Raw genomic sequence first — 61,937 nt, 5'->3', positions numbered from 1 at the left:
ATATCTAGAATGATACTTAAATTATAGAGGAGGTCTACGGAATTTGTACTAAAGATATCCTTTAACATTAATTTTGTAACTCTTTAATTTATTTTATTTTTTTAAATCTGATTAGAACAGAAATGATGCCAGATATAATGACAATTGATTCACTGAGCTATATTTTATCCACACATTTTTTTTATGTTGTATTGCGAGGGACCACATTCTAAATTTTAAAAGGCAGCTATATATTTTCATGTAGCCTATAAACATCATAAATATTTGAAAATATTTAGTTTCTATTGTTACGTTATTACTTTTTTCTACTTAGCCTACTATAGTACTGTACTGTTAGATGTATTGTTTACTTATTTATTTATTTACTTACTTATTTATTTATCTATTATTATTGTTATTAGTTTGAATTTTTTCTCTAAATTTTTACACTCCCTTGCGCCACCTGAAAATCCCTGTTGTGTAGCATAAAAAATCTAGCACTTATCTTGTAGCACCACAAGATGGCATCTGAGCATGAATTTTTATTCTACCAGTGTTAATGGAAAAAAAGTTACTTTTCTATAACACTCCTTTTACTCACCCTTTTAAAAATATCATTAAATGCTGAACGATTTCATATTCCTACATCTTTTTAAATTATGCATAGACGTTTTATGGAAAATGTGACAAAACTAATCACATATTCCCAATCCCAAGCACATGCAGCAGTCAAAACCAGGGGGGGAATCATCACTGACGTCAGCCAGCAGTGTGGAATTATGCGCTCCCCTTGTTTATGATCTCCTGATGACTGCTGCATAGCACAGGTCGTGTTGTAAGTGGATACATGGAGTCTCGAGGGGAATTAAGCAGGTGTGCTGCTCGCCACCCCTCATCATTGTCTCCTCAGGAGGCTGTTCCTGCAAAGCACGTCTGCCTGGGGAATGGCATTTGTGGCAAACTAAGCCTCAGAAACAAACCATTAATGAAATGATTGCCCCTCAGTCAGGAAATGTGAGACTCCCAAATGAGCAGCACGCTGGGCCACCGGTAGTGGACGGGAAGCAGTCCTTGACACTGATTAAACGGTATCGTAAAAGTAAATGAATGAACAGATCCGCTAATAACTACACTGGCAGATATGCATGATGCCAGACGTCTTATCTTGTTAAGTGTGTTGTGTTTGCTTTCTCTGTTTGGTCCCGAGGTTTAATTCTTTCTAGCAACATTTAGATTTAAAGAGTGAAGGATGAAAGGGATACTTAACCCAAAAATTAAAATTGTGTCATTACTTATTCACCCTCATGTTGTTCCAAACCTGTTTGAGTTTCTTTCTTCTGTTGAACACAAAAGAAGATATTTTGAAGAATGTTGGCAACCAGACAATTGACGGCACCCATTGACTTAGTAGGAAAAAAAGACTATGGAAGTCAATGGGTGCCGTCAACTGTCTGGTTACCAACATTCTTTAAAATATCTTTTGTGTTCAACAGGAGAAAGAAATGAGTAAATGATGACAAATATTTGGGTGAAGTATCCCTTTAAGCATTTTCATGTACACTCTTAAAAATAAAGGGTCTTTATTGGCATCAATAGATCATGAAGAACCTTTAACATCCATGGAATCTTTCCATTGTACAAAAAGGTTTTATACAGTGGAAAAAAAGGTTCTTCAGAGTATTAAAAAAAGGGTTCTTTTACTCTGGGAAAACTTAAAATGGTTCTTCTATTGCATCATGCACAAACCTCCCTTTGGAACCTATTTTTAAGAGTGCATAGCGACCACATCACACTAGAACCATTAATATATCAACATTAGTTATATCAACAATGCATTTTTCTAGAAAAATAATAATAATTTAAATCTTAATGCTTTTATATCATATTTCCAAGTTGTTCACCGGGGTAATGCACTCTAGTAATCTGTGTGCTTTGGCACCGTTTATTCAGGATAGAAACGGATTAGGACTGCATGGTGTGGGGTTTGGTTCAGTAGAATTGTATTGTGAGCGACGGGGAGGGGGTGGGATGGAGCAATTATACTCACTACTGGCATATGGCCTCTGTTGCCATGGCACAGTTCACTATTGTCCCCCTGGTCTCCAGCAACTCGAGTTAAAACATTTGCTAAAGCTTTGCTAACATTGCAAAGCTTTACGACTTAAATTGATGAATTAAAGAGAGTGAGTCGAATTTGCCTCCATAGGTAAAAATAGGCACTACTTATGTGATTGCAAAAGAAAGGATAACTGTACAAAATGACATAACATGTATTACTACACTATTTGGCCCACACAATCACCATGAGGATGAATTTCAGTTGGTAAACGTAAGTTTATGCTTATTCACATTAATAGTTTTATTGAAACTTGAACAAGCCTTAGTTCATGATGATGACTTTGAAGTGCGTTTCCATGCAAATTGTACCTCAGCACACAACGTGATACTTAGAGACTGCTATTGACTAGTGTTGTCATGCAATTACCTGGTAATGCCTGACAGCACTCTTATTGTTTAAACTTACAAGGTTCTCTGGTAAGCCTCTGTCTTAAAGGGTTAGTTCACAAAAAAAAAAAAAATTATGCCATAATTTACTCAACCTCAAGCCATCCTAGGTGTATATGACTTTCTTCTTCCAGCCAAACACAATCGCATTTATATTTAAAAATATCCTGGTTCTTCCCAGCTTTGTAATGGGAGTGAATGGTACCATTTTTTCAAGCCCAAAAAAAGCGCATCCATCCATTATAAAAGTGATCCATACTGCTCCAGGGAGTTAATAAAGGCCTTCTGAAGTGAAGCGATGCTTTTTCGTAATAAAAAAAAAAATCTATTATTTATAACTTTAATAACTGGCTTCCGTAACAGCTTTAGTAATTGTATTAGCTTTAGTAACAGCTGTACGCAAGTCTAGTCAGTGTAGAGTGACCTCTGATCTGACGTATGGCGTATCCTCAAACACGGCGAGTCTAAAAAGTCTAAAACGAGAATTTATAAAGAGAAATGTCGGAGGAGTTTGAGTTTATTGCCCAGCCCTATTTGTTTGAACCGCGAGAGGTGTATATTCTTACCTAAGCTTAAACTACGCCTACATCATATGCCGGAACTTTCTCGTTAAAGTGCGGACAGACGTTACCGGAAGCTAGTTGATTACAGTTTAAAAAGTTATAATTATGGATATTTTTCTTACAGAAACGCTTTGCTTTGCTTCAGAAGGCCTTTATTAACCCACTGGAGCCGTATAAATTACTTTGATGGATGGATACACTTTTTTGGCCTTCAAAATTTTTTTACCATTCACTCCCATTATAAAGCTTGGAAGAGCAAGGGTATTTTTTTTAAAATATAACTCTGTTTGCCTGAAAGAAGAAAGTCATATACACCTAGGATGGCTTGAGGGTTAGTAAATTGTTATTTTTGGGTGAACTAACCCTTTAAGCAAACAAAACCTAAAGGCAAAACTGTAAAAAAGAAGCAAGTTTATTTGTATATCACATACATTCGCTATTTATAGGTACTATAACATATAGCCTAAATATGACATTTAGTTTACTGGATTATATACCTTTGATTAGCAGGTTTCTATACCCTGCTGGGCCTAAGATGGGTTTTAGCTGGTCTCAGTGTGGTTTTTTAGGCACCCTTTAGTCGGTTGGTCTTGGTGATCAGCTAACCAGCTGAACACTAGCTGGATCAGGCTATGAAAGCAACTTAGGTTGGTTTAAGATATGTTTATTAGCAGGGTCCTTTAAATTTAAAAAAAAAAAGTAGAAGAAGAAAAAAAACGTTTACTCATGGGTTTTATTATTGAGAGAAGTTAACAGTGGCTCACTGCTCACGAAGAACTGGATGACTCATACAGAGAAAAGGTAATCACTGGCAATGATGTAGACCGGCTGCAGGGCAAACCCCGTTGTAGTGGAATACCCTTGTTGAGGTCCGTACAGTCACTGAGCGAGTGCATAAATGATTCTTGAAAGCATCGCCAATGAAATTCGCCGTCTCAATAGCGCTGCACGATTTAGTCCAATGAGATGCGGCCTTACATGAACTGCTGCACGCCTATTGGCTCATTAAGACGAGGACGTTTTGCGAACGCTTTCTGTACAACCCCATCTCTTTCGCAGGTGGTGCATGTTCGGAAACAGCTTGCAATGTTCAGGACGAACTGAGACTGTCGTATGTTATCCTTGTAATTTATTTCCCGTTTTACGTTTTCTTTTTGACACTGACCGAACAGCATGTGCCAACACACGCATGGCGTGGTCGCGGGGCGTGTTTTTATTCCACCCAGGCCACTTTTTTCTGGTTGATATACAGTGCTGCATTGAGTGTGTGTTGAATTACGGGTGCTATCTGTGTGTCTGCACAGAGGAAAAAGACAGAGCGAGAATAAATGTTCATGCACCGCAAAGCTTGAATGAAATCCGTCGTTAAACGGATACAACTTCACGTACATTTATTTATATATATTCGCAGGATCTCTCTGTTTTCTACAAGCATCGGGGTTTGAAGTGGTCATGCCTTTTGTTTTAATTTGGGAGACGAGACTGCGGAGCCATTTGCACGATGATGATGATTCACGACTGGACGGAGTTTAAAAAATGAGGAAGCATTTTTTTCTAAAGATACTAAAAAGATAGAGGAGAGGCCTCGTCGTTCCGCAGGCCGTGATCTGTGCATGGGAAAAGGGAGAAGAAAGGAAGAAAAACGAGCCTGATGAATAAAAATCGAGTGAAATGGAGCACGAGACACGCGCGTGGGGAAATATGGACCATATCAATAACGACGGCGGTGTGCGCGAGAACCAGATAGATCCGAACAAAATGAAGCACTTCGCCTCTTGAGCATTTAAACTGATATTTTTTTTATTTGCAATTTAAAGGAGAGGGGATTCCCGTGCTTTTTGAGAGTTCCAAACAGCACTCAAGTTCCATGCAAGTTCTCCCCTCCGCCTTCTTTTGATTTCTTTGATTATTTTACTACTTCTTTCAGCGGGTTTGAATTATTTTTGATCCGGATCCATAGCGTTGATATTATTCAATGGAATTATGTTATCAGTTACCGGTTTTGCCTCTAGACAGGCCGGTTCCCAAACATGTTCTCAGCCGGAGGGGAGCCATTAGTTTCAGCTCCAGTTCCTCTTTATTTGGAGCCCCCGACCCGAGGCAGCTGTCACAGGTAAATAACAAAACATTTGGGCTGTGTGTCAAAACCTAGAGAGCTGTCTACCTAGAGAATCAGACGCGTGTTCCGAACGTTCGTTCGAATCATTTTGGAGCATCCAAAATATTCGCATGTTCGGAACGTTCAAATGATGCTCAGATTCTTCCTGTGTAGTAGGAATTGATCAATTAACGTTCCGAATTCGATTCGTTAACGATTCAACTAACGATTCTTTTAGTGTTTTTGAAGAAGAAAGAAATATTTTGTGTTCATGAAGTGTAATTCATGCTGCTTTTACTGCTTTGTCATCAAATGACTCTTTAATGATTGGTAATACGTTTCGTTCATACAATATTGTCAATATCTTTGGCTACTCGTTGTCATATATCAACTTGTCAGTAACAGTCTCTGATGCCTTAAGTACAACAGATTTTGTTTTTTCGAGTCGGACATAGCGAAATCTTAATAATTCAGCCACGGCTCCGACTGATTCTTAAGTACTTTGATTCTGAAAAGGAACCGGATCATAAGAGTCATTCTTTGGGGAATTGGACATCGTTTCACGATGCAGATTTAGGAAACGCAGATTATTTTAGCAAAGTGTAATTTGTGCACATTCGTGGACCATTAACGCAATCGAACTTCATTAAAAAATATCCAATGTATTTTTAGTAAAGCAACTGATTCTCGGCGCTCAACCCTATGTAGGCAGCTCACAAGGTTTTGAGACGAGGCCCAATATCTATTTCCATGCTTAATTATTCTTGTACTTGTTCAGGGTCTTGATTTATTTACTCAGATTCTCAGAAGTTCCCAAGTGTCAGGGCTTGACAAGAGAGCGTTATTTTCCCTAATTGTCTGTTGTCGCTGTCATACTGCGGTGTTGGCAACACAAAATATGTTTTGTTGTCCCTTTGGGCCACATGCTGACAGTCTTTTCAGGCTGAAAGTGTGTCACTCTCCCCCTCACACACACACACACACACACACACACACAATGTTTGAATTTGTTGGGGATTCTCTTGGACAGCCCTCTTGCAACTTGTTACTCAGTGTCCATTGGGGAAATTGTAGGTGTTTCTCTGCTTTTAACCCTGTAAAGCCTGATGTATTAAATAATAGTAACAAAAATTGGAACAGTTTATTAAACCTATAGACAAAATAATAATAAAAAAGACCTAAAATACATAATACAAAATTAATAAATAAGAATAACGTTTTCTATGATTTGTATCATATTTGATACATCAGGCCTGTATGACCCAGTATGATATAGTGAGAATAGGGATCTCACTCCAGGAGAAAAAAAATAAGTTAGAGTGATGCAATCTGGTGCAGATGTTATGTATATGGCTAAAAATATGAAATTCTGATGCAATGATGATTGAGCGATGCAAATAAACAATCCTCAAATGCCGGCTGTATCATATTTGACATACATTTTAACATGATTTGAGAAAAAAAGAGAGAAAGAAACCTTGCTTCAGTCGAGTAAATGTTCATCTTAAAGCATGACTAACAACTTAAAGTTATTCAAAACCATCAAAGATTTCTGAAAGGTTTATGAACTATCAATCAGAGGGCAGAAGGCATAGATGATGTGCAACAGGTTTTTTCAGCAGTTTTAATCAAGTTGATAAATAATGCATGTATCGAAATGATACAGTAGAGGCTTTATAGGGTTATGTAGCATTGCATCTTTCAACCATGTTAAAACGGGCATAATAACGTATTTCTTGCTTTTTAAAAATTGGTATTATGTGATGAAACTGTGAAAACAGTTGCTTGCAGATTGAGTAATACAATGCTATCATGTTTTAGATATCAAATATAAAGGCAGTGCGTGTATAAGCGACGCTTTTAAGATGGACTGTAATCTTTAGTGGCCTGTACTTAATCTTTAATATGAGATAATGCATATCTCCAGGTCAAAGGATTGTTACTCACTGTACTTGATACATTTACTAGTCTTGCAGCAAGCTCACACAGTGGGAGATAACATGCTTCGCTAGTGAAAGAAGCCCTGCAGGGCTTCGAGGCCTAGAATTTAAGATGTAGTCAGTCAATAATAAGGGTCATGTCACCAAGCGACCGCTTGTATTGAGAGTTAGATTAGATAACCCTTCTGTCCAGTGTATTGCCCCAACTGCCCCTGGTTGTCTGATGCTATCAGCATCTCTAAAGTCAAACATATGCAAATGTATTTGGCTTCTGCTTTTCTAGTCAAACTAGCGACTGCTGAATGTTTAGGATTATTACAAACAACAGTGTCCACATTATGTCATAGATTTTCTATCATAACAGGTGTTTTGCCAGCAGAAAAATGGTTTCCCTTGGTTTTTAATACAATTTCCAGGTCCATTGGGAGTTTGACCCAGAATGCATTGAGACCTATTTGCCTCTCTTAATGGCATTGCTTTGGCAAGCTTTGTGCAAAAAGCATTTGTCTCTTATCCCTGTCTGTTAGGCTGCATGCATGAAAGCCCAGCAGCTACAACCGCCTTCTCTAAAAACACAATGCCTGACTAAGTGCCTCCCAGAGAGCTTGCTCTGAAACCCAGCAAAGCTCTGCCTGGATTTTCGCTGGAATTTCATCCGTGGGTGGAATGTGGGATAGACCCGGAGCGGCTGTTGGCCCTCAGTCTTGACAAGTCCAGGCCTTTGTGCTCCCTCCGTATGGAAGGGACGCGTATTCTGAACGTCTGTAGTTAGGAATAAGCTGGTAACATTCGCCAGCCTGTTCTTTGCCCAGCTTTCAGTGCAGCGGCTTAGAGCAATATTTTCATGAAAAGATGAGATCAGCTACGTGTAGCACAGCTTTCCACCAAGTTAGTCACCATTTCTGGTCCTGTTATATGTATTTTCATTTTAAATCATTCTAGACCCTGTGAAATTGCTTGACAAGCTCCGTTTTCTTTCTTGAGTTGATGTAGGCTTTAGTAATATGATGTTACATTCAAGAAACCATGCTATTTGCCATTACTTGTTGGCCATTATAGGGCATTTGATTGCTATACGATTCTTCATAATTTTTTCTACAGTATACATTTGATGCAAATAATAATAGTTAGGAATGGAAATATTTATTATTTATTATTATTATTATTATTATTATTATTATTATTATTAGTAGTAGTAGTAGTAGTTTAATATTGTTAAAAATCAATTAATAATAACAGTAGAAATATTAAGTATTAATATTATCAATATTAATATAAATAATCATCGTAAGGGACATATTTGTATGCACATTTACTTTTTTTACTTTTTTAATGCAAATAACTACAGGAAACAATAATTAGAAACTGAAATAATAATAATAAAATAATAATATTTATTAATAGTTTACATTTTATGCAGTTAAAATCATAATATAATAATTATTATTGAAATCAATTTTAATATAGTAAATTACATTGTGTAACATTTTAAAATATTTTTAATGTGATATTATTATATTATTGTACTTTCATTTAATGCAAACAAATACAATAGTAATAATTAGAAAAAAGAAAACATTATTATTATTATTATTATTATTATTATTATTATTATTTTACTATTATTATTATTATTATTACTACTACTACTACTACTACCACTACTAGTAGTAGTAGTTGTAGTCGGGGTGGGCAATATGGCAAAAATATTATATCATGATTTTTCATGTTGGTTTTTAAGATTATTTTGCATGAAAGTACAGCTAATTTAGTTTTTAAAAATGTAAACATTTTAAAATGAGCTTATATATATATATATATATATATATATATATATATATATATATATATATATATATATATATATATATATATATATATATATATATATATATATATATATATATATATATATATATATATTCTTTCAAGGTAACAAAAGAGAAAAAAAGAATATTAAACCATTTAGGAAAAAATAGGGACCAAAATACGACCAAAATCTTATTATTATTTTATCTTTTTTAAAAACAAGAACAAAGATGCAAACGACAAATAAAAGGACAAATTCAATATAAGACACAAATTAAATAAACAGTGCATTAATATTTTCAGCAACAGTAGTTGTATTTACTGTAACAGTAGCATTCAAGTAAGAAATTGAGTAAACAAGTGTAAAAATAAAACACTACATAGATGTGACTGTATGAACTAAATATACAATGATTCTTATTAAAGCTACTAAAGTTATTCAGTCCAGAGTGATTTTTCTCTTTGTCTTTTTTTGTTGTTTAACATTGAGACAGACAACAGCAGATTTATTAGGTGGCTGTCACTTTAAGACCGAATGCACGGATCTAAATTGATACACCTCTGAACTTTTTACATTCGCTTAAGATATAAACGACTGTTTATGTAAACCTTGCGTGTATTTGACAGTTTAAACGCAATAAGACACAAAAGAGAACTTCGTTCAGTGCTCGCATGCATAGTGACAGGCTTTTAGTGTGTCCGTGCTTCGGATGTTCGCGCTCAAAGCTTATGTCAGAACAGCGTGCGAACTGGCAAAGCTTTAATACGTATACAAATAATACATTTTCGTTTGTCATGTGAGCATAACCCTTGCTAAACATGCAATGTGAATGTACGTCGCGTCGGTATTTAATTTGTTCAATTTTTAGAAGTATACCATCAGCAATATGGATGGCATCAAAACACAGACTAAAAGCTACACAACAAAATGTTATTTTCATGGTTTTAAAGTGCCAAAACCACGTTGGGTCGTTCAAACAGAATAACGTTGAAAGCCACAACGGTTTTTACACTTTACTAAAATTAAGAATGGTTTCTGCACAGATAAGAGAAAGCGTCATCAGCTTTAAAGCCCGTCGTTCAACAGATTGCTGAATGTCACAAACGGTTCCTCAGAGTTGGAATGCTAATGTTTCAGAAGGTTATATGCACACTTTGCAGCCTTGTGAGGCAGGGCAATTATCTTTTTGTAAACACTGAATTTTTGTGTTTGTGCAGTCATAAAACATAAGTGACTGTTGCAACGCTTGTGTGTGTAGGTGCCCCTCGCTGCTGTGTTTGTTAGGCTTCCAGTGCAGAGGGAGGTAGTTAAGCATGTGCCTGGACTCTGGGGGCAGTGGTTTGGGTTGCAGCCAACATCACAGATGGCCAGGATCTCTCACTCTCTATCGTCATTCTTCTCTTCACTCTTTTTCCCCTCTCAACTTCTCCCACACTTGTTTTTCTCAAACACGCTTTTTGTAAATGAATAAAACGAATGTCTTCCCAAAAGCCGAGGGTGTTGCGTTGTGTTATCAGTCACGGTCTATGTGTTACACATGCATGCGACTGAAACATACTTGAAAGAACAAAGACCTGGGAAAGAAAAAACGCCGTTCTCATTGTGTTTAGTATTGCAACGTGTTTTCAAGAATCTCGTGCCAGGTTATGATGTGCTTTCTAGCAGGTTAAGGCAGCTGTACGGTGCATGTGAATTTTCCCCTCCCGTGTCTCTGATGTGCGTGCGCTCGTGAATCACACACTTATTCATGTGCTGCATTACTTTACTGCGTCAATGACTTATCAGCAGGTCGACAGCATGTTTTTGCCATTTAGGCAGAGCAGCCCGTTCCCGAGCGCCATGTGAAGCATTGCGGCTCTCCGGTGTGTCCTCTATATCTGTGGGCTCTCGCTGACACCATTGGCATCTAGTTTGCGAGTGGAGAGCCAAAGGTAGATCACATCATTGTGTGTGTGTGTGTGTGTGTGTAGCTGGAAGGCCGACATGCTTGCTTGAAGTGCATTTGTTGGAGGTCATATCAGCCGTGTTTGGTGCAGACAGGGTGAGGTGTTTTTTTTTTTTTTTTTTTTTTTTTTGAAGGAGTTTGTTTATCTCACTCATGCGATAAGGTTTTTTTTTGTGCCATGTTGTTAGACTGACGTAGTTTCAGGATGTGGTAAGAATGTGGAGGGAGCTGTTCGGTTTTCAGTATTTCACAACTTGCTGCTGCTGGTGTGTAAGTTTGTGAGTAACCCTTGCACTGCCTAGAGTGCTTTCACATTCACCATTAACAGTCAGTTGCTTTTGCATTCGTTCAAAGTTTGTGGTTTCTGTTTTTTTTGTTTTTTTGTTTTTTTTGTCGTTCAGGTCAGTGAGTTTTGAAAGATGCCATTTGAATGGAGGCCCATTAGGATGGCGGATCTTGTGCATTAAAGTATTGTGTTTATTTGGAAGTGACGCAAATCTCCACCCTTGTTGACAGGCTTTCAGCGTTTTAAAGTTTTTCTTCTGCCTCCTTGATGTCATTTCCCTTACGTATGGGCCTCTGAGATATGTAGTTTGGGTGGCATTTCTGCAAAAATGTACAGCACACTCACACTGTACTTTTCTTGTGCAATTCTTATTTATGATGCCACTCATTACTCCAAATCAGAATAATGGTTGTAGGTGTTAGTGGTTTTTCAATTAAATTTAAGTGTTTTTTTTTTTTATCTTGTATATGTAAGCATAAGCATATGTAATATATGCTTAATTTAATAAAAAAAAAATTTTTTTTAATTACATATATTAATGTTGATTATTAATCGATTAATATATAAATAAAAAATAATTTGATCATGTTTATTATGGGTGGATGTTCGGGTAGCATTTCTGAAAAAACGATCCCTTGCGTTGTGCTCTGGATTGGTTTGTCGACTCCATTGTTGCCTCAACGTCATGACCGTTGAATGTCATGTCACAATATAACACTGATTCACTTCCTGTCACATTAATCCTTGTTACACCACAAAACGGCCATCTGACATTAAGAACACCGAGATCTGTTACACAACGCGTTGAGAAGTTTAACTAGGCTATAGTAGGGAAAGGCAACCACATGATGTTTCACGTTCTGTTTACTGGTATTGCTTAATAGTTCACACAAAAATGTCATAATTTACTCACCCCCGTTTTGTTCCAAAAGTGTATGGCATTATTCCTTCTGCAGAACTCAAAATATGGTATTTTGAAGACTTTCAACTGTTTTTTTCCCCATGCAATAAATGTCAGTGGGGCCCTAAACAACTTTGGACCCCATTGACTTTCATTGTGTGGAAAAAAAAAGATTTCAAGAAGGAAGTCCTACAGATTTGGAACAGCATGAAGAAAGTGCAGGTGTACTTAAGTAATACGTTAGTTTATGTTGCGACCTGACCTGCTCTATAACCTGTGCAGTAAAAACAGAGTTTATGGCTTGGCACTTACAGGAATGTGCACTACCGTTATCCAGCATTTCACAGCATGGTGCTATAACTCATGAGGACGCTTTGAATTTATGAGCCCTCTTCGAGGCCTGTTCCTTTAATCTGAGTGGGTTTAGAAGTACAATATCGGATAAGGTTTAATGGGAATCTGTCTAGCTTCCTCTTTTGTTTGCTTGAACTGTCATGAACCCACTCCTTTTTTTTTTCTCGGCTGCAATTAGACATGAGGAAGAAATAATTTGACTATAAACTGACCGTTATCTCTTTCAAGAAAAAAAATGTGGAAACGTGCTGGGGGAGAAAAGTAAAAAAATTATATTAAAGCAAAGAAAATTTGATTCCATAATAAGTAGACATTTACACCTGTTAGGGACCATGGATAGGCTTTAGTGTCAAAACATGTGGATGATTTCATACATGGACTTTAATGCAAGTTTGATATAAACACATTTTTATTAACATTGTTCATGAGTAATTACTTCAAATTCAAAATGGTATAATGGTTGTAGGTGATAGTAATATTTCCATTGATATACATTTATTTTGAGAGATTCACAAATTTTCACTCAAAAAGCTTCTCAGACAGGAAGATTGTAAACGTGGTGCAGATAAGAGCTGATCGACAACAACTGTAATTACACTTTGTGGGGCAGTCCTTGGAACAGAGTCAAGATCACTCAGTAATGTTGAATGGGTTTTTCTGTCCGAACAGGCTGAATTACTTTGACAAAAATGAAGCCAAGTATATAACCCCCTGACTCCCCTCATGACGTGCTGTCAGGGTTTTTTGTTTGGACCCGGGCCTGAGAGCCGAGAGCACGGGGTCAGGAACAGGAGCCTCATGAGGACTACGTCATGCTCTCCATCATTACACTTCCTGTGTTTGACTCAGGAATCCACAGCTGCGATGGCCCCTCTCTCAAGCGCTAGGCTCTTTTGCTCTCGAAATGCAAATACGCACATCGTCAGCTGTGCTGTTTATTAGACATGTGACCCAGTGTGCAACTCCCATGTCATTGATCTCACATTTACATGAGTGCCAGTAAGTCTGTACTGGGAGAAACATTCAAAGCAGAGAGGATGTTGGGTTTTGGACACAGCGGTGGGGTTTTCCCGGGCTGTAAGCGAGGATGTTTAAATAGGAATGATATTCGATTGCGGTGCTCATTCCATGCATGCTATCAGCAGGGTCGAATGTGTCTCACTTCTGTGAAACGGGGCCATTAGTGTCTTTGAGATGCAAGGAAAGTCTGTTTTCTGTGACTGTGGTTTGCGGGGGTTCGGCTCATCCAACTTGCCGTTCTGCTATTTATGGAAATGCTTCTCCGCAGATAAATGTGGTGATGTCATTGCTAAGAGAGGCCAACTTTGGTCTGAGAGAGGGAGCTTGTGTTACACCTGTTCCTAAAATGAGTCCAAGCCACACTTAAAATCCAAAAACTTCAATCATTAGGCTTATGCTTTTGGCTCGTGCTTAATAGATTCACAATATTTTGTTGAAAATGACACTATTCTTCATTTAGGTCAACATGAAATGCTTTTTGCAACACATTTTATTACTGTATTGTGAACAGGGTCCGAAATTAACTTTTTGGCTCACCTGCCACGGGGACTGGTAGATGAAAAAATCCACCAGCCAAGCATATTTTTTACCGGCCAAAATAATAAACAGCCTTTTTTTGTCACATATACATTAATTTCTGTACCTTTATTGAGATAATAAGGTAACGTTAGGTCTATTATGTTGAATACAAACATAAAAAATTGTTCAGAGCAAAATTTGAAATGTATAATAATAATAAAAAAAAATCTATTGATTCAAATGTGAGAAATATATGAAATATTACTATCATTGCGGTGAAATATTTATTGTTTTTGTCAGTTTTGTTACCTGACTCATGTGGAAGGGAAGGCAGAACGTAGGCTACTCGGTTCCCTGAGAGATAAGGGATCGAGTATTGCGGTGCAAACGCTATGGGAAAACTCCTTTTCTCGAGAACAGATCAGCCATGGTGTGTAAAGCAGAAGCAGCCTGGCCAGCGGCGGAGTATGCACGATCCGCGATTGCTGAAGACGTTCTGCACGGCTGGGTGCGCGGCCTTTGCTCTCCAACTGCCAAGAGAACACAAATGGGCGGCGACCGCTTATTCAAGTGGCGGGAGCTTTTTCCTCAGCGCCGTCAACAGATAGAGCGTTAACTGTAGGCTACGCACACACCGCCGCCGACTTGAGCTGCAAAGAAGCTCTGGCCGCCCTGTCAAGGACGCTTGTCAAAAAGTACGGGGCAGCTTGGCGCTTGACCGCTCTGAATAGTGAGTGCGCTCGCGCGGCCGGGGCTCTCTCCATAGACGGCTCTCTCTCTCTCTCTGCTCGTTCTTAAGAGGCAGAAGAGCGCGTGCGCCCTGAAAATTTCATATTTTGGTATGAACATTCACCCGCCAGTGTGGCGGATAGCCTTTTGAGATTTACTCGCCAAACGGAAAATCTACCCGCATTTGGCGCTTGGCGGGTGTTAATTTCGGACCCTGATTGTGAATATTCAACCAAAAAGTTGCACACATTGCACACATTTTGGGGTTTATGAACACATTTGGGGTTTATGAATGAGTCATTGAATCATTGACTCACCTGATTAGTTCAAAAACGGTGAATCATTCAAGAACGAAGCAAGAGTTGCTAAGATATGCAACTTTTCTGCTTTCTTGTAATAATTGTCATTGGCAAAATACGGCAAAAACAGTCAGAATTGACATTGTTGCGGCTCAAAATCGTCAATTTTATATAATTAACTTATTGTTTATTGAACTGTTATATAAAATGAATATCACATTTTGCAATCGTGCTGATATTCGAGAAAATAGCAGTCTTGCTCATTTGATATTGCTTAAATATATTATGTTATAATTAAACAAAATACAAGAACTCATATGACGGCAATTAATCTTGAAATTTGGTGGCATTTATTTTGACAACGCCAGACTAACTTGCTTGTTAAGCTTAATGGAGTGCTATTGCCTATTAAGTTTGGCTGTATTGAGAGATTTTAAAATTGTAATAGTGGTTTAATTTCACAGCGGTGACAAACATTGCAGAAGTTTAGGACCAACACGATCGTTACCTGGCTGTCACCAATGACGGCAGGTCCGGTAAGTGTGGCTGTGGTGGTTGTGACAAGGGATGTCGGAGAGTGGGAGGGGCTTATGCGGTCTCACAGAATTATTGAGAATAAGTTGTTGCGCACACAATAAGAATTGATTGAGAATTGATGCCACGGGCCAAATTTAAACAAAAGCAAAAATATAAAATAAAACTTTTTTTTTTTTTATTGTGCACTCACTGATCAATCATTCACAATAAAGCATGAACGTTTCATGTTGATTTGAACTATTACAGTTAAATTAATGCAACAATAAACGAACACAGAGTAATGTAGCCTGTTATTTGATGGCCTGGTACTTGTGTAAAATTGCAAGTTAAGTTTGCGTTTTCATAAGAGATAAAAACATCAATTATCCTAAAAAATGTAAAACATTTAAAATGTTATATTCATAATAATGGATTATGACATATGACCTCTTGTGACAACTGTTTCATGCAATGAGTAGTTTGTATATGTGTATTAATGATAAATTATAGTTGGCAAAATAATTATAATTGCTTATATATAAATAATATATGTAATGTGTGTGTGTGTGTGTGTGTGTGTGTGTGTGTGTGTGTGTGTGTGTGTGTGTGTGTGTATGTTATATATATACACACACACACATACATACATGCATACATAATATACATACATATACATATAAACTAGATGTAAAATAATAAATAAATAAATCTTGCCCCAAATAGAGACTTATGAAGACCAGGTTCTTTTGAGAGGTGAGTCCTTGAGGACTGCAAATGAAAATAAATATGCCTCATGATAATGATAGATTACAAGGTGGCTGAGAAGTTTAGAAAATAAAGCATACAGTCTGCTCTCTGCACTGCTGATAAGGAGACTCTAACATGCTCTCCTGCTGCCAGCCCCTCCCACCATGTGCGTCAGTGGCTCTGCTGGTCTGGTTGGTTGTTGCTAGGTGGCTGTGTGTGAGAGTGTGTATGAGAGAGAGAAAGAGACATTTAGGGCTAACACGGACAGTTCGTTTAAGTGTGTGTGTGTGTGTTTGTGTGTACAACTAAGACAGCTGCACTAAGCTCAGCACACATTCTGTCTGGGCCTTGAGCTGGTCTCCGGTCATCTAGTCGTGCACACATGCGAACACACGTACGCAAATCCATACACCCACACACTGACATACACTGCAACACCTGCACGAAAACTGACATAGAGACTATGATCCACAGTTTTCGCAAGGTCCAATGGGAATAGCTCTGATTTGGTCTATAATCACGGTCCTTGTCAGATGGATTTTTTCTAAGGTAGGTTTGGGTGGGTTTCCTTGTTGGCTCAGCTTTTATTACACGATAACCTTTGACAACTGTTCGTCTGTTTTTTGAAGCAAAAACCAACTGTAAGTAGCCCCAAACTCTTTGTCTAGAAATTGAAGTGAATCAAGAACTTCAGACTTACAGAACTTCACTTAAGTTACTCGTGTGGGGCTCGCTTATCAAGTAGTGATTAAAAGTCAGTGAGGAAACCCCACCGAAATGCACACAGACCCTATCGCCATGGCTCAAGCCATAGCAGTCACCTTGGGAAGAGCAAATTAATTGTTTGGTTTTGTGTATTTGATTTGCAGAATGTCTTACTCTTGCTTATACCACCGTGAACATCTTGTGTAGACTAATCAAAACTAGGCTTTTGAAGTTTAATTCTGATATGGGAAAATGTTATTTTGTTTCAGAAATAAACACGGAGGCGGCAGTGCTTGCAATGTGAGATGCATAGTTTGTTTTAGTTGTGTCCAAAGAGAGAACTTTTGCAACTTTAACATGTTAACAAATGTCACATTAATTTGTCATTCGTCAACTTGTTAAAGTTGCAATAAAACAGAAGTAGGGACAGATCTTTTCTGTATTGTGATGGACAGATTTAATGAAACGGATTATCGAAAAAGATGTAGGGTCAGGAGAGGCGTTTTCCATCGGTTGTTGATTGGATAATGGCAGATCTGGATGTGAGCATGTGGTTGATTGTAAGAAAGGGGCGGGGCTTAAGCGAACAAAATGATTGGAGAGGTCCGGCAAACATCAAGTTTGTTGAAACAAGTCTGTTTCACTGGAAGATAGATTAATGAAATTTTGATTAAAATTTGCATGAATGAATAAATCACAATGAGATTAATAACATGCATTTAGTAAATAGAGAGGATACATTTTTATTTATCTTTAACTACATCCTCACCCATTGCGCAGTGGATTATTCAATATTTTGGCTAATTACACTTTAATCTAAAAAATGTACTACTCTCTGCTCTGTTTTACCATATTTAAAATGATTTTCCTCAATTATGTGCTGAAGTTGACTAGCTGACTAACCTAAGTGGAGGCGAAACGGTTTCAGTTTGTGTAGTTAATTCTCATGTCTTGATTTATAGACATTTACACATGTTGGTCTGGTCTGACTGGTTATTTTAATAAATAAAAAATTCATCTTGAACGGTGTTTCTCTCAGGCGATCCATGCGGTAAACAAAGAGGAACAAAGTGCTGAATAATTTTCCCACTGCCTTTTCCTGGATTAGTTTAAAGGAAGTGGTGATGGTGTTTCCCCTGTTTGAAGGCCTCAGTCGAACCTCCAGCGGGAGACGGTGGTGTGGAACTGAGTTCGCTGTGGTTGTGGCGTATTACTGTGAAGTCTCTTAGTGAATTGATTGGGCTCCATCCCTCTTCACACAAGCCTTTAACTTGTTTCGCATCCAAACACTGTGTCAATAATTGGCTTGCAGGCCTGCTAACCTGTTCAAATAGACCCCTCAAAGCATTGCTAAAATTCCTCAAGAGCTTCATAAAAGGTGGCAATCGTGCCTTTTACCACCATCAAAGCAGTCCTTAGGTTAGCTGTTGCAAGAAGTACATATATTTATTAGCTTTTGGACACACAGATTTGATAATTGGTGGTAATCAAGTGGAGTTGGTAACATAAAAGTTGATGGATAACTTCCAAGCAAATAGGTATTATGAAGCTGGCAGTTTCTGAGTAAACTTTGTTATCATACTGTGGTTCTTTTGAGCAGGACATCTGGTTTCCCAAATGGAACGATTAGCTGTAGTTGCACTACAGTCACTACAATAATTTTAGTTGCTTTGGAATAAAATGATTACTGGAGTAATTGGATTAGTCGCGATGAAAGGGAAGTTGCAAAAAAAAGTATTATGTATATCCGAGCGTAATGTATGGAAGCTTTTTTCCGCCACTGAATAAAAATAAAAATAAGCTAATTGCGACTTATCTCACAATTCTGATTATTCTCAGAATTGTGATAAACAAGAAATTTCGAGTTGAGAGTTTATATCTAAATTCTGAGAAAAAAAGTCAGAATTGTGAGATAAAAAGACGCAATTATCTTTTAATTTTTGTTCCGTGGTGGAAACAAGTTTCCATAGGAACAGGTTATTGAAAAAGAAAAAACAATTGGGCAGCTACTTAGTTTTATCCATTGTTTACTGGAATATCGAGTTTTGATATTTTGATTAACAAAGTAAAAAAAAAAAAAGTATACATGGATAAATTGTTCACAATAAGATCAATAACATGCACGTACAAAGTTGATGGGGTGAATCTTTATTTTATACCGAATTAAATGAAATATCTAATATCAGTTGATACCAATACATTTAAATAATGTTTGATAACTGTCATGATCCCGACATATTTTGCATTTCCACCTGAAAGATCTTTACAATAACAGTGGATCAGACAATGCTGAAAGTGTAGTTGGAAGTTAAAATGGCACGTCAAACATTTGACATATTAAAACTATGTAAATGGTGACAGCAGTTGTTTGTCCGCATTGTGAAAACAAACATATCACAATAATCCATCTTGTAAACAGAGTTAACACGCCCAGGATTCATTCTAGAGATAAAACACGAATGTTTTGCTTTTACGTAATTGTAGATAAATGGCAGATGCTCACAGATCTGCTTGTCCAGTCATGAGCTTGTTTGTTTTATTACGATTAGATGAAGTCCATTCATTTGCTATGCAAATGTCTGGTATCACGGAGAAGTAGGCGTGACAGTGCATTTTTGAGGCACGAGATGTTGATCGTCTAAATAGTTTAGTTGAACACGTCTCAATGAGGTATTTAAGAAAGTTCATTGAATGACACATAAAAGAATGAAATGTTGAACAAACTAGCTGGATGGGTTTGAGTTTCAGGTTCGCCTCAGGCAACGGAGAGTCTTGTCAGACAGACGCAACCGTGTTTAGGCGGCTTTTTGAAACCAATTATAAGGCAACACAATATGGTTCAGTGCAGATTATTGTGGCTAATATGTATTCTGTAATACATATTTTAAAGAAACTGTAGTAATATAATTAAAAGTCTTTAACCCTTTAATGTACAGAAGCATAAAATCTAGGCTCTGGTATATTTGCCCAGTTATTTGTTAAAATATATTTTAGATTATACATTGTTATCCCCCCAAAAAACTAGACTGAGCATTGTGGGCTACAATATGTACTTTTAAAATGTGTTTTAGAAACTGTAGTAGTTAAAAAGTTAAAGAATGGTCATTAACCCCTTAACAGACAACGTTTATAAACATTACAAATTATGCTGGTATTCTGTTGTTGTTTGCATTAATTACACTGACCTCATTTAAACAATTACACTATTTCCTTTTTAGAGCTGCTTTACAGCAGAATGGAATTCTGTTTGCATCATTGAATCATTATTTTCCTGTTTATCCCTGTAAAGCTGATTTGAAACAGTCTGTATTGTACAGAGCCCTATATAAAGGTGACTTGATTAATATTAATAATTCATATTATTCAAATGTATATTTATGAATGTAATTTTTTAATTGAGCAAGTTATTTAACTACTCTCAAAATATAAATAAAGATTAAATTGTCCATGAAAGGAAGAGTGAAGACTGTATTTTTTTACAGTCTATGGTGAAGACTGACTTTTTTTTTGTTTTGTTTTTGTCTTGTGTGAGCTTAATTCAGGAAATTGTTCTGATATAGATTCGAAGAAAGCTTCCCTGAAATATCTTTGTCATTTTTGCTAAACACCCAATTGTATTATCATTTTTTGGTCTTCTTAGCCCGCTAGCTGAAAGTCAGCAAAACAGCACAGACTGTCACGCCTCGCTGGCGTACAAGCGCCATTGGCCTCTCCAAGAAATTCAACTCCTCCGTTCCCGCTCCATGTCCGGCTGCGCTGATGCCGCTCGTGTGCTGAGCCCATATGGGCACGGCTGGGTGGTTTGTCATGCTCTGCTCAGCTCACTGGTGGAAATTACTCACACGCAAAAACACCAAGTAATGTGTGTAAACACTGAGCTTGTTGATACTAAAATACTGCCGTGGCAATAGCGGATGACTCGAGGCTTGTTTTTCACCGGCCTGATGGTGGTTATTGCAGAAAGGGGATGTCAAAGTGTCGTATGAGGGTTACTGCAAGGTACAGTTGTTTTTGTAGCCTGTATATCCACTTAGCAGTTTTACAGTTCATCTGTTCCACTGGTTATTAACTTAACTCAAAGCACTGGCATCAGTTAAGGCCTGTTCGCCTCGCAAACTGCAGACTAGCCTCCAGCAGCGTTAATACCCTGACCGAATAGTGCTGCCTGGAGCTTACCGGACCCTCTGTCTTTCATTTTTAATAAATGCGTTTTGCCACAGGATTACATGAGCATATTGTGCTAAAATCATCTTTGTAGTTGCTTCTTGCGGTTTTAATGGCTACATGCTATTGGTGTGATACTGTTTGTGTGTATTTATATTTATACTTTCACTTTTGAAATAAAGCTGAATGTCGATTAGAATATTCATTTTTGGTGTGGTATTAAATCTCTCTCTCTCTGATGTCTGACATTTTTCATGTACTAAAATGTTTTTGTATTGTATTTTGGTAAATATTGCTGTTCTAATATGTATGATTATATTGATTCATATTAGTAAGAACAGTGGGATTTTAACTAAATGATTAAACATTATTTGATTTATTTATTAGCTTTATTTTTATATGTTTTTACTCTATTTTTACTTGCAAAATATGTTGAATGCACTTGGCAACAATTGCTGTTTGATTGAAACATCTGGACAGAAAAGCTGAATATAAACGTTGAGATATATCGTCACATGGATGAAAGGTTCTTCAGCTACATCTTCCAGTTTTAGTGACAATCCTCTAGTTTTGTGCATTTGCAGTTTCATTGGGCAGAGGCTCGAGGCGCGGGAGGGCTGTTAATGGATAAAAATCAAGTATGCAAATTGGTTCAGTCCATTGACGTCAGAAACTGAATTGTATGCCATCTGGGGACACCCTGACCAGCCATCTAAAAGCTGCGCTGAAGTGCTTGTCTTTGTCTGCGTATGCACGGGTTCTTTTTGGGTATATGGCGGCACAAGATGTGCCAGGTCTTGTGTTTTCACAGTGAACCTTATCCTTCTCATCTTCTCATTTATGCATGTTTTTTTGAGTTCACATGGATGAGTACTTGCCAGAGACAAAGAAAATATGACAGAGAAAGGTTGACGTATTCATCAAGTCCTCTCCTTCTCTCACAAAGCGTTTTATTACAAGCCCTTATGCTGTCCTCTAGTTGTGCTTTGTGCTAGCAGTGCCTGTAACATCTTAAAAGATAAACCTGTGCTAGCTTTAAGAAACGACAAGTGTGAAAACTACGTGTTCGGCACACAAAGGCCTCTTTGGAGTACTATGGGCAGGGAATGCTCCGCCCACCGCTCTCGGGCGGCCAATCACGCTCGCATCTGCATAATGAGCAGTGGTGCGACTCTGTTCATGAATTAATCTCTGAATGGCCCTGTATGGAAGTGTAATGAACAAGAGAACAGATTACACTGGACAGATGATGCACGCTTAATTCAGTGAAGCAAGCTTATCCGCTCCAGCTTCCTCTTGCTGCTGGGAAATTGCAGCGTGTGTGTGCGTGCACTGGAGGCTGGGCTGGTAACAGAGTTGAGCTCACGTTTAACCCTCCAGCATGTGTGTTTCCCTCACGTGATTATAGAAGGATTGAGTCGCAGATTGGCCAATCACTCATATTAGAGACGTTTGGAGATATAGGGCAACTATCACACTCTTTTATTTACATGACTACTTGAATAATTAAAGAACATGAATAGAATACTTGAAGTGAGGCCTCATGCCATTGTATTTATCTGATATTTGTGTGTGTGTGTATATATATATATATATATATATGAAGAGTTCAGATGCAAAAGCCTCTAAATGCCATCTGAAATTTTCTTATAGAATGATCATTTTTATCAAGCTCATATATTTAAATTCAATAATTTCACTTAAATGGCAATGAAAATTACCTATTAACTGTCATTTGAGTGAAATTACTGAACTTAAATATACAAGCTTGATAAAAAAGATCATTCTATAAGAAAATTTCAGATGGCATTTAGAGGCTTTTGCATCTGAACTCTTCATATATATATATACACACACAAATATTATATATATATATATATATATACACACACAAATATTATATATATATATATAATATTTGTGTGTGTATATATATATATATAATATTTGTGTGTATATATATATATAATATTTGTATATATATATATATAATTGTATATATATATAATATTTGTATATATATATATATATATATATATATATATAATATTTGTATATATATATATATATATATATATATATATATATATATATATATATATATATATATATATATATATATATATATATATATATATATATATATATATATATATATATATATAATATTTGTATATATATGTATATATATATATATATATATATATAATATTTGTATATATATGTATATATATATATATATATATATATATATATATATATATATATATATATATATATATATATATATATATATAATATTTGTATATATGTTTAAGCATACTCTATTTATTGGATATTTAGATGTACATGTTTTTTTCTTATTATTATTTTTACATTGAGATTACCTTTGCTGCCATCTAATGTTCCCTTAAAGTTCATCTTTAAAAGACACCTTAGAATTTAGTAACACTGTAAATAGCAGCAAATAAAATGTTAGGAAAAACCCCCAAATGAACATCATACTGTTTTTCATACTGTATGTTTTAATGTTGTATTTCATTTAATTGATGCTGTTTTTAGTCAATTTATTTATACAAAATAATCCACTATTTTAATATCAGCCATTGATCAGTGTTTATAAAATAATAGTAATATAAAATAATTAGTGGATTATAAATATCGGTGTGTTCAATAGCATACTTGTAGATATTTATTACTGGAATGTTGTTGTTACGGCACTTTGTTACCATGCTAATAAATGATTATCAGTCTTATACCATGATATTTCCTTTTTCATCAGGAAGTTTGGATTGTTTATCTGTGTGCTGTTTCTATTTGTCATGGCGCTTTAAAACCATCTTTTTCCCTTTTTAAAATCCCATTTACATTAAATCGGTTGTAAATGTATAATATAAAAGCATATTTGCATGGGTGTTTTTACAAAAATTTAAGGCGTGTCAGATGACTGATGGTTTCAAAGAGCAGCAAAATATGACAATGTATAAAAGAAAATAAACAATAGCTGATTTTCTTTCTTGAAGTTTTGGTGGTTATTTGAGCCTTATTTGAATATACACTGCTGAGCATTTGGCTTTTATATTAGTTTTTTCCCACGTGTTTGAGTAAATGCAAATACTGATGTTCATCTGCATCTCTTCCCCCACAGAGACGCGGAGCAATCTCCTATGACAGCTCTGATCAAACAGCTCTGTATATTCGCATGCTAGGTAAGCACCATCTTCCCTGTCTAATACACACACACACTCAACCTGTAAACAAATGCAGACACAGGGTAGATGTACCACTCTGCACTGGAAGTTACTGAGCGCAGCACATTATACGCCAGATTGTGTAACAGAGGGGATGAAGAGCCTCAAACATCAGTCAAAAAGCCGCTGATAATCTCGTCATTACATCCACAGCTTAAGTCATTCGTCAACTGGGAATTGCTTAGTGTTTCCCTGAAATTTTCTTTGATTTAATACTTATCAAACCCTGGCTCTGCCTGATTGCTGACCCTGGGGACCCTTTGAGGTTATAGGACAGAACTGAAAAGGCCTGATGTTTAAATGCTGCTTATAAACAAACTGCAAATCGAAAAATTTACGTAATCCAATGTCAGATTAATTTATGAAGCATTTTAGGTTCATGCTTGTAGTCATTGTTTAATGTTTGGCAATTTTGATTTCAAGTAAATCCATCTCATTTTTAAGGATATTTAGAATGTTTATGGGGAAACTAGACAAAGATACTATTAAAAGAGTAGTTATATAGCAGTATATCATCACTTATCGGCACAGGTGAAACTTTTAGTATTGCTTTGGTATTTTTTAAATGCAGAAGTATTGTGAATGGACAGCAAAATGCATGTGGAAATAATTTAAAGTAGATGGGGTGGGAAATGAAACGGAAGCAAACTACACATTTCTGCATTTATATATCACATGGAATCAGTTTTTATTACTCTTTTTATGTTAATTTAGTTTTTTTGATTGGTAATTATTGTATATTTATCACCTGGTTATCAGATATATTTTTAAATTAAGTTTTCCTAATTTAAAGAGATAGCAATAGATTATGGCACATTAATGTAAGCCTTCAAGAGCACTTTCTCTTTAACTGTGCATGTCGGAGAGTTGCCGTGTGCATGTAACAGTCGTGTTTTTAATTTTTTTAAAGGATAGTTCACCCTAACATGAAAAATCTCTCATGATTTACTCACACTCATGCCATCCCTGATGTATATGACTGACTTTCCTAAGGAAAATAATCAATCTCTGTGCGTCCATGTAATGTTTTGCTGAATTAATTAAATAATTATTGGCGAATGTAAGAATACTTATTTTAAACTCTAACTATACACCATCATTTCCAGCCAATTGTCCTAGGCGTGTTTACAAGTTCAGTTTTACATAAATGTAAGTGCGTTATGAAGTTACGTGTTGCAACGTCCCTCTTTTGAACACTTGGATGACAGAAAACTGGTGATGATTTCTAGTATTCTTACACATTTCACTTCAAAAGACATTGATTCATCCACTGAGGTTGTATGGATTACCGTCACGATCGCCGTGTTGTTTTTTTAAGCGTCAACCGAGCAACACCCATTCTACGGCATTATGTGGACTCACAGAAATTTGTTCGTTTATCGGAAGAAAAAAGTTATATACATCAGGGATGGCTTGAATTTTCTTTTTTCGGTGAACTATCCCTTTAACAATGTTATAGTTTATAATAACAATGTATTGGCCATATTATAAGAATAATTATCAGAATTTCAGTATCTGTGCATCCCTAACAAATCTTAAAAACTTTGTGTGTACAGTACACCAAACGTGTTCTGTGCGATTCATCCTCGAGCAATTACCTGTTTGGGATGAAACGCATCAGAAATGATACACATCACGCCAGAATGCGGTGGTTTCACATACATTAAATCCGACTGACTGGCGTTTACACAATCAGACTAGTTCATCATGTCCGAGTTTACCACTTCCGTATGACTGCTTTGCTTTCTGTCACTGTACCATGAATTAGCGACATATCTTAACCTGGAGTATCTTCACGCTCAGTAACATCAGCATGTAGCCAAAAACCCAGTAAAGCTAACCCTGACCTAATATTTGATCGTAATTTCTTTTTTTGTTTTGTTTTTAAGCTGTGACAAACAAAACAATCAAACCCTCATTCGTGTTTACACCAGGTATGAACCAACACATCTCACCACCAGGAGAGACAAACCCCCCCGCTCACTCGCTTTCACGGCCTATCCCTTTAATAACTCTTCCACACCATTCCTCCTTAAAGACCTGCATCAGTGGGCACAGTGTAATCAGTGGCATTTCTCACGTTAAAATGTCTTCTAATTCTATTTGTGGGTCAGGAGATGAGTTCTGGTTGCGTACGAGAGATTTGGGCGCAAAACAAAAGAGCGCACTTTCGGTTCCATAATTTGGATGTGGTCTTGCTTCCTCGACCTCTGCGGCTTTTCTTCTGCATGTCCGAATAGCTTCCGTCTGTTTTTATTTATTTATTTAAATGTCTGATTCGCCTGTTGCATGTGTGCAATTGTGGCTACACACTTGTAAGGTCGGTCCGTATCTATTACTGTTTTTTTTTTTTTCTGTTTCTTTTAAAACTCATGTTTGTCTTACTCATTTTAATAGTGTTTTTTATGTAATTGTAATTCACAGTTTTGGTATTTTGATAGGGGCTTGTGTAATATTCAAACAGCTGTTTTCAAGTAAGTAAATATACTGGTGGGAGGCTGTTTTATTATTTGTTTGACGTATTTACACGTTGACTACTTTTTTTACTGCACATGAACTCCAATCAGTAGTGACTGACATGTCGGAGGCTGCCATTACTCAGTAAAAGTTTATGCGTCCCCCCTCCTTCTCCCTCTCCATGCAAATACACACACACACACAGCCAGAGTTTGATGAAAAGGCCTATTGAATGACTTTTTAACAGATGTGACTTTAGAGCTTTGGCCAGCCTCGTTGAAGTCCCTCTGATTTCCTCTCCATTCTGTCCTGGGCTGAAGCACAAGCTTGTCTTTCTTCCATGCGTCCTCCTTTGCTCCTAGCCGTCTGAATACTAATGCATAAGTCCCTCTGGCATGGCGATGCATGGTCTTGTCCCCCTGTCTTTCCCTTTTCCACATCCATCGGCGGTGTGTGTATGTCTGTGTCTCTGTCCCCCTGTAGCCAGGCCTGTAACCTGCTGTACGTTGTGTTTGCAAACAAATCTCTTGAGGACCTGTGTGTTGATGCCTTCTAGGAGATGTGAGAGTGAGAAGTCAGGTAGGCTTTGAACCTGAACGAAGAGGCTCGCACCCATACCTGGGCGTCGATTTCCGCACTTTGCACTGTAAGTACCAAATTAAGACCGTCCAGCACACGCACACATTCCTACCTCTGTGGAGCAGAGTGCTACAGGGACGCTTTGTTCTGACAGTTTTCCTTTTCTCCATAGGTATTTGAAAGTGTTTGAATCTTTAAACCGGTTCTGAAATTAGTCAAGTTTTTTTTTTTGACAAAATGAAAGAATGAGCCACTCATCCCATAACACACTGCTCATGAGTAAAGTGAATAGTTTGAGTTCTTTTGAGCGTACGTTTATTCTAATTCTGAACTATATATCGCGTAGAAAAGTGTGCAAAGAGCGGTCCCTTTATAATCACTAAAAAGCTGTCACTTATCTTAGTTCATCACGATGATTCGATCTCACAAAGTTTATAATAAAGGAAGGTGTCTACATTGCACAACGGATCTCTTATTTACATGTCAACACTTTGTTAAAATTGGAGGATTTGCGAGTGTGTAGAACAAAAACTTTGAGTGGAAAGTGGATCCTAACTTAAAGCTTTGTATGATGCGTTGATGTAATTTCCACCGAAACAGGAAGCTAAGGCACGACATATGGAATGGCTCCTCCCCCTTTTCAAATAGCCAATAGCATTTAGTTTACCTCACGGACTGCAAGTCGTACTTGACAGCACCATGGAAGCGAATCAGAGCGCTGATGATACGTTGGATTCAATAGTAGAGGTGTGAATAAATTCTAGCCATTTCATTCTTAACCGACGTACAGTTCCCATCTCCAACCCATATTGCTCCGTGACGTGTCAATGGTCGCTTTGGCCAGGTGGTATTTATAGCATAGGGAGCGGGACGCTTTAGATTCTAGAGAGCATTTGATTGGACAGAAGATGTGATGAGAAGCTGACGTCCGCGGTGATGTCATAAAAATCCGTGATCCATTTTAGCGTAAGTGAGAGACTAAGTTTGTTTTGAATGCTTATATCTCCTAAATGTGAATTTTGTCATTGTTTTGGAACACACCAGCTTATTCATAACCTTAAGACTAACATATTCATACTAAAAGCTAAAAAAAAAAAAAAAAAAAAAAATTCAGGGGGCCTTTAAACACCTGTGATTGGCCATTGCGTTAAAAAAGTCAACAAATACTTCAGTGATTGGCTACATTGCTCAACGCTGCAAAAATGCGTAAATAGAAACCTTTGCCGGTCTCCAGAGCGCAAACACAGATACGCACTGGATCGCTCGCCGACATGCTATTATTACGGAAAAACTGATCCTAGACCAGCAGTTATGAGCAGCTTTTCCCTCTAAAAGCAATCAGAAGCAGCAGCAGGCAGCGGTTTGAGTGAGAAAATGCCACGTTAGGCTCAAGTCCGTGGCCAAGGGAAGGCTAAGCCTTGCACACGCAGTTCTCGTGGTGCATATGTCCCTCTGTCTGTGTTGATACTAGGTGAGCTGAATTTAGGAGAATGTACACACGGCACATTGAAAGATTTGTTGCTCTTTTGTGATGGTGAAATGAAACACTGTTTTAAAGACTCTCTTCGGACTGTTCTTGCCTTTTGTGTTTCGTTCAGGCGTGACCTCTCGAAGGCTGCTTGAGCAACACAATCGCAATGATAGCAACCAAACTTTAAAATAGCAGGGGTTCCAGTCATGGGGGCTGGGGCGGTGATTTTGACAGGAACCAAAGCTAAAGACACTAAATGCTAAAAATGTGAAGGCTAATTATTGAAGATGCTAATAATTCAGCCTAATTATTGAGAATCCGGCATCTTGCATCATGGAATTTCCATGTTCTCTTTTCTGTGTGTGTGTGTGTGTGTGTGTGTGTGTGTGGGGGTGCGCAGCCCGTGCTGAGTCAGCAGGGTCGATTCCAGCTCGGAGAATCCGGAGGCTCTTTAGTTTCCAGCGACACCTGCTTTCGTCACGTCTGCTACGAGGAGCGCCACACCTCAACACCCTCCATATCCTGGATGAGGACTACTGCGGTCAAGCCAAGGTATGGGATCACAAACACACTGTGCTAAAAACTCAGTGCGTCCGAAATCGCATACTGTCTGTACTACATTTGAATTTGAACTTACTTCGCAACCGTTAAAAAAAGTATGTTCTATATAGTATGAATATAGGTAGTATGAATGAAATTTAGATGTACTACATCCACCATGTTGTTAGTCACATGACCTACCTTCATCAGTTGCATAGCTTCATTAGCTTTCACAAATCCTCTCCCGTGGCCTCATGGGATAATGAAGTGTCCGTCGAATGCGTGCTTCAGAATATTGCTGGAAGTAGTAGGAGGTCATTGGGTACTTTTCACCTACTGTTTTTCGAATACTGTGAATTTGGACATACTACTTTTTTTGACATATTGTTTTTCGCATCTTATAGACCTTATGTAGCCCCGCCCCTTTTCAGCGCTGCACTCGTTGTCTTTTGACTTCCGGTCCGTATTTTCACAGCGATTCTGCATGTTTATTAATGAACGGCTCGTTTTAAAATATTCCCAGTCGACTGACATTTGTTAAGTCATCGGCTTTAAACATCACAGTCCTCATGATAACTTTCGTTAACTTTACATTAAGTAAATCCACTTCAAAAGCTAATTACTCCTGAACAGCAATGCCATAGAAATATATAGGGCGACCGCAAAAGCGGAAGTTAAAAGACAATATTCTAAAGATGGCGGCGCCCTCGTTTCTCTGGCGCATAAGGTCTATAGAGTAGGGAAGTGTTCAATTTCAGATGCGTGACTTTAGTTTACCCTGAATATTCAATATTTGTAATGTTTTTAAAATAAGTTCTTGATTTTTCATCTGTGCTCACTGTCATTTTCTCACAGTGTATGCTTGAAAAGGTTGGATCCTGGAATTTTGACATATTCCTCTTTGACAGACTTACAAATGGTAAATATTTTCTGTGTGTGTGTGTTGTGAGTCTTGTGCTTTCCCTCCACTATAGCAATCCAGTGTGTAAATACTTAACTTTTTGTTGTGAACACTGCCACCTGCTGGTTGAATAATGCATGTGCAATATTGAGGATGAAGCATTGCCTTGCCTTGCCTTGCCTAAGCCCTCATTCCTCTTGTGCTGTTTGTTGTTTTTAAGGAAACAGTCTCGTCTTCTTGACATTTCATTTACTGAACCAGTATGGCCTCATCGAGCTCTTCCAGTTAGACATGGTTAAAGTGCGTCGATTTCTAGGTAAGTGTTTTTAATTTCTTTTTTAGAATAAAAATACTAACTACCTTTTTGATCAATTAATTTGATGTTTTTTTTTTCCCTTTTTATGTTATTTAAAAAAAAAAGTTATTTTATTGAAAATACTGCACAGTAATCTGCTATAAACAGTGTGCAAATGGAAGGATGTAAAACAAATATGAATGTATATGAACTTAATCGCAGGTGTTTTAACACTTTTGTAATTATTGTTTTAATAAAAAATGTGTTATGTAACATTTCAGCGAAATAATGCAATAAATGCAATATTTGACAACATGATTAATTCAAAATATTAGACTTTTTTTATTTATACATTTAATTTTCATTCAAGAAATATTTTAGTCAACATTTGCTAAAAAATAACCATAATTTTTAAATCTTATTTATATATTATAATATAATAATAATAATAATAATGTAGTTTATCAACAACTTTTTTTGCAAAATGGAAATACTTTTATTTTCCATTTTATAATGAATTTGTAATATTTTCAAGAATATAATCAATAAAATGTCAAGGTTATGTGCTAGGAAAAACATCTGAACTACTTATTAAATGTTTTGGTTATGAGTTTTTTTGAAGCATCTAATATAAAGTCCTTCCATACTTTGAACAAACTTGGGTTGGCTGTGACCGCCACCATTTATACTTATACTTATTATTATTATTATTATTATTATTATTATTTTCTTTTTATTATTATAAAAATATGAATTATATATAAAAAAAAATGGTATTGTAAACATTTTAAACAGAACGAGGTTCTGTATGCCACAGTGCACTGATCCAACTAATGAAATTTGTTGTTGATTATTGTCATCATCGATTTAAGTGAAATGCTGCAGCCCTAATATACTGACATGTACTAATCTTGCTGAATTACTTTGATAAAACGTTGTCCTCTGGTTTCAAGTTCTGGTTCAAGAAGACTACCACAATCAAAACCCTTACCATAATGCAGTCCATGCTGCTGATGTCACCCAGGCCATGCACTGTTACCTGAGAGAACCCAAGGTGATTGTCCTTTTATTAAATGTACCGTTATTCCCTTGTTACATAACTGTACTTACAGCCTTACGGTTGTCTCTGTGTGCCTGTATTCACAGCTCGCCCAGTCCCTCACATCATTCGACATCCTCTTAGGGTTGCTGGCAGCGGCCACACACGATCTGGACCACCCTGGAGTCAACCAGCCTTTCCTCATCAAAACCAACCATTACCTTGCAGCTTTGTACCGGGTTAGAGCACCATCCAATGGGATTTAAGCATATCATTAGCTCCACAATCCTCTTTATGTTCTAAGTAAATTACTGTATTTGTAAATATTTCAAAGTCGATCAGCACTGACGTGTGTGTGTGTCGCTCTGTAGAATACCTCAGTTCTGGAGAACCATCACTGGAGGTCTGCAGTGGGTCTGCTCAGAGAGACTGATCTCTTTTCACATCTTCCTGCTGAGGACAGGTCAGTCTCAGCATTTCTTTTACAGCCTAGAGCTTCTTACACCACAAACAAGCCATCTTTTTTTTAAAAACGTTCCATTTCCGTCCTCTTTTTGACCCCTAGAGTATAAAAGACTTGTAAATGACTTCAGTTACTTACGATTGACTGACTTTAATTGGTCTCTAACAGTCTGGGTATAGAGAGGCAGCTGGGATCACTGATTCTGGCCACAGATATCAGCCGACAGAATGAGTACCTGTCCCGGTTCAGGACACATCTGGATGAGAACAGTCTGTGTTTAGGACAGTCTTCTCATCGGCATTTCTCTCTGCAGGTGGGAATTTGGTATTCAATATCCATTTCAATAAAATAAATAAAACAGTTTAGATATATTTCTATATACGATTGATATGCCAAAATGGCTTTTGGATTACATTTGAGATGTTTGCTTTAAAGGAACACTCCACTGTTTTTTGAAATAGGGCTTATTCACCTTCTTTCCTACATTTAGATAGGTGGGCAAATGCATTTTTGTCTCAGTGCATGCATTGTTTTAGTTTGACAGGGTCGGCGCTAGCTTAGCTTAGCATAATGAATGGAATCCTTTGTTGCCAGCTAGCATGTCCTGAGTATAAGTGATATAAAAAAAACCCACCTAATTACTACTTGTGGCTTGCGTATTCACAACGAGTACAAATAGCGATGCAGATTAACACTAGGCGATTTCTTAGGCAGATATTGACTTATATATTAAGGACTATATTAGGGAGAAGCACAGGCGAAGCACTGCTACTTGGGCGTGATATCTCTGCGCCCAAGTAGCAGTGCTTCGCCTGTGCTTCCCCCTAATATAGTCCCAAGTCAATATCTGCATAGGAAATCTCCTAGTGTTAATCTGCATCGCTATTTGTACTTGTTGTGAATACGCAGGCCACAAGAAGTAATTAGGTGTTGTTTTTTTTTATATCACTTTTACTCAGGACATGCTAGCTGGCAACAAAGGATTCCATTCATTATGCTAAGCTAAGCTAGCGCCGACCCTGTCAAACTAAAACAGTGCATGCACTGAGACAAAAATGCATTTGCCCACCTATCTTAATGTAGGAAAGAAGGTGAATAAGCCCTATTTCAAAAAACAGTGGAGTGTTCCTTTAAAGGAATTGAACTAAATACACTGCTTATCAAGATACATTCTCCGAAAACAAGTCATAATATCTTAATTGATTATTGCAAATAATACCTGGGTTACACTTTACGGTAATTACAATAAGGTTTAACTTGTTAATATCAGTTAACATGAACTAACCATGCAAAATATTTCTAAAGCATTTATTAATCATAGTTAATGTTAATCTCAACATTTACTAATACATGATTAAAATCAAATGTTCCGTCGGTTAACATTGGTTAATGAACCTGAACTAACATGAAGCAACAAAAAACGTATTTTTATATACTAATGTTAACAAAGATCAATAAGTATTGTAACTAATGTATTGCTCATTGTCAGGTAATATTAGTTAATGCATTAACTAACCTTAACTAATGGAACCTTATTGTAAAAGGTTGCGTTTTTAACATTAGTTGAATCCATTAGTTAACATGAACTAATAATGAAAATCTATTCTAAAATATTTATTACTTTTAGTTAATATTAATTTCAACATTTATTATCAACCTGATTAAAAAAATTATAAAATCTGTTTTTTTTTTTTATTAATTATGTAAACAATAATGTATAAATACTTATTCATTATTAGTAGGACCTTATTGTAAAGTGTTACCAAAATCTTTCATTTGACTGAGGACCATTATCTTTTAAATATTAATTATTTTTATTAAACAAAACCAAGACAATAATTTTTATTAAAATTGTTTGAGTGAAAATGATTTTTTTTTTATGAATATTTTGTTAGTTTGTTTTAGTTACTATAATGCTAATGAAGTTGTTAAGTTGTGCGCACCATATTTTTAAATAAAGAAAGACACTTTTAGGCACTTAGAAACAAATCCACATGTGTTCATGTGTTCCAGATGGCCCTGAAGTGTGCAGATATCTGTAACCCATGTAGACCGTGGGAGCTCAGCAAACAGTGGAGTGAGAAGGTCACAGAGGAGTTTTTCCACCAAGGTACCCAGTACTCATGATGACCAAACTCTTTGCTTTTGCAACTAGTTCACTGCGTTCAAAAGTTAATCTTTGTGCTTTGACATTGTCTTCTTATTTAGGTGACATTGAAAAGAAGCATAAACTTGAAATCAGTCCACTGTGTGACAGCGAAGCCAACACCATAGCCAGTGTTCAAATCGGTAAGAACCGGAACAATCATTTATGTGATTTCAGTGCTCACCCTAAATTTGGGAGGAAGAGACTAGTAATAAAAATAATAGAATATATTCAGCAATGTGATTTTTTTTTTTTTTTTCTTTTTTTTTTTAAGTATCTGAAAAGTATGACCCATGTGAATTGCGTAAATCCTTACTGTATGATGATTGAAATCACTACTAAATAAACTGCATGAACTCGTGGGACATCTGCGGGACAGAAAAGCGTCAAAACAGTGTTGAAACCGCGTTACTTTCCAGTTGCCTGTTGTTGTTTTTTAATTAATTTTGCCAATGCATGGTAGTGAGAATGTGAAATGGCTTTGTGCAAACATTAAATCGCAATGGTTGTCATATTTTATAAATATATAGTCTGTCGCACTGTAAAGCACTGCACTGTTTCACAGTAAATACAATAGCTCAAAATAAAAGCTCAATGGCTTTACGTTTGCAAGCAAAGAAATTAAGAACGAACCGTAGATATTTGTATTGTAATTTTACTGTTCTGTAAAGTAAAAATAAAATGATATAATGATAATATAAATTATTAACTAACAATAATAATAACAATTAAATGAATACTCTTATTTTAACATATTGTATTATATTATTATTATTATTATTAAATACATTTTTTTTATTTTACAGTACAAAAGTATGTATTATTGCAATAGTAAGATATTTCTTAATTAATTAAAATATTTTTAATTATAATAATTGCATGTTGGTTGGGTTGGTTTAGCTAGTCAATTGAGATTTTGTTCAATTTTGCATCCAAAAGTGTTTTTGTTTATTTTATTACACTTTATTTAATTCATATGTAGATTTTAATTACTTTATTATTATTGTATTATATAATACTATATATGACAGTATTATTGATTTATAGAGTGATAAAAAGAGATCTAAAAATCTGTGTCCAAAAAAATATATAATAAAATAATCTAAAAAATGTATGTGTGTGAAAATGATGTAATTATATTATATTTATTTATTTGTAAGGTCTGGCTGATCTAGTGATATCTGCCTCTTGATTCTCTTTTTCTGGTGCCAGGTTTCATGACATACGTGGTGGAGCCTCTGTTTGCAGAGTGGGCGCGTTTTTCAGACACGCGGCTCTCTCAGACCATGCTCGGTCATTTGGGCCTGAACAAGGCCAGTTGGAGTGCCATGGAGCCCGAGGCGTCAGGGAGCTCCGAGGAGGGGGAGTCCGAGCCGACCCGAGCCACCGAAGAGCCCAGTTCCAGAGCTTTATCTCAGGGAAGCCAAGAGTCATGACACCCCAACAGGAAGAACACCTCTACTGCCCTCAGCCAAACATCTTGCGTCACATTTGAGTTGCTCGCCCACCCATCTCCAACCAACCACTGATGATTTGTTTTCTTCTTTTCGTTTGTTTGTGGATTTAATTTATTTAATTTTAAATTTCATTTACCCTTTCGACATAGAGCAATACATAGATACCTCATTTGGCTACTGCTGCATTTTTTTGTTTCCTTTTAATTATTGTGGTTTATTTATTTAACCTTATTTTTTTTTTCTTTATTTTTCTTTTGGGTGTTACTAATTCAGCTCCAATGCTTTGATTAAAGACTGTAAGGGAATGTGGGGTTGGAAGGAACCCCCTCCTATGGCTTTAAAGTGCCATTTTGAAACAATGAATTGCTCTGAAAGTCATTTGAAACACCTTGAGTATTTATAGGAGAGGTTTTTACAACTGCACCAAGAGACAATGTGTGTGAAACTGAATGCGTGCGAGCGTGTGTGTGAGCGTGTGCCAGTGCTTCTGCAAATCAATCTTCCTCCTTGTGTACAAAAATACAAATGTGAAGAGCCCAGTCCTTTTGCTGCCTCTGAAGACTGTTTACACATGTTGTTTTTTAACTGAATCATGTTAGTTCTGTGATTATTGCCTTTTAAGCACAGATGTGAAGAACCACTTGTACATTTTGTTCGAAACCTACTGCTGATGATCAACAAAATCTTGTCAGACTGCAACCCCGCCGGTGTGACGCGTCAGATGCCATACGAATGCCATTTGTGCGCCATTGCATCTCTCTCCCTTGTGTTTTAGACAGCGCCCCCGTGTTGAAGGAACGTCACTCCGTGAAAGGTGGCAGAGATGAACCCTTTCGACCATGGAAGAAGGATCTGGTCACAGGACGTGTAGCTGAACAGTGGACTCTCCATGGATTTCGCTCAGGGTTTCATTGGCCTGCTTGTTGGGAGAAACAAGGAAGTACAGGTGCCTTTTGTAGGTAGCCACCACCCTCTCTTTCTCTTTCTCCTCTGTATTTTGTAAAAGAAGATAAGAAGTCCTTCTCAGAATGTCTCAAAGCCACTCTCGTCTCTTCGGAAGACTGCTTACACAATGCCTTAAAACTATGCACAAAGCTAAGTGACCAAACCAGCTGTCATTTTCATTTTAAACCCATCACATTGTCCATTTAGTGCACTGTCTGACCCTTTGCCTTTCGTCGTGGACTTTTTTCTTTCTTTTTTTTTTAAATATACAGTATGGAGGAGAGTTGGTTTAATTTGATTTTTAACACTGAACATTCCATTTTTTGTGTATGGTTTTGGATTCTGTACAGAATGGACAGTTTTGTGCTTCTCTTTATATTCGGAAAGAGAAGAGGTGCTTTATTTTAGGTGATTTGTATTTTTGTTGTAAGTGCTGTAAGACTGTTGATTTAAGAAAAAAAACTGTTTACAGTTTGTTGTAACAGCCATTTTGGGGAGACGACCTATGTGTCAAGCCATTTTGTAAAGGCTTTGCCGTATAACCTTTTGATACATACTTGTTGCAGTTGCGTTTTTGATGAATAAATCTAAACAAAATGTTTCTCTACCGGATGGCATGAGCTCATGCTGTTCTGTACAAACCAGACCCAATCATGTGTTGAATATCTTGTGGTTGAAATTTAGCCCAACAGAAACACCATTACACAAATGACAAGACAACAATTGTTTTAGGTTTATTCAAGAACTGAAAGCCCATTCATAATGGTTCTGTAGTGTGAAATAATAAAACCAACCATTTGGATTATCACAATCTATAATGAAGGTACTGCTCCTATGTGCTGGAGTCACCCAGAAATGAAAATTGTCATTTACTCATCCTCAAGTTGTTCCAAACCTGTACGAGTTTCTTTTGCTGAACACAAAAGATATTTGAGGAATGTTTGAAACCAAACAGTTGATGGTCCCATTGACTTCCATAGTATTTTTTTTTCCCATCTAAGGAAGTCAATGGGGCCCATCAACTTTTTGGATTCAAACATTCTTCAAAATATCATCTTTTGTGTTCAAAAGACAAAAGAAAAACATACATGTTTGGAACAACTTGAGGATTACAGAATTTAAATTTTTGGGTGTACTATCCCTTTAAATTCAGTATAAACCCTTGAAATGAGAAATCTTGTATTGTCATATAATGCACTGGTTTTTTTGACAAACATCAGCTAGACTTGGTCAAACGTGCAAAAGAACAAACCAAAACACTGTCACAATTCTGATAATACACTAAATTTTGATTAAATGGCAATAGACTTGTTATACATACTATCCTGTGCATTGGTTTCACATGAAACAAAACTACATTATTCAAGTGATTTGGTTAAATAACTAAATGTTCCAAAAATAATAAATTACAACCTAAATAGGCATTTTAAATTAGCTCTCAACATTAGAGAGCAAATACTACTGACGGCACCACCTAAGCCTCATTTATGATCACAAAAGTGTGCTTCATAATTGTTATAGTGGTAGCAGCATCACAGAAACAAACTGATTTTACAATTCCAGCAATTATGAATTGTACCTTTGAAGTAGAAAGAACTTCTGTGCAAACAGATGTTAAAAATACACATAAAACTACTTATATATAAAAAAAAACAAAAAAAATCCATCCATACACTTTGGCGCTTTCCTTTAACATTATCCCTTCAAACAAGAGGAATTCAAGGTCGAATACTTGCACTGTTGAACTTAAAATCCAATTAAACTCACAAATAAAAACAGATAAAAACACACAAAAAAACATGTTTCTATGTAACTGACTGGCACAACATGTACTGATAGATATGAACTTTTCAAAGTGCAAAATTACAAAAATATCAATAGGGAAACCAGATTGACTGCGTAGTGTTTTAAGCATGTGCATGCTCTCTTAAAAAGTGAACACGAACAAAATTTAAGAGCTAACAAGAAAAGTTAGCTAAGAGTCATCAGGTTAACTCCATTAACCCACAGCGAAGAAACGTGGCTCAGAACAGTTTCTTCTTTCCAGTTGATTTCAACATGTGCTGTCCAAACTGCAAAAGACACAGCACAAAATCATTACAGCATTAAGACCGCGTACGTCAGAAAGATTTCAAGTGATTTCTCTTACCAGCGGAGTTTCCACATGGGTCTTATTCTCAGGGGCCGGCAAGTTAAAGCTGCCGTCACATTCGCTGTCGCTACGATAGCGGTGAGCGAACTTGCGTTTCAGGGCCTCTGCGATTAACGCTGCAGCGTCCGTGGGCTCAACAGGTTTGGGTTTCGTGTGGCCGTCCTCTTGATGACTGCGAACGAAAGGACAAATTAACCCTATTGGTAAGCTGTATATGATATCACAGACCTAAACAAACAGTAATACTCGCCTCTTAACGGAGCGCAGCTTCACTTTCCCCATGTCTTTCAGCACATCTAGCATGCTGGGAAGCTCTGGCTTTTTGGGTTCTGAGTCCAGTACCATGTTCTGCCCCGCTTTTTTCCCACGGCGCTCTCGGATGAGCTCAATGGCGGAAAAGCTTCTCTGCATGCCTGGGGCAGGACATGGTGGAGGAGGGGGTGGTGGAGGAGGAGCCATTGGTGGAGCTTGGGGCACAGGGGGACCACCTGGCGCAGGAGCTGAAATTATGCAAAAATTGCGACTTTAAATGAGTGAAAACTTCTAACGCCAAAGTATTTACTTTGCAGAATTTTACATCTATATACTAAAAATAGATTTGAGGTCAGAAACACACTACGCAAATGCTAGACCAGCAGTGACATGGAGTAACCCATAATCGGAATTTGTCCTCTGCATTTAACCTATCCAATTTAGTGCACAGTGCACACACACACGCACTGCAAACCATGGACACACACGTCCATTAACTGCCCATCTAACCTGTGGATTGAGCGCTTTGCTCCTGTGCCTGAACTATCAGTGCGATCTGCGCTCTGAGTTTGGCCAGCTCAGTCTCAAGAACGCCGATCTTCTGAATGGCTTCATCGTTGATGACCGTCTGGCTCTGTGGCGCAGGTTCAGCCTGGTGCAAGCTGGGTAACGACCGCCGGCGTCTCAGGGGCCTGCGGTGCTGGGTGCGAAAAAACAGCCCAGAATCCGCCTCAAACCTGCAGGACATACAGATACGTACATGATAAACACAACACATCAACATTTATACGTTTCCTAATTCAATTCAGAAATGCTTTTCACCTATTTCTGCCAGCGCTGTCGCTCTCTTCTCTTTCGATCCAGCCCACATCAGCGAGTGTGGCCACAAGGCCATTTGGCCCATTTGAATGGTTGAGGAAACCCACTCCTGAAGTGAACGGATGAAGCTACGCAGTTTAAAGGACAGTTAATAATTACAACACCTGCTTCAAGTCTCACAACAAAGACAAACAAACCCTCACAGACACTCAAACCATGTCAGAACCACAACAGCAGAGCAAGCGGAAAATGTTTTTACAGCACGGTAATGTAAATAACACCAGGCAAACCGGTTTAAATATCACCTAGCAATAAACCAAGCGCTGTATGTGCAATTAGAGTGTCATTCAACTCTTTATGAAGAGGAAATCTGTACTATATGTTATTAGTGCCAGGCAATTTATTCAAGCTTTTTAAAAGAGCCCTTGGCCTAGATTTTTCAAGAATAAACCGGAGAACTGACCTAAAGCAGACATGTTGCATTCCTGACATACAGGACAGCTGGAAGGAAGGGCAGAGAAGAGAGAAACAGAGACAGTAATACAAGTTTCAAGGTGGGTTTAATGTCATCATACTTGGAATTTTAAAGGTTATTCAGAGGGAAAAGGATAGATTAGATACTGTGAGCTGCCATTCCCTGTGATTCTTCAGTGTTTATTGTCAGCACAATAATGGAATCAAAGCAGAGAAGAGGACAGAAATCTGATGGTACGGGAGAACTGAAAAATGAAAAGCTGAAGACTTTGAGAAGGCCAAAGATGGAGGGGGTGTTAAAGAGTTAAATTAACAAAAACTGACGCTTTACCTGAAAATGGACACGAGCACAAGGTGCCAATGGAAGATTTGTGGCAATTCTCCTGACAATACTCCGGGATGACCCATAAGGCTTCGATGATGATGATGATGATAAAGCCTAAGAGAGACAAAGAAAATCATTCATCTATAAGGATGAGAAATTAGCCAAAGCTGTACATATGATTCCATGCACTTACCAGATCCATTTCTATCCGTCTATGATTTCCGCTCATCTTGTGATTTAGTCACAGATCTATCTCATCATCAAGGATCTGTGTAAGTCATCTTCAGATCAAAACCTAAACAAAAACAATGTTTTATGCTCATACATGTTTTATTTTAAATGATCTCATCTTTAATACAGTACAGTGGTTTCCACTCATAAAAACATTATGATTCCTGTAAGCCAGGGTTGCCCAATCCTGGTCCTGGAGTTGTACCTTTCTGCAAAGTTCGGCTCAGATCAAACACAACAGAACCAGCTAATTAAGATCTTCAGGAGTATCTTGTACAAACGAGTCTCCACTCATACTTTCCTAAACAATTGCTATGTGGCGAACAGCCATTGTTCACCTTGATATTTGCCAGGGAAAAAAATAATAATTACTACATCTTCTAGATGTTATTTCCTGCACGAGAGTATTTGTCACAAACAGAGGACAAGTGAACTCTCTACAAAACTTTATTACAGTTCATCAAATCCGCTAAAACCCACGCGTTATTGTTTCAGCGTTGTATTAAACGCGCTCTTAGTTGTTTACAAAAATTGTCGGGATTCCTAATAGGACATTACAGGGAAATATCGATGTCTTACCATGTAAACCGTAGTGTAACAGACCTTCCTAGTGGACCTTTCTGGCTGGCTGTGCTATGCTATGCTAATGCTGACTGAATCCAGCGGTAACCTAGCCTATGTTTTCCCATGGTTTTTCATTTCCACAGTGTGGGAGCATTCGCACGGTTAGAGGGGCGGGTCTTTACAGTATTGGCCAATAGGCATTGAGAATGTTCCAACAATGGGGGGGTTCTAGAAGTATTGAGGCAACCATTGGTTTAGAATGGTGGATAGGCAATTAAACTGGCAAATCATGACATAGTGATGACTCAAATACACGAGGCGTGCATAGGTGTGTAACGGAGTATGACTTTATTTTGAAACTATGTGGTGCCTGGTTGACTATGGCAACCAAGTATTTTAAAACCTTTAGTTGTATAAAATATTATCAAACATTTATTTATGTATTTGTTGCTACCCTAGTCCGTTGTTTTATGTCTGAATATAAAATGCGTGTACTTGGAAGATTTTTTTTTACACGTTTGCCTTGTTTGTCCAGATGTCAGTGTCATTTCATATAAGAACTGGACATTTTCTACCGGCTCACTGCAGAACCAAATGATGTCATGTAATGTGAAGCGATTATGTATTTTAGTAAGGCCCAATATAAATATAACTTGCTTCATATTCATTTTTTTCCTTCAATACAAAAAAATAACAGCAGCCAAACACAAATATTTTAGCAAGCTTTAGTTCTGATTTGTTGATCTGTAATGCTCACTTGTGAAGCACAGTTATTATGAAATATTAATATGTATCTTAGTAAAACCCTCTCTTATTGGTCAAGAACGCATGATGTCATAGTCCAAATCCTCCAATCAGTCTGTCTAATTCCAGGAAGTGTTGTCCAGGGTGTTAAAGCTCCGCAGATAATGGACAAATATACCTGACCAGAACAGCTGTCATAAAGATTTTTAACCATATTCACTCTCGTCGTTATTACACGAGCTACATCCAGTTTCGTGTCCATCAGCAGGTCATTTGTTGGGATCCTTTGACTGGACAGGATCATCTGAAGCGAGGAGCCGTCCTGGGCGTGTTTGCTGTAAGGTTATGCGTGGACAACAGTGCCACAACACACACACACAAGGTTAACAAGATAGAGACCACGAACATCAGAAACTAATACACTGATTGTACATTTATCATTATTATTTGGCTACATATCTGAGTATTTTTATATATGACCTGATATAAGTAGATTCTGCCTTTCTCTGTCTTGCGTGCTGTCATTGTTTTTGTTCATAGAAAGACATTCAGATACACCCGTATTGATGTCTGTAGACTAAATATGGATGAGCAATCAGCGCCAAATATTAGCTTTTACACGCCGTTTTATGTCCCATATGAGAATTCAAGTGTGTCATTGTCTTGTGATGCCGTGTCAATGTTAGCCGGTTAGCACAGGCCCCGTTAAAGGCCTCGTTATGCTATATGGATCATATGAATATCATGGGCCATTTAGTGCACTATGAAAGCCACAAATAAGCCACGTGTAAAAAGATAATCAGTAAATCAATGCTAAGGTGTCGCGAGACAAAAATGCATGTTGACTGAGTGACGTCAGGCAGTGTATCTCCGGTTCCTATTTTTATTTTTTGTTTAAATAATATATTTAAAATATAACAAATATCGTATTTTTTAAAAGATTAAGCAGACTAAAAATTATTTAATTCAATTTAAACCAGTTTTTATGTTATTTTATTATTATCATAGACCTTAGTGTGCTTTCTGTCATTAACAAAGAGTTCCATGGTATCAGAAATGATCTAATTGTGTTTTTTACCCCCCCCCCCCCCAGCTAAGATCAGTGTATTTTCTGTGCATGGCCCTTGGTGTGGGAGCACCATGAGTGGGGAGCCTGATGCCTTGGCTGTGGTGAATCAGCTGAGGGACTTAGCTGCTGACCCCCTCAACAGGCGAGTTATTGTTGAAGATCAAGGCTGCTTGCCAGGCCTCATTCTCTTCCTCGACCACCCCAACCCACAAGTCGTCTACTCGGCGCTCTTGGTAAGATCCAGTTTGAAAGAATTGTGCAGACATTCTTGCTATAGCGACCTGTAAGATGCTTTCTGCCATGTTAGTTAAGTCAGGGATCATATCAGGGTAGCTTCAATGTTATGCTATAATAATCATGAATATTTTGTATAATTTTTATATATGTTGATGTTCTCTAATAAACAGCAATGTTTTGATAGCAATGTTTCTTGGAAATCTGATGGGTGGTTTATTATAGTGTGCAGTAAGCAGTCTCTGCTAGATTCAGTTTCAGACATCCCAATATAAAGCATAATATTTTGCAATTATGATTTTAGAACTACTTTATACCTCCAGTCATTTTTAAATGTCCCAGTTGTTGATATCAAGGTTTTCATATCAGCCAATCAGATCACTCAAAGCACACCCAGCTGGCCCCATGCAGGACACATGACTGCCACCTATTTGTAACCAATGATAATAATAATAAAAAGGTTGTAATGATTGTATACATAATAACAACAATAATAATGATATTATACTGATATAATGGCTTATTGTTAATAATAATAATACATAATAATATTATTAACTCAAATAACATTTATATCAATAATAACAATCTGTAACTAATATTGTGGCTTATTATTATTGTACTCAGTGTATAATACTAATAATAATATTATTATTATGTATGTAATTTATTATTATTATTATTATTATTAAACTCAAATAAACTTGTACAAATAATAAGAATAATAATTTGTACCTAATATAGCGGTTATTTTTATTATTAGATATTATAACACTATAATTATTATAAAATATAATAACGTTTATTATTATTAAACTCAAATAGTCTGACATCAGTTTGATAAAGGCATTCATATCAACCAATCAGATCACTCCATGCTGTCTCCCTCCCAGCTGTCCGAAGACAGTCACAAGACTGCCACCTGCCGTCTAATATTGTCACAAAGCTTAGCCTAACTTCTACAGGAAGCGTTTCCTCCCTTCTTCTCTAAGACGGATAGAGAAATCTGGACATGATCCATGTTCTCCAGCATGATTTGAGAATGTTACAGAGCATCTTGTTTTTAAGTGGAAGCAAGAAAAAACCTTTGCTGACATGGTCAATTAGTTTGATTAGTGACCTAGAAATAGTGCTGAACTAGAAATATTGTCGTCATTGCGTTTTTTTTAAATCATAAAACTTTATTTCCAGGTTTGAACCCCATATTTTCCATGTTCCCTCAAAATGTTGGACCCCACTGTATATTTTACCTCCTTTTGAAGGACATCACACCTGTGAAGACATTTGGAGAATATTTGAATAACACTTTTTCACACACACACACGCAGTAACTCTGACCCGAGTAGTCCTGGTGTTGTGTTAATGGATTTGTTATCACAGCGGTGCCTGGCGGTATGCCTCTGTAATGGCCCTGTGTGACCCTTAATGGCTCTGTGTCCTTCCAGGCGGTGCGCTACCTGGCAGAATGCCACGCCAACAGGGAGAAGATGAAGGGCGAGCTGGGAATGATGCTGAGCCTGCAGAACGTCATGCAGAAGTAAGTCGCTCCCATCATTCTGCCACAAAACATGAAGGCAACATGAGCTCGCTTTGCACTTTCCGCAGAAATCCTCATCCTGCAGCTTTAGTTGAAGTGAATGTGTGAGGTGGGCAGATTTTGAGAGCACGATAAAAGGTCGTACTGTCATAAGCGGATTTGTCTGTTTTGAAACTAAATGGGAGCGATGATGCGATCTTGCTGTTTAAGTGTAATGCGAACTGTCGTGTCAAGCAACCTGATTTGGTGCACGATTGCATTTGTTTTGCTCGCCATCGGTTGATGTCCAGCAGAGGTCAGTCTAAGAGAGAAAATCATACCACCATTGACATTAAGGAGTTCATGTTCAGTGCCCATATTCAGAATATTGGTTGATCAATGTGGGTTTTCAGTTATTATACATTTACCTGACAAGAAAGGGAAATGACATCATAACTCATGGTTCAACAGTAAGGATGGCCAGTGTGAGAGCCTGTTGACATTGTAACTTGCTCTATCCAGGCCAGTGGGGCATTTTCTGTACTTCTTACACTTATCAATTATGCAGAAAAAAAAAATTTGTATCCATTGCAAACTGATGTATTTTTTTTTTTTTTGAAACTTTGAGAAAAAGGAAACCACAAATGTCTTGCAAATATATTTATGAATTTATAGCTGTCATTTAGTTACATTATAGTTGTCAACCTTTCACAAAGTTTTTTTCAAATTGAATTTGAATCAAATTGTTTGTTTTACCTTTTTGTCTATAAAAATGTAGTATTTTCTACTTTTATATTATTATTACAAGGATTTTTTTTTGAAAGAAGTCTCTTATGCTCTTTTGATCAAAAATGCTGTAAAAACAGTAATATTTTGAAATATTTTATAGATTTAATTTTTTTTAATACATTTTAAAATGTTATTTATTCCTGTGATGTCACACACACACACACACACACACACACACACACACACACACACACACACACACACACACACACACACACACACACACACACACACACACACACACATATATATATATACATACATGCATACACACACATACACACACACACACACACACACACATACAGTGAGGAAAATAAGTATTTGAACACCCTGCTATTTTGCAAGTTCTCCCACTTAGAAATCATGGAGGGGTCTGAAATTGTCATCGTAGGTGCATGTCCACTGTGAGAGACATAATCAAAAAAAAAAAAAATCCAGAAATCACAATGTATGATTTTTAAACTATTTATTTGTATGATACAGCTGCAAATAAGTATTTGAACACCTGAGAAAATCAATGTTAATATTTGGTAAAGTAGCCTTTGTTTGCAATTACAGAGGTCAAACGTTTCCTGTAGTTTTTCACCAGGTTTGCACACACTGCAGCAGGGATTTTGGCCCACTCCCAGAGGTGGGTAGAGTACCCAAAAACTGTACTCAAGTAAAAGTACAAGTACTTATAGAAATATTTACTCAAAGTAAAAGTAAAAGTAATAATCTTAATAGTTACTTGAGTAAGAGTAAAAAAGTATCCAATGAAAAAACTACTCAAGTAGTGAGTAACTAGTTACTTCGGATCATATAGGCCTATATATATATATATATATATATAGGAAGACTTCATGATGCAAAAGCCTCTGAGTGGCATCTGAAATTTTCTTCTAAAACAATCATTTGTATCAAGCTCGTATATTTAAGGTTAGTAATTTCACTTTAATGACAAATAATAGGTAGGCTACTTTTCATTGCCATTTAAGTGTGAACATAAACATACAAGCTTGATAAAAATGCTCTTTTAGAAGAAAATTTCAGATGGTACTTAGAGGCTTTTGCCTCTGAAGTCGTAGGCTATATATAAAATGATATATTTAGATTTTGTTTATTTAAATGACTATTATTATCAGCTATCTTTGCAACTAAAACAGAAGAGAGACATAAGCATTATTTCTGCCATCTGTATAGCTCGAAAATCATTGCCTGTCCTCTGGTTTGTATAATATTAACTTATACAACTACATTTGGATTATTAGAAAATTTCGAAATAAAATGAATCTGCAGTGTTGCATTCAAAGGTATTTACAGAGAAGAGTTAAAAACTCTTCACATGTGCTCGCGCTCATGACTGCTACTGAACATCTGAACACACACGAAAAAAAAAAATAAATAAATAAAAATAAAAGTACATCGACGGTTCTTCTTCTGACTGTTCTCCAAAATATAATCAAATGTATATTTCTGCAAGCATGTTTAAACTGGTTAACTGTCAACGGCAGGCAAAGGCATTCGTTTTGAAGTCGAGTTCGCACCCACTGCGCAACAATACACACAAACTACCGCGGGATGGCGGGTGTTCATTAACTGTGAACAATGGTAGCTTTATTTAATGTAAATTAATTTATATGTCCAAAAACGGGTAATGTCATACTTTCTAGTATCGTGGCGTAGTAATCTGTTTGGTTGTAAAATGTATTACCTGAGTGAAATGAAATCGAATATATCGTCCTGTGGAATCATTCATTCACAGACAGCTTACGAAGATGTTCAACTAATAAAGATCTTCATCGCTGGCAAAAAGTTGATGCATTTGAAGATTTGCTCTCACTTGACTGTAGCTAGTAGCTACTGTAGGTCCACTGCCACTTCATCTAACGCTCTTGATGTGCTTAAATCGTTTTGTTACGACTCCGAGTCGAGTGTGAATTGAAAGGGCTTCAGATGATTCAGTGCGTGCAGGAACTGAACAGATCATTCAAACTGATTCGCGAACCGATTTAGACAGATCTGCCAACTTGTTTGATGAAGTCTTTGAACAGAATCGACTCAAAAGAGTCATTCATTTGTGAATTGAGCATCGCTCATGCCCAGAAAAAAGATACAGCGCGCTTGGAATAAACTACGCATTTAACAACACATATTGCATTAAAATAAAGTAACGAGAGGAACTTCGCCCAATGTAACGAAGTAAAAGTACAGTTTTTTCATTAGAAATGTACTCGAGTAAAAGTAATAAGTACCCACATTCAAATCTACTCTTAAAAGTACAATTTTTCTAAAAAAGTACTCAAGTAAATGTAACGAAGTAAATGTACTTCGTTACTACCCACCTCTGCCCACTCCTCCACACAGATCTTCTCTAGATCAGTCAGGTTTCTGGGCTGTCGCTGAGAAACACGGAGTTTGAGCTCCCTCCAAAGATTCTCTATTGGGTTTAGGTCTGGAGACTGGCTAGGCCACGCCAGAACCTTGATATGCTTCTTACAGAGCCACTCCTTGGTTATCCTGGCTGTGTGCTTTGGGTCATTGTCATGTTGGAAGACCCAGCCTCGACCCATCTTCAATGCTCTAACTGAGGGAAGGAGATTGTTCCCCAAAATCTCACAATACATGGCCCCGGTCATCCTCTCCTTAATACAGTGCAGTCGCCCTGTCCCATGTGCAGAAAAACACCCCCAAAGCATGATGCTTCCACCCCCATGCTTCACAGTAGGGATGGTGTTCTTGGGATGGTACTCATCATTCTTCTTCCTCCAAACACGTTTAGTGGAATTTTGACCAAAAAGTTCTGTTTTGGTCTCATCTGACCACATGACTTTCTCCCATGACTCCTCTGGATCATCCAAATGGTCATTGGCAAACTTAAGACGGGCCTTGACATGTGCTGGTTTAAGCAGGGGAACCTTCCGTGCCATGCATGATTTCAAACCATGACGTCTTAGTGTATTACCAACAGTAACCTTTGAAACGGTGGTCCCAGCTCTTTTCAGGTCATTGACCAGCTCCTCCCGTGTAGTTCTGGGCTGATTTCTCACCTTTCTTAGGATCATTGAGACCCCACGAGGTGAGATCTTGCATGGAGCCCCAGTCCGAGGGAGATTGACAGTCATGTTTAGCTTCTTCCATTTTCTAATGATTGCTCCAACAGTGGACCTTTTTTCACCAAGCTGTTTGGCAATTTCCCCGTAGCCCTTTCCAGCCTTGTGGAGGTGTACAATTTTGTCTCTAGTGTCTTTGGACAGCTCTTTGGTCTTGGCCATGTTAGTAGTTGGATTCTTACTGATTGTATGGGGTGGACAGGTGTCTTTATGCAGCTAACGACCTCAAACAGGTGCATCTAATTTAGGATAATAAATGGAGTGGAGGTGGACATTTTAAAGGCAGACTAACAGGTCTTTGAGGGTCAGAATTCTAGCTGATAGACAAGTGTTCAAATACTTATTTGCAGCTGTATCATACAAATAAATAGTTAAAAAATCATATATTGTGATTTCTGTTTTTTTTTTTTTGATTATGTCTCTCACAGTGGACATGCACCTACGATGACAATTTCAGACCCCTCCATGATTTCCAAGTGGGAGAACTTGCAAAATAGCAGGGTGTTCAAATACTTATTTTCCTCACTGTATATTATATGTGATGTGATAGGGCCAGTGAAAAATCTGATCTAGTACAGGAAAAAAATCCATACTGTTGAGCCTTTGTTAGATTATGCATGAGAAAACAGGGTTTCTTTTACTCAGGGTTTCTTTTACCTTATATGTCAAACAATACTAATGTAGATGCCAGCTAATGCTTTAAATATTCACACAACTGCATGTTTTTTACACCCCAAAGCTAACTATAGAGGCGCAATATCCAAGTATATGTATATATTCATTGCAGTTCGGGCTTATTTCGAGTGCGAAAGTCTGCAGGCTTTTAGACGGCGAGTGCCTTCTGTTTACATGGAGCCACACAGACAGAAGTGCCGATGGTTGGCAGAGAGCTGCCTATCCTTCTCTCAGGGCGACTCCCTGCCCGCCCCCTTCCATTCACCAGTCACTTCAGTTAGCACAGATGCCATCAAGGAGTGCCCTGCAGTTCCACAAGCTGCCCGTCACTATTTCCGGCACAACGACTTTGGGTAGAGGTTGTGTATCGCCCCAGTCTGTGAAATTCTATGGCTAGAGGAAGTGAAGAAATCCTTCATCACCCCTGATGAGACGACAGAGCTCAGAACTAAGCTATGCTAATGCTTGTATTTGTTTTTATGAGGAACTTTCAGTGTTTTCAGACTTTTTTTTTGTAATTTCCAAGACCTATATGCGAATGTGCTGTTATTGGCTGCAGAAGTTGCTTTTGACGGAGGAAATAGATGCCGTCAGCATTCCCTCAGGTGAACATGGGAAGCTTGGAGGTCTGGCAGCTCAGATATGCCAGTGAGCAGATGCCCGTTCCTGTAACTCTGCATGAATGATGGCAGAGTTGCATCTCCCCCATTAGCGCCTGTAGGGCAAATCAAGATTCTGATGTCATGCCTGATCTAAAATGATGTCAATGAACTGCTGTTTTTTTTAACCTCATTAAACGAACAGGTCACTTGACTATAGTTAGCCACCAAGAAACAGACTGGCTAAATAGAAAATGTTAATAACTTTCCATTTGTTTTTATTCTTGTTCTGTATTTAAGGCCTTTTTGTGCCCCAATCCATAGGGGAGATGGGGGTAAGATGCACCAAGGGTGCAGTGTGCATAATTTTTGTGACGGTATATTTAGCATGGGGCAATCATCTAAAACTGCCTATGGATGAGAGATGCACATTAGGCATTTTTATTAACCATTTATTCTAAAAAATGTAAAACTAAATATTCTGAATATTAAAGTTTTATGTATGCTTTAAAAATTCCACTGCACAATAAGACTATTATAATATAAGAGTAATACAAATAGTATTATTGTAGTTTTATTATTTTTGCATAAACATTTTTTTCCAGATTTTATTTGAAATGTAACTCGTTCACATATCGTTCACGCTGTTTGTGTCATAATACCTATCTTTTCTTTATCATTATTATTATTATTATGTAATATTTTTTTATTTGTTTCTCTGACCTTGTTATAGACAATTTCAGTTGATGACAGACATCCTTTTATCCTATTATTTTTACTTTAATTTCTTCTTGCCCTAATAGGCATATTTTCAGCTTGTCCCACTCCCTATTATTATTAATTTTATTTTATAAATTTTTTATTTTATTTTATGTTCTGTTTAGGCTTTTCATGCTATGATGCATCAATCTCTTAATTTTCAAGTGTACTTTACATTCGATATGCTATTATACTTAGTTGTGATATTAAACCGTACGGAATGCTCTAGATGAATCACAGTGTTGTTTCAGTATTAAAGGTTAGTTGGTTCAAGCTCTTTTCTGTATCCCTCATGTGTGCAGATTACCCCCCGCACAGATCTGTGTCGTGTCCCCTTGTCTGCCGGAGTGGTGACCTTTTCAAATATCAGCACCGACAAGCGCTGAATTGTACAATACATGCTCTTTTAAAAAGACTAGACTGCTCAATTATTTCTTTGTTCATCGAAAGTGGCCATTATTTTTAGTGTTCATCTGTTGTCATAATGGAAAATCCTACAGTGAACTGTGATGTGTTGGTCTAGGGGCACGTCGCCAGGCGAGACGAAGCTGCTAGCCTCTGAGATCTACGAGATCCTGCAGAACTCCAGCAGTGCGGAGGCCGAACAGGCGGGAGCGTCCGCCTCGTGCCGAAGAAAAGCTCAGTTTTTCCTGGGCGCCACGAACAAACGGGCCAAAACGGTGGTGCTTCAGATCGACGGACTTGATGATTCGGTAACTGCAATCAAACAACTTGCACTGTAACCCGTTTAATCGCAGCGTATGGAGATTCAGATATTTGCACAGTTTGACACACTGTATCTGTTTCTGTCAGACTCGGAGGAGTCTTTGTGAAGAGGCACTGCTAAAGATCAAAGGAGTCATCAGCTTTACCTTCCAAATGGCTGTGAAGAGATGCGTGGTGAGGATCCGTTCGGACCTGAAGGCCGAGGTGAGATCACAATCTAGCAGAAACAACATGACTATTTAAGAATGCCTGTGAAAAATGAAACTAGTGTTGTCTTGATTGAGTATATTGTTTGCTTTTATTCAAATAAAAAATTGGTTAGATGTCTTGTATTTTTAATGAGTTTTAATAAAGTAAAAAAACATTAATATTTAACTACATGTACACTACTGTTCAATTTTGGGACATAATCTTTTTTTATATTTTCTCTTATTTAGTAAGGGACAGTAACGACTTTTATAATTTTACAAAAAATTAATTTAGTTCATTTAAACTATTATTCATCAAAGAATCCTGAAAAAAAATTACGGTCTTCACAAAATATTAAGCAGCACAACTGTTTTAATAATTAAAGGAACACTCCACCGTTTTTTGAAATAGGGCTTATTCACCTTCTTTCCTACATTTAGATAGGTGGGCAAATGCATTTTTGTCTCATGCATTGTTTTAGTTTGACAGGGTCGGCGCTAGCTTAGCTTAGCATTAGCTTAGCATAATGAATGGAATCCTTTGTTTCCAGCTAGCATGTCCTGAGTAAAAGTGATGGAAAAAATAAAAAAACCCCACCTAATTACTTCTTGTGGCCTGCGTATTCACAACAAGTACAAATAGCGATGCAGATTAACACTAGGCGATTTCCTAGGCAGATATAGTAAGGACTATATTAGGGAGAAGCACAGGCGAAGCACTGCTACTTGGGCGTGATATCTCTGCGCCCAAGTAGCAGTGCTTCGCCTGTGCTTCCCCCTAATATAGTCCCAAGTTAATATCTGCATAGGAAATCGCCTAGTGTTAATCTGCATCGCTATTTGTACTTGTTGTGAATACACAGGCCACATGAAGTAATTAGGTGGGTTTTTTTTTTTTTTATATCACTTTTACTCAGGACATGCTAGCTGGCAACAAAGGATTCCATTCATTATGCTAAGCTAAGCTAGCGCCGACCCTGTCAAACTAAAACAATGCATGCACTGAGACAAAAATACATTTGCCCACCTATCTAAATGTAGGAAAGAAGGTGAATAAGCCCTATTTCAAAAAACGGTGGAGTGTTCCTTTAATGGTAAGAAGAAATGTTTCTTGAGCACCAAATCAGCTTATTAGAATGATTTCTGAAGGATCATGTGACACTGTGATGCCATCACAGAAATAAATTACATTTTAAAATATATATTCATTTTAAATAATATATTTAAATAGAAAGGGTATTTAAAATGATAATATTTCACAATATGACTGTTTTTACTGTATATCACATAACAAATAAATGCAGCCTTGGTGAGCATAAGTGACTTTTCAAAAATATGTATATTTTAATACATTTAAGATGCCAGGTTGGGACGTCTGTGAACAATTTTGACTGGTGATGTAAAGAATAATAAATCAACTGAACCAAAGGAAATGATTCTGAAGAAACAAATCACTCTTTATGGATCAGAGATGCTGTTATAAAACCCATTTTAGCATTCTAATGCATTTATTTTCATTCCCCAGGCCTTGGGAACTGCTATAGCTTCAACCAAAGTCATGAAGGCACAGCAGGTAATGAGGGGGGAAGACGGATCGGAGGTGAGTAAATCAAACAAACACATCTAAAAATGGATAGTTGAACCAAATATGAGTATCTTCATGTCACTTTTTGGGGCTAGACAGCCTCCGTTATTATATACTTTCCTTTTTCTGGAAGAAAAAAAAATTATCTTGAAAATTGATCTCCTTATGCACTCCATGTAAAATCAAATTAGTTTCAAAGACATGAGAGAGTAAATATAACAGTGTTGAGGTTAGGATGAGCTATCCCTTTCTCAAGCTGCGTTAAGTTTTGTTGACTACCTCTACCTGAGGATGTTAGCCGACGCTGTCGTGGCTGTGTCTGTCCTCAAAACCGTGAGAAAGCAGAGGGTAACGCAGTTTGTCATGTGGAGCTGGTGCTGTCTATCTATTCCTCCCCTTCAGAAGTGTTACTCATTTTCCCCTCATCACATGATCACTCAGGATGTCCCTCTCCCCCTGAAACCTTGCGTCAGAGGGCCCTGGAGACACACACACACAGACACACTCTTGCATGCAGTGTGTGGTCATTAAAGAAAGATGTGTCCTCTCTGGTTGAATTGGAAGGGCGATCTCTACCTGCAGCGGCACAGTCATGACCTCCGGTGGCGGTCTGGAACACTGCTTTACCACACACTTCCTTTAACAACCAGCAGGTGGCGCAGTTGATTGAGATATCGACTTGTTGATCAAACTTTTTCTGCTTGAACAGGCACAAAGAGAAAGCTAAATAGTAATTAGGGCTAGAGTGATACAACTAAAAATAAAATGTCTTAACCTTTTGAACCTTATGATGATATTTGAGCTGTATTTTTAAATAATGGTAATAATTTTGACCAAACAGCCATTCTTTAGTAGATTAAAAATGTTAAAGACCCCCTGTGGTGAAAAAGTCAAGCTTTTAATGTTGTTTATATGTTTGTGGTGTTTTTAATATGATTTACGGCTAACCATGTGCAAATCCATACGGCATTTCTCCTTAAAACTGCAGTGAAAAAAAAACATCGCCCGTGTTCTCTACCTCACAAATATGTTGTAAACAATTCCGTCATGAGGGGGGCGGGCTTTAGCATATCATTAAGTGTTGCAGCAGGGGTCTCAAGAGAAGCCAGGTTATCCTGGTATATTTTTCTGTTGATTTGAACAATTGTGTACATTTAGCAATATAGCTATACTGTTCGGGTGAATTTATCTTATGATGTTATGATGAACTATGCCTTTCTCCACTGACGTTCTCAGTTGCTCAAAGTGTTTCTAAGGAATACTGATTGTTTGAAGGCAGCTGACTGACTCTGAGATGGTGAACGTGAACATGCTTTGTGTAATATTAGCAACACATTATTAGCTATTTGATAACGTAGTCAAGAAAAAGGCTATCCATAATTATTACCGTTATGTGTCCGACGTGTTAGAGAGCGATACATATAACGCATTACCATTCTGATACATCGACTTGTATATGTGGCTGTTTAATTTACTCTTCCACTTCTTCTGAATCAGTTTCTGGTTCAAACATATATGGCTGAAATGAACCAGTATTTCCACTTGCCATTATGCAGGGTTTACTACAGTAAAGTTGAGCGAGTGGATCTCTGAGCTGGTGTGAGTGAGTGGAGGCGGGGACTAATTTGATTATTCATGGCTCTGTGTATATTAAATGAGTCATTGTTCCCATCATTCTCTTTTCCCTCTCATCCAGATTGTAATCCCATTCCAAGAGGACTCTGATGTGGTGGTCGAGCAGAACGTGAATTTGCCGGATTATCTGCCTGAGGACGAGAGCCCGTCTCAGGAGCAGCACAAGGCTGTGACGCGCCTGGGCTCGGTGCAAGATGGTGTGACCTGGCTGAGCACGGCAGCCAACTTCCTGTCCCGCTCATTTTACTGGTGACCCGACGACTCCCCGCATGCGCCTCCTCTTTACAGCCTGCAGACTGCCGAGCGCATCTCGCAATAAACTTATAACCGTGTTCCAACTTTATAAAAACACCATGACAGGCAGCTGTAAATGGTACGCGATCCAACCTGCTCCCGAAACTCACGTTAACGCTGCATACGCACCCCACGAGACACTAAAACCTGAGAGCAACCGGGAGAAGTTCACAGAAAGAGTTTTGTGTGTATCTGCTCTCTCTTACTCACTTTTTTTAATTTTTTTTATTTTCTTTCTTTTTTTTGGTTGGGAGAAGGTTTTCGAACGATTCGCCCCAGATCCTCCTTGCGGGTTCGTGTCTGTTGAGACTAAACAACGGCCCGGGGGTTTCGCTGGGTGGGTCGTACCTTGAGGTTTTCTACATTTCTATGAATTTGGGTGTTTTCTGATGTGTTCTAACCCTTCATCTCAGCCTTCTTGTACATTTTAAACAACTGCTTTTTTTTTCAATTATTTAATAATCCTAATGTTATTATTCATCAGCACTTTTCAAAGCATGCTGTATTTTTGATGCCTTTTTTCGAACCCCTTTCCTTCTGTGTGTGCCTCTACTACGTAGCTTGTTGATGTGATTCATTTTCACGGTTTTAAATCCTCTTTATTTGCTTCGGCTGAACTTTAAAGCCTTCTCAAGACGATTTTTTTTTATTCTTTTTTAGGTTTGAATTTGAAATGCGTAGTGATGGTTCCTGATTTCACATGATACATCATTAAAACACCAGCACTGGTTGGTGTGCAGTAATAATAATTAACGGTTTAATGTCTCCTGTAAAGGGAAGTCACCACGAAATGGCTGTTGCTGTGTGTGTAATACTAACCTTTTTTTTGTGTGTGTGTTTTTTGTTACAGCATGTGCCAAACACCAGATAACCTTTGTTACACTGCTAAAATATGTTGTGACCCTTTAGGAACTGATATTATAAGGTTGTCTTTTTCTTTTCTTTTCTTTTTTTACCTTTGAGAGTCAATACAGTTTTCCATTATGCCATACTGACCATTTATAAATGTTTTTTTTTTTTATCTTTTTTCTGTGTATTCCTAAATGGGTAACCATAAATTCAGGGCCTTTCATACACATGATCATTTCAGTGTGGGTTCTCCCGCTAGCCAAATGCATGATCCGGTCATATCTGACGGGACATGTGCCTGTCACCTCTGCATGACCATCACCCCTCGCCCCTTTCTCTGAGATCTCCCTGACCCATGGTGTCTTTTAACAGTTTAGACGATCGACTGACCTCACGTATCGCATTTAGGATGCGTGTACATTCTCCCGCAACTGATGTTCTCTTGTACGTCACCATTGCATTCAGTATAGAGTGTTTCCAAAAGGACACGTGCATCGATATCAAAACGAGTCTACACGAACCAATACATGCCCTTTTCTAAATGTAACTAGTTCTATTGAAATCGATTTCATTTTTCACCTTATCATGCTGGAAAACTTTAGTTGTTGTGAAGCATCAGTGTTTGTATTTTTTCCTAATTTGACAATTTAATCAGCAGTGCTTTAAGCAGAGACTTTTTATTTGAACTCACATCATGTCTATTCACATTAAGGATTTGTTATTTGTGTGTACAGCATTGAATCTCCATACAGTGGCGTGCTTCAGTTGGGTGCAAGATGAGAGAGAGGCCATCAGTGTTATATTTATGAACAAAGTCCAAATTGAAATGAGGTTTGCATTTTCTGTACTTTTATTTCCCTCCTCTTGTACTGTACATCATCATCCTTCCTTGAAGCGTTTTAAGCTACTGTTCACTGTTACTCCTGGAACGCAGAACCAGAGCCCATGGCAGACGGTAGATTTTAGTCGCTTCTCATGTACAGGGCATATTCGCTGTTATATACAAAGAGTTTTAGAACACACAGTTCTTGACTGTTCACAGTAATGACAAGGATTATTAAATAGATAAAATAAATTTGCTTTGTTGTGTTTTGTTTTCACTGTAAATTGCATTTCATTAGGTTTGGTGACACCAATTTATTACTATCAACTTGTTTTTTGATTAAAGCTGGATGCTCACGGACACCAAGAAGCAGCGCCTGAGAATCTGATCTTACCGTGAATTCCTACTATGGCTTTAAAGGTTTCAAATGTTGATTATCAAAGCAAATAATTTTGACTCATGCCTCAGTTTGTAGAAACAAATTGCTTTTACAGTAATGGGGCAAGGCATTTTAGAAATGTGTATTTTTCATATAGGGCCTATTGCTTATATTGGTGTGTGTGAAATTTGAAAAGTGAAAAATAAGGTTTCGTTTCAATAAGTCTGTTTATAACTCATTGTCTGTTCAATCGAACAGTTTAAACTACCATTCATAAGTTTGTGGTCTGTCATAAGTCTCATATGCTCACCAAGGCTGCATTCATTCAGTCAAAAATACAGTATTATGGTGAAATATTGCCATTTAAAAATAATTTTTCCATTTTGTTTTAAAATGTCATTTATTCCTGTGATCAAAGCTGTATTTTGATCATTATCACAGTCCTCAGTGTCACATGATCCTTCAGAAATCATTCTAATATTCTGATTTTGTGCTCAAGAAATATTTCAGTTGTGCTGCATCATCCTCCATGCTTAATATTTTGTGAAGACCTTCATCTTTCATCGTTATCTGTCATCATTTACTCACAAAAGAAGATCTTTAAAAGAATGCTGGGTAATCGAACAGTTGTCGACGGTTGCCTTTGACTTCCATAGTAGGAAAACATATACTATGGAAGTCAATGTGTGCTGTTGACTGTTTGGTTACCAACATTCTTTAAAAAATCTTATTTTGTGTTCAAGAGAAGAAAGAAACTCATACAGGTTTGGAACAACATGAGGGTGAGTAAGTGATGACAGAAATTTGGTTAAACTATCCCTTTAATAAATCCTTTCTAGTATTAATTTCTCTATGGCCTGCAGTAGAAGAAGAGAAAGAGAGCGGAGGGCAGGAAATCTGTTTTGTTCATGATGGTTGGTGTAAAGAGCCATAACGGACACCCACCTCCTCCAGCCCTGCATGGATAGCAGAGACATGGTCAGCTAGGATTCTGTACATGGTGTTAGATCACTGAGCTTTAATAAGGAAATCAACTAGTACTAGTCCAATTGTAGATTCGTTGAAACGAGTGTAGCAGCATATCAGGGTTGTGTTTAGGGAGATATCAGGGCAAAGTCTGCTTTGCTCTTCCAACAGGCCTTGCAGAGAGAAAGCCGCAAGAAACCTCATCAATCATCACCATGCACCTTTTCCAACATACAGTGCACACCTTCATCTCTGAAAGACCCCTATGGCACTATCGTGATGTGAAGTGGGTCAGCTACTGCAACTGGGCCACAGGCCTAGAAAACATGCATATGGCTACCATACTGTGCTCGTATGGCAGGTTTAGCTGGGGGTAATTGTGTCAGTACTATAGGCTTTCAAAAGCCAGAGCTATGCAGTGAGACCTCCAAGCCTCTGGTGAAATGTCTGACACTTTTATTACAGTAAATGTGTCAGTCCTGACACTAGGAGGCGCTGGTTTGCTATGATTTTCATTCAGTGAAGTGCTGCTTCCTAACTAAATGATCACAGTTAAGGACAAAGTGCATGTTTTACCTTGTCAAGTGCTTAAGTGTTTGATGACAGCTTTATGAGGGCCGTGTGCAAGTTTTTATCGAGACTAAGGTCCATTCTTTACATGTCGACTCCTTCCCACCTTATGAATTTCCTGTCATTGTTTGTGACCAACAACCCTAAAAGATCCTGTTTCACTTTATTTTGATGGTCCCTTTAACACATTCTGTTGACTATAAGTAATGTAACGTTGCACCTACATGTCTACTAACTCTCATTATTAGTAGACTGGTAGAGTTAGGGTTAAAATAAGTTGACATACTTGCAAAGTTACTTATAGTCAGTAGAATGTCTGTTGGAGGACCATCACAATGAAGAGTTAGCAGATATTAAGCAGACAGTCTACTAATACTCTACTGAGATTTAGTTGACTTGAAGTTGTAAAGTTACTTATAGTCAACAGAATTTTCAAAAGGGACTATCAAAATAAAGTGTTACCAAAGATCCTAATGGGACAAATCAAATAAGATCCTGGTCTGTAAAAAGTGCTTTTCAGGAAACCTAAAAAAATTGCTCACATGGTAACATTATTCTATGGTATGGACTACAATAATATTCTAGTCAAAAATGTTATGTAATGTGACTAAAGCATCCTGGCAAATGAAATATATAAAAAAAAATAAAAAAATATTGAGGAATATTTTAGTTACTTTTTTAGTCAATATATATAATACAATACAATATATTATACTATTTAGTCCATATAAGTCCCACTTACACAATCATTTTATGAAAATTTTAGTTTTTAGTAGGATCTTTGGAGATTTTTAAAAAATCCAAAAGTACAAATTATGAGAGAAATTCCATTATGTCAAACCTGTACATTATTTAAAATATTTTAGAACTATTAAATACTTTAAAACTTTTCAAAATTATTTTTAAAAATGTATATAATATGATATATGAGCTTTGATACAATTTCAGCTGTTGGCAGTTACAAAGGTAAACAGGAAGTGCCACGTTTTCAGCAACCTAAGGTACATATTGTCATTCCAACAATATGAGTTTATCATATTCACTTTAATGTCTAACTTATGAGTTAGCAAACATGACACAATAGGCCCATTTCATGCTTTATTGCTTTATTTGATGTTAAATAGGTCTCAACGGTTGGGAGAGTAAATTGAGGCACTTTCGGATTTGTTGTTTTTAAAATGATACACATGGCTAAATGTCATTCCATTCCAAAAATATTAATGGAAGAATAACACAATGACACATCATTAAGTGTCCCGCTTACATTCATAAATTCACTGAACTTGGTTTAAAAAATACAATCCTGATTGAAAACAACCTATAGAAAAGCTCTCTATTGTCATGCAATGTACAGTGTATGCACATTTAAATAACTGAAGTTTTTCATTGTTTCACATTTGACTGAAAAACAAACTGTCATTAAGACCTTTAAACTCACCTTGAAGACAAATACGGTGATGCTATGAACTCCACTAAAACATGTTTTAATTTATTGAGTATTAAAGATGCATCTCTTCCATCCTCTTACTAGGCAGTTCATTTTTATTTGAAGAGGGAAGCTGATAAAACCAATGGCTCCAAACCTTCCTGGCTCTGAAAGATATCGACCACAGCTCAGTATTTGTGCATAAATGTGTCGTTACTATCATGAGCAGTATTTGCATTGTTAATCTGCCGGTGGCCGGCGGACTGATTGTGTGCTGATGGGAGAGAAAGGTGCATCTTATTGCCCAGGCAGTTTGGCGATTTTATTCGAGGTTCAGCTCCCAGTCAATGGGATCGGCCGTAAATTGCATTCTATGCGCTGGAAAATGATGTGACACCCGTAATTTATGTCAAATAACTTTTTGAGGATGTGAAAGTGTGTGTGTAATCAGCGCTGGTGCTGATACTGGAGATTTAATTGAAACATTTTTCTTTTCCTCAAAGGCTGATGGAATGGGTCTTGTGTAATGTTCTTTAATGTTTCGTTTTAAATCTAGGGTCATCACCTGGTTGGGAGAAGGTCATAGATTCACAGATTTAGGAATGTGATCAGCTTTTCCACATACATTTATCTCCAGAAATCAACGAGGTTAGATGCAACAAGACAGAAACATGGTGCAGGTCTAGGGTCTTGTGGTCCCTCGAATTATGGATGACTATTTTCGATTTATTGTTTATAAGGCAGTCTGTTTCTGATTTTTTTTTACAAATATTTTATGATTGAGTATGTATTTCTTTGAGTGGAATTAGCAAGCTTAAAACAATACTCTTTGTTAAATAAATAAAAAAAGTAATCTATGCACACTGTTGATTGTTGATTACCACCAAAAATGATTTCGAATCATCTCTCAGTTTGTCAAAACCTCCAAAAACACACATAAACACTCATACAATGGAAGTCTATAAGACAAAACATTCTGGAGTGTTTAAAAGCAAAAAAAATTAAATACAATTGAAGCTTGTATTTTTGGTTAAAGTACTTTTAAATACAAATCTTCAGTAAACATGTTTATCATTTGATCTGTAACGTTGTTTAAATTGTCCGTTGAAGGTGGACTAATGGAAGTAGCGTCAGAGCTTTTCTTTCGGTGGCCGAGAGTGCTCAACGTGCTGCAACTCTAGAAAACGCATGCAAATAGAAAAAAAAACACCAGCAAATTAAGAAAACATCTTCATAAGTTTGACAACGCATGTGCTGCAAATATTCACAATTCAACCAAATACAGAAACACGCTGCAAATACTCACAACGCAACCAAAAACCAAAACACGCTGCAAATACTCACAATGCACATTTGATCAGGATGCAAAAATAAACACAAAATACATAAACGCACTGCAAATACTCGCAACTCAACCAAATACAGAAACGCACTGCAAATACTCGCAACTCAACCAAACAGAGAAATGCGCTGTTTGCATTTCTCTGTGCATTTCTCTGTTTGGTTGAGTTGCGAGTATTTGCAGTGCGTTTCTGTATTTGGTTGAGTTGCGAGTATTTGCAGTGCGTTTCTGTT

The 61,937-nt window shown here is 37.3% G+C and overlaps 3 protein-coding genes across 26 annotated transcripts; 2 read left to right on the top strand and 1 right to left on the bottom strand.

Annotated features, from left to right (window-relative positions):
* Positions 1-4,070: 4,070 nt before the first annotated feature.
* Positions 4,071-37,438, top strand: pde7a (phosphodiesterase 7A). 22 transcript variants are annotated; one of them, XM_081352331.1, is made up of 15 exons: positions 10,752-10,826; positions 15,413-15,484; positions 24,229-24,289; positions 26,221-26,265; positions 27,345-27,434; positions 29,239-29,390; positions 30,234-30,297; positions 30,500-30,595; positions 31,528-31,628; positions 31,721-31,852; positions 31,985-32,076; positions 32,245-32,389; positions 34,090-34,186; positions 34,285-34,365; positions 35,435-37,433. In XM_081352331.1, exons 2-15 carry the CDS (start codon positions 15,470-15,472, stop codon positions 35,656-35,658), a joined length of 1,395 nt encoding a protein of 464 aa, XP_081208457.1. In that variant the 5' UTR covers positions 10,752-10,826; positions 15,413-15,469; the 3' UTR covers positions 35,659-37,433. The 22 variants fall into 22 exon arrangements, with proteins under 22 accessions (XP_081208440.1, XP_081208451.1, XP_081208436.1 ...); XM_081352310.1 differs by lacking the exons at positions 10,752-10,826; positions 15,413-15,484 and adding an exon at positions 4,099-5,160; XM_081352321.1 differs by lacking the exons at positions 10,752-10,826; positions 15,413-15,484; positions 26,221-26,265 and adding exons at positions 4,103-5,160; positions 26,773-26,805.
* On the bottom strand, positions 37,346-41,601 carry mtfr1 (mitochondrial fission regulator 1). 3 transcript variants are annotated; one of them, XM_081352335.1, is made up of 8 exons: positions 41,457-41,601; positions 40,840-40,941; positions 40,653-40,760; positions 39,851-39,975; positions 39,539-39,765; positions 39,027-39,276; positions 38,774-38,948; positions 37,346-38,696 (listed from the first exon to the last, which is right to left on the bottom strand). In XM_081352335.1, the coding sequence occupies exons 2-8, from the start codon at positions 40,873-40,875 to the stop codon at positions 38,649-38,651; spliced, it is 969 nt and encodes a 322-aa protein (XP_081208461.1). In that variant the 5' UTR covers positions 40,876-40,941; positions 41,457-41,601; the 3' UTR covers positions 37,346-38,648. The 3 variants fall into 3 exon arrangements, with proteins under 3 accessions (XP_081208461.1, XP_081208462.1, XP_081208463.1); XM_081352336.1 differs by lacking the exon at positions 41,457-41,601 and adding an exon at positions 40,311-40,348 and having other exon boundaries at positions 39,851-39,956; positions 40,840-40,942; XM_081352337.1 differs by lacking the exons at positions 40,653-40,760; positions 40,840-40,941; positions 41,457-41,601 and adding exons at positions 40,311-40,348; positions 40,469-40,552 and having other exon boundaries at positions 39,851-39,956.
* A 688-nt stretch (positions 41,602-42,289) lies between these two features.
* armc1 (armadillo repeat containing 1) lies at positions 42,290-57,288 on the top strand. Its single transcript, XM_081352309.1, has 7 exons — positions 42,290-42,522; positions 43,279-43,487; positions 44,934-45,025; positions 51,445-51,634; positions 51,735-51,851; positions 53,361-53,435; positions 55,117-57,288. Exons 2-7 carry the CDS (start codon positions 43,326-43,328, stop codon positions 55,306-55,308), a joined length of 828 nt encoding a protein of 275 aa, XP_081208435.1. The 5' UTR covers positions 42,290-42,522; positions 43,279-43,325; the 3' UTR covers positions 55,309-57,288.
* The last annotated feature ends 4,649 nt before the right edge of the window (positions 57,289-61,937 follow it).

The sequence above is a fragment of the Scardinius erythrophthalmus genome, assembly GCF_964197995.2.
Source record: "Scardinius erythrophthalmus genome assembly, chromosome: 22".
In the NCBI taxonomy this organism is placed as follows: domain Eukaryota; kingdom Metazoa; phylum Chordata; class Actinopteri; order Cypriniformes; family Leuciscidae; genus Scardinius; species Scardinius erythrophthalmus.
This window is presented reverse-complemented; position numbering and strand designations above follow the sequence as displayed.

Bases quoted from the DNA above. Each gene is read 5' to 3' on its own strand.
- mtfr1 (XM_081352335.1), bottom strand. From the start codon at position 40,875: ATGAGCGGAAATCATAGACGGATAGAAATGGATCTG. The intron at 39,277-39,538 runs GTTAGATGGGCA...GCATAATTTCAG, and splicing joins GCAAAGCGCTCAATCCACAG to CTCCTGCGCCAGGTGGTCCC. The intron at 38,697-38,773 runs GTAAGAGAAATC...TGTCTTTTGCAG, and splicing joins CCCATGTGGAAACTCCGCTG to TTTGGACAGCACATGTTGAA.
- pde7a (XM_081352310.1), top strand. From the start codon at position 5,023: ATGGAATTATGTTATCAGTTACCGGTTTTGCCTCTAGACAGGCCGGTT. The intron at 24,290-26,220 runs GTAAGCACCATC...TTTGTTTTTAAG, and splicing joins TCTGTATATTCGCATGCTAG to CTGTGACAAACAAAACAATC. The intron at 26,266-27,344 runs GTATGAACCAAC...GATGCCTTCTAG, and splicing joins CTCATTCGTGTTTACACCAG to GAGATGTGAGAGTGAGAAGT.
- armc1 (XM_081352309.1), top strand. From the start codon at position 43,326: ATGAGTGGGGAGCCTGATGCCTTGGCTGTGGTGAATCAGCTGAGGGAC. The intron at 43,488-44,933 runs GTAAGATCCAGT...GTGTCCTTCCAG, and splicing joins TCGTCTACTCGGCGCTCTTG to GCGGTGCGCTACCTGGCAGA. The intron at 51,635-51,734 runs GTAACTGCAATC...TGTTTCTGTCAG, and splicing joins TCGACGGACTTGATGATTCG to ACTCGGAGGAGTCTTTGTGA.